Source organism: Euleptes europaea, chromosome 1 (assembly GCF_029931775.1).
Source record: "Euleptes europaea isolate rEulEur1 chromosome 1, rEulEur1.hap1, whole genome shotgun sequence".
Classification (NCBI taxonomy): domain Eukaryota; kingdom Metazoa; phylum Chordata; class Lepidosauria; order Squamata; family Sphaerodactylidae; genus Euleptes; species Euleptes europaea.
The window spans coordinates 88,235,841-88,307,929 of NC_079312.1; the positions used below are offsets into that span (position 1 = coordinate 88,235,841).

At 41.2% G+C, this 72,089-nt stretch overlaps 2 protein-coding genes across 2 annotated transcripts; both read right to left on the reverse strand.

Moving 5' to 3' along the window:
* Positions 1-4,156: 4,156 nt before the first annotated feature.
* Positions 4,157-25,872, reverse strand: MAML1 (mastermind like transcriptional coactivator 1). Its single transcript, XM_056865352.1, has 5 exons — positions 25,419-25,872; positions 11,140-12,549; positions 10,420-10,680; positions 7,516-7,630; positions 4,157-5,638 (listed from the first exon to the last, which is right to left on the reverse strand). Exons 1-5 carry the CDS (start codon positions 25,848-25,850, stop codon positions 4,659-4,661), a joined length of 3,198 nt encoding a protein of 1,065 aa, XP_056721330.1. The 5' UTR covers positions 25,851-25,872; the 3' UTR covers positions 4,157-4,658.
* Positions 25,873-31,333: 5,461 nt separating this feature from the next.
* On the reverse strand, positions 31,334-46,758 carry CANX (calnexin). The gene is made up of 14 exons (XM_056865390.1): positions 46,567-46,758; positions 45,270-45,343; positions 45,066-45,124; positions 43,205-43,346; positions 41,598-41,679; positions 40,886-41,078; positions 39,964-40,153; positions 37,327-37,440; positions 36,296-36,452; positions 34,744-34,959; positions 33,749-33,868; positions 33,514-33,646; positions 33,306-33,427; positions 31,334-31,704 (listed from the first exon to the last, which is right to left on the reverse strand). Exons 1-14 carry the CDS (start codon positions 46,753-46,755, stop codon positions 31,651-31,653), a joined length of 1,845 nt encoding a protein of 614 aa, XP_056721368.1. The 5' UTR covers positions 46,756-46,758; the 3' UTR covers positions 31,334-31,650.
* Positions 46,759-72,089: the final 25,331 nt, after the last annotated feature.

A 72,089-nucleotide genomic window follows, 5' to 3' on the forward strand; every position in this document is an offset into this window, starting at 1 on the left:
TACTAGAGCCTGGAACAGGAAACAACAGATAAAGCTTGCTTACTGTGCAGTTCAGTGGCCTGCTATCACTCTGTGGTCTCTTTATTCATCATATAAGAACCAATAGCAAACAGATATCATTTCCTTGGTAGGCAGCAGTGAAAAATGGCATATGAAAATGACTACAACCAACTGCACACATTTGTCTAGAGAGACAACAATCCTAACCCACTCATCTGAAAATAAAGACATACAAAGAACATTTTTCAAGTGCATAGTTAAAACATTTTAAATGTCAATCTAAAATATAAAGTGTAATCATGTGTAAAATGGCCATTAAAGAGAAACACACCAAGCAGCTATTCCACATTCAGAAGCAAGAGGGGTCCCCTATCCTACACTAGTGGCATTTGGGAGAGAGAAGATGAAGTTGAGCTACACTGACATAATTTTTTCCATTGGTGGCATTCGAACCACTATGTTTTCCAGAACATCATTTATCCAGTACATCTTGAAGTTACTACTATATTCTCACCAGTTCCCCCTACTGAAGGGACATCTCACTTGGATAGGAGGGAAAGCATGTTTTGCAATGTGCATGTTATATGTGCTCCTAACATTATAAGGCATAATAAGGAACATGTTATTCAAAGACTATGCTGCAATAGACTGAAAAACCTTCATTGCTTCCAATTACTTTGGCTCCTGCAGTGATTAGAGCTACTAAAATTGTATTTATCAAGAATGTGCGTGTGTGTTAAGTGCTGTCAAGTCGCTTCCGACTCATGGCGACCCTATGGATCAAAGTCCTCCAAAATGTCTGATCTTTGACAGCCTTGCTCAGATCTTGCAAACTGAGGGCTGTGGCTTCCTTTATTGAGTCAATCCATCTCTTGTTGGGTCTTTCTCTTTTCCTACTGCCCTCAACTTTTCCTAGAATGACAGTCTTTTTCAGTAACTCTTGTCTTCTCATAATGTGACCAAAGTATGACAGCCTTAGTTTAGTCATTTTAGCTTCTAGGGTCAATTCAGGCTTGATTTGATCTATAACCCACTGATTTGTTTTTTTGGCAGTCCACAGTATCCGTAACACTCTCTTCCAACACCACATTTCAAAGGAATCTAGAATGCTAATAGTTTATAACGGCCAAATACATTTTAGAATTAAACTATAATACCAACAAAAACTAATGTTAAAGTCTCTCCTGCCACATGATGTAAATGTGAAGCATTAGTCAAAGTCTTTTATACCTATTGCGAGAGCAAAAGGCAGGTTCAAACTAATGCTCTGCTCTTGATCTCCAAGAATATATCAGGTCTTCCTTTCACTATTGAAGTCAAGCTGAGAATGCAACAGAGAAAAGTTAAGCTTGTTTTCTCTCATGAAAGTAGGAAAAGAATTTAAAGCATTAGCCTTTCAGCAAAGACAATTCAAAACTCTGTGCTCAGCTCAGAAATCCACAACCACTTGTTTAATACACTAGCAAAATATTTATTTTTATAATGACAGAACAGAAGTGTGAAAGATTTCTTTTTGGTGTGCCACAGTAATTGTAGTTAAAGGAAAGGGGGATTAACGGGCTCTTTATACATTTCAATGACAAAAAAAGTTAGCATCAAATTGGAACTGTTCACCATTTAAACGAAAGAGAAACTTACAGTAATCACCCCCCAACACATATATATAAAGAATTATAGTTTTAAAATCTATAAAAAAGTAAAAAATATACACTCAGAAGATCTAACTCTTATTCAATCTTTAATATAAAAATTGTAAACATTTATTTACACAAAGAAAATGTGTAGAATAGAAAACCAAGCACCCTTTTCAATTGAGTAGTGGGTTTTTGGAAGGCAGTGGATGTTGAACAGTGACATTCTCACCCCCTTTCACCTGTCCATAACCACAGTCTATAAAGTCGAGGCAGTTGGCTAGGTAAAGCTCAGAGGAGCCACATCTTATTGCTCTGAAGCTGCAGCAAATGGAAACCCAAGTGCATATATTCTTTTATGAACTGCTACAAGTGACTGAAGGGCAGTGCTCAGACCTTCTCCACTGAGCCTCCATACTTAAATGATCACTGGACAGCACCTGAATATTGTTCTGCCAAAGCTACCTTTTAAAGATTTGGGATAATTTTGCTTGGGACAGACATCAAATTGCTATCGTTGTGTGCTGTAATTTAAAAGTTTGCAAATCCCTGGTTAAATGGGTTGAACACATGCCATTCCAAGAATATTCTAGGCTAGTTTGCTTAAAACTACGTTTGAACAGAAGTTAAATAGCATGCGGTAACAGTTGACAAGCCCTATGCAACCAGAATAAAGATAGGGGAAGAGATATATCCCATCAATATTTTACTTCTACTTTGTTGCAAGAATATTAAATTTGCTACAAAAATCTGACTGTAGAATTAGAAACATAAGGGGTGGCATTTTAAAAATCTTAAATTCCAGTTGACAAACCCAACTACTAACCTAATGCATTTAAATTTAATCAAAAATGCCATTTTTCAGTGTTCATAAGTGGGAAATCAGCAGAACCCAGACAATAGTTAAGAAATATGAGGTCCCAAGCACCTCCAATAAGAAAGGAAGGCACACTGGTGCAAAATTCCCCAAATATTTACAGAACAAGTACTATTACCTCCCCTCTCCCTGGCCTAAAAAGCAGCTACAGAGATCAACAGGAGGTTTTCCTGATGACATTTGTCTTAGACCATTTCTTTGATTAAACCAAACTCACAAATAATTTTGCTCAACTGCTGACTTGCAGAAAAGATTAGTAAATTTAAGCCTAATCTAATTTACTTACAATATCAGTGACATCAATGTTTTATTCATTAAATTAACAACTCCCCTACAAAACAAAGTTTTAAAAATCATACAAGCAATGCAACTTGCTTAATTTTGGACATTCAGCAAGGAACCCACTCAACAAGCAACTTTCACCATTTATCTGCATAAACAGTCCATCATGATATAATACAAAACTCTGTTTAGCACAGCATACATAACTTGCTCATGGGTGGCAAGCACACATAACAAAAGTAATATCCATATGTAATTTGGGAAAAGGTTAAATAAAGAGTAGTGTTAAAGCAGATTTTTCCCCAAAGTGCACATTTCAGAAAAACACTGCAGATACAGTAAAACATTTCCTTCCTATTGTTCAACTGTTTTCCCTTAATTGTTCCCCCTCCCTAAAACATACCCCGCTCAAATCTCCAAACTTGCCTTGTGGCAATATACTCCTGGATTTGCCTTTTTAGAAGGAAATTCTTTGATTCTCAATTAAAGGTATTCTACAAATAATTAAGAATCCTTACAATCGAAGGTAAAAATGGAGAAGGGAACAGAGAGGTATCATTGCAAGTAAAACAACTTTTTAAATTTATTACCTTTATAAATGAAAGATTAAGGCAAAAGGTGGCATTGTTGGCAAGAAGAAGTATTTTTGGTAACATGTTAAAGACAATTCTCTCCTTCCCTTGCCAAGCATGGAATGGACCCTACACATCCATAAGAGGGTCTCCATGGACCACGATGAAACAGCAGCATCTGCTTCATTGGAGATTAGTCTATGTATTTCTAAAGAGATCAAACTGTAAAACCAATATTTTCAAAGGGTGTGTGTGTGTCAGGAGGATTTTCACAAAGGGACATCCGTTAATAAAGTATTAAGCCTTCTTACCCCCACCCCCCTCCTTCCCCATGCCATTATTGCAAAGTTTTTAATGTTACTAACATCTTCCAAGGCACAAGGCTTCCTCACATGCTTCACCAAAAATAACAGATCCTGTGCTTATTGGTACAGCATGTGTGTGGCAACAAAAATTATAAATTTAAATGCCCTCTGAATCAAAGAGGAAAAATCAATCCAACTCACTGATTTAAACACAATGAATGCTGGAAAGAAGATAGGAAAAGTGCACACACTTGTTAAGTCAGACTCTTGTTTAAAAAAAAAAAAACTTCTAAAAACCAGTCTTCCTCCACAGCAGAGTGCAAATAGCTTAGCTTAAGCCCATTAAGACTGGGGTCCCCAGTTTATATCCTTACACACCTTCTGCTGGCCGTGTTAACACCTGACAGTCTCCAGCATATAAACTCATTAGTAGTTGTTATTCTGAAATCTACCATCATGCTTGATGAGAAATACATATCACTGATGAATAGAAGATTGCCCTGACAAACCAGAGGGATCCTGCAAAGGAAGAAATGTTGAACACACTCTCTTCAGAAAAAGCAGGTAGGGTGCTAATTGCAATAACTAACAGGCCAGGCTAGGATGAAGAAGCTGTTAAGTACTAACTGCAGGAAAGATTGCCTGAACACTGAATATCTGGAGTCTCCTTACAGGGTTACTCTCTGCACCACCACCGCACAGGTTTGTGTTAACTCTTCAATGCCAAACACTGTAAAAGTGAAATTTCTGAAGGCTGAATGCACACCAAATTGACCTGAACTTTTGTCTTGTGCGGTGTTCCAGACACACTACAAAAATGACTATGCTATTTCCTATCATATTGGTGTTCAATTCTCATGTCTTAAACCCAGAAGGGAGCAGCTCTAATACATTCCCACTAGTGCCCTGTGAATCTACTAAATGCCACAGGTATTTGGTCCAAGTATAATATGCAATTCAAAAAGATCCAGAAAATCCCCCAAATGTAATTTTAATGAGTCCCTAACAATTCATCCAGGTCATTCATCCACTCCTCTGAAGTCCTGTTTTTCAACAAAGAGTCTATGAGATCCGTATCCCCGGTTAAACTCTGCAGTCCATTATTGCCAGATTGGTTGCTATAGGCAAAAGGTAGTTCTTGACTGGATGTCCTCACTGGGTAACCTTGATTACAGTGCAGATTGGTTCTGTTGGGCAGTTGCTGACTTTGATTCTGGCTGAAGGCAGTCAGATCTGGGACAGCCTGACTCATGCCTGGCAAAATCTGTTGCGATGGTACTGGCTGCTGGGTGGGAGGATTTGTCCTTTGTTGAGCACCCATAGATGGCAGCATCTGTCCAGAGACAGCCGTGTTCATGGAGGCCATTGGCCTGCTGGTGTTGAGACTTACCTGAGGCATGCCTTGTGCAAACTGCTGATTGGTCATCTTTAGGTGAGTCTGCTGCATATGGAAAGCAGAGCCGGCTGTAAAGGTCCCTAAGCCATTATTCGCTTGTGCCTGGTTGTTCATGTTTGACATACCTTGGTGCTGCCATGATGGATTTTGAGCCCCAATAGCTGTTGGCATTCTTGTCATCTGTGGCTTGGATAAGGTTGGATTCAGTGCTCCTTTACTGTGCTGCTGAGAAATGCCTGCATTTCCTAGGGAGCCCTGTCCATAACCAGCAGGAAGAGCAGCGCCCTGGGCCAAACTGGGTTGTCTTTGCATCTGTGACTGTCCACTGGCACTCGAATTTGCATGCTGTTGAACCATCTGCGTTATACCAGATGTCATGTTGTACAAACCACTACGCTGAATGTTCTGCATGCCGGTATACTGAGTCACGCCTTGATCCTGCTGACTGGAATTTGATGTGACCGAACTGTGCCCTGTTCCAATCTGAATCATATTCTGAGTCTGAGAAAACATGCGTGGACTACTGGAGTTGGACTGACCTAAATTATTTACACCTGCCATTGCTGGCGATGAACCTATAACACAAAATGAGATTTTTAACATTAATTAGAAGAACTAACCCAAACCTCAGCATGATTTCAGATGCAATGTTACTCGCTACATTTAGACCTTAAAACACAGATGGAAACATTATATCTTTTCCAGCTTCATCTCTACAAACTGTTTCACAGCACTTCACAAGCTTGCAGAAGCTGTTACAAACAATTCATTACCGCCTCTCCAAGGACTACTCTCTAAGAATCTAAAAAATCAAATTCCAGAATACTAAAAACACAATAAGGCAGAAAAAGAAATTCCTGATCTGGATTTACGTACAAATAATAAGCCAGCTTACTGATGTTTAGCTACATGTGCTGCAGTATATGCTTTTGGCTTTAACATTTCTCATTTGGGTCATTTCACCTTTCTAGGGTAAACAACTGACATTTCATGACTACCAAGCAATTAAGCTCAAGATTGGCACGTGAACTGGACAATCTGGTACAAAGACAGAATCAAGTCTGCCATCTATGTGCATGGCTATGTCTGCTACAAATATATCTGTGGAGGGATTTCTATTGATTGGCAGATGTAGGATTATATCCTACAGTCATTCTGCTAGCAGAAGCAGATCTTTCCCCTCCTGCCCATCCTTTCAACAGCTTCCTGGGACCCCTACCAAAAGCATCACTAGGGATTGGGGGAACCCTTGCAGTCAAAAAGGCATGCAGGCTGAGGGGCTGCAAAACTGCCTCTCATCCCTTTTATTGCAAAGACGGGGGCAAAAGTCTGTAGAATAAGATGTATAAATGTATTTCACAGCATATGGATACAGCGCCAATGATTACCATGACAGTGCCAGCAACTTCCCCAAATCGTTGCTGTCATATGAAGTGCTGCAAGCTTTGTTCAGGTATAGTGTGTTTCACTCTTCTTTCTCCACAAATAGGCACCCAATCCCAGGTTGGGACTGTTTTCATGGAAAAGGAAGCACCTGCATAAACCAGCCCAAGGCTTTCAAGACATGTGGACTTTCTGCTAAATGAAATTATATGCTACTTAACCTATTCAAAAAGTGGGCAGGGACCAGAATACTCCTGAAAAGAGGTGCTAAAGGACATTGAAAGACAATGAAGTTTACCCTATCAATACTACCAAAGTACCTCTTCTACTGTCAGGGTAGAGGCAGGAACCTCAAGATCAGGGCACCTTCCTCCATTATTTAACAGAAGATGCCACTAGTACAATTAACTTTAACTGCAGCTAGAAACTGGAGAGGCAGGTCTGCAAAACAGGGATAACCATACAAGAGGGGAAATTATTTTCACCACATCTTTGTGTACTGTTCTTCAAGTATGAGGGTAAATTCAGACAAACCCATCATATGGAAGCTTCTATCCTCACTCATAGCTACTGTTGGCACATATTAGAAAAGCCTGGTTAAATATGTGTCACATATTCCCAGCAAATAGGCACTAGATGGAACTTGAAACAACACATGAAAAACATGTCAACTGAACAGCTCCCAATGTGAAAGAACCTAGTCATTTAAACCCAGTCTTGATCTTGGGTCCTGCCTAAACAGCATTTTTATTCACTCAAGTGGGAGGTGGCCATATTGTAATGGCAACGAGTAAAGGGGAGAATTAGCTCTTGTTCCACTCTAGCTGTGCTCGTAAGAATACTACTAGTGTTCAGAAAAAAACAAAGAACAAAATTCATGCAGAATGGAGAAGGAAACTCGTCTGTGGCTTCTGAAGAAGCAGCTTTAACAGGGAAAGAAAAGCAAGAGCACAGAATTATGAACTGTGTCAGTAAAAGAGCAACTAACTAAATGACCAAATCCAGACAATCTGAAGATCCATACTCCCTGTCTCAGGGAACCTCATATAAATACCATCACCCCATTTACCTGTGAACTGTCCAACCTGCTGTTGGTAAGGATTCTGCGTCTGGTCTTGATACTGAGGTGGTGGGCGAGTCAGATGCCTCTGGAGCTGTTGCTCTCTATGGTGCCTTTGCTTCTCCTAAGACAAGGAATATGCAATATAGTTAAAAACAACTTCATCACACTGTACATAACAATGCCTGTAAAGGATTACTGTTTTATTAAATAGTGAGTATTGTTGCTATACTATCATCACAAACCAATTCAGAAAAAAATTGATGCTTCTGTATAGGTAAGGAAATCAAGAGTAATGTTTTGCTGTTCAACATACCACACAACAGAATCAACCAGAATGCTCTGAATGGAAAGGGAGAAAGCTATGAACGCAACAGTGCAATGAATCAAACTTTTCAAAAATACCAATCCTATAGAACAGGGGTTGGCAAACTCATTAGTCAAAAGAGCCAAATATCAACAGTACAACGATTGAGATTTCTTTTGAGAGCCAAATTTCTTAAACTATATAGGTAGGTACACTGTTTATTAACTTAATAAACTTTAATTAAAGTTTTAAGTCTTAATTAAACTATAGGTACACTGAATAAAACTTGATATCATACTTAATAGTGATCTTATTTATTGATAAAAATTAAATTGTAAGTTCCTGCCATTTCCTCCTCCCCGTCTGGAGGCCTGGTCTACCACCATAAAAGCCAGTGGGTAGACATGGCCTCCCCAATGGGACTCAGCCGGAGGCCAGGTCTACCAAAGGAAGCCCCCCCCCAACAGCTGAGAGGCGGGCGGGGGGCAGGAACCACCGAGCCGCCCGCCCAGCAATCACGCAGCTAGAGGGGAGGCTTTAGCCTCCCAACCATTGAGGGCAAGGGAAAGGGGGACCTGGCCATTCTCCACAGCGGGGGGGGGGGGGAGAGACAGTGCGCCCGCTCGCCTGCTCTCTCGCGCTCATTCTCTCTCTCAGGCGTGCTGGCTCCGCAGCCCGGCTGCCAGCGTGAGCGGGCGTGAGAGAGGGCTCCGAACCAAGATCGGAGAGCCGCACTCAACGGGCCAAGAACAGTGGTCGGCAAACTCATTAGTCAACAGAGCCAAATATCAACAGTACAACGATTGAGATTTCTTTTGAGAGCCAATAGATAAAGATGCTCCACCACCACCTAAAAAAAAAGGCCTTCAAACTGAGAGAATGGGGCTTGTTGATCGCATGGACATTTCGGCAAACAGCTCCAGGCCTGAATGCCCCATCTGCACGAGGGGGGGGGGACGGAGGCGACGGCCAGGGCCTCCGGCCGTTACGCTGCCCCATGAGCCCCTTCCTCTGCCTCGGACCGGGCCCAGCAGGGCGCACAAGTCGGCGGCGCCTGGGGAAGTGCCCTGAGTCCCCGAGCACGTGGAGGGCGCTTCCTGCCGGGCAAACGTGCCCAGCGGCTTCACGAGATGGAGGGGGCGGGGGGCAGTGGCCGGGACAGTGCGCGCGCAAGGGAAGCCCGCCGCCCGCCTCCGCCACGTGGCACTGCAGACCTGGTGCGGCTCGGGACGAGGCCGAGTCGATGGGCGAGCGCCGCGGCCTTCCGCCAGCCCTGCACTTCGCTGGAACGCCCGGGGAGCGGGCGAGAGGGCTCTGGAGCCTCCCACCACGTGTAGCCCGGGTGGGTCCCGGAGGTGGGAGGAGCCCAGGCGCGGCGAGAGGCACCCAGCCGGGCGGAGAGGCGAGAAGCTGCCCTGCGCCGGGGCAGTGTTGCTCGGGAGCCCGCACTCAAGGGGCCAAAGAGCCGCATGCGGCTCGCGAGCAGTGGTTTGCCGACCACTGCTCTAGAACAACAAACAATACCACACCTTCCTCATGTATACAGATTCGCCAGTCAACATTCAGTCATAATTTCATTACCAATCAAACAACACTAAAGCAAGTTATACATCTTGCCTAGAATTTAAAAATGCTCAAAACACTTGTCCACTATTTATTTTCAGACTACATAAATTGAAATCTGATTCTGGTGACACTTACCTGACAATACGACACCTGCCTACTGTTCAAAATCCTGCACTGGCTTTACCAGTATCACAGTCTCATCTTTCACATACTTCCATAAATTCTTAATGTGGCTGAAATGGCTATACATTACAGTCGTGGTAGACACAAATGCAATCAAACAGCTTGTCTAATTCTTTGACTGGCCTATACTTTATGCATGCCAATGTGAAAGCAACTCAGCTCTGTCCGTTATGAATTCAGAAGGCACCCTCCATCTACAGGCAGAGATAACTGCAGGGAATAATATCACACTGCAGGGAATAATATCACAGTGGTTGGCCGCTGTGTGAACAGACTGCTGGACTTGATGGGCCTTGGTCTGATCCAGCACGGCCTTTCTTATGTTCACACACAGAGGGAATGAGAACCTACTGGCTGCTTTTCTCCACCCAATGTTTATCTCCAAAAGTTTCTCCCTTAACTAATTTTCCCTGGGAATCAGAGGGGGGAGAAGCTGTGACTCAATGGTAGAGTATCCTCTTGCCATGCAGAAGGTCTCAGATTCAATCCCTGGCATCTCCAGTTAAAAAAAGGATCAAGTTGTAAGGGGATGTGAGAGACCTCTAGCTGAGACTTTGGAGAGCTGCCACCAGTCTGAGTAGACAATACTGACTGTGGGACCAGTTTTCTGATTCAGCAGAAGGAAGCTCCACACATTCGAGGGAGAAGACCAGGGAAATCAGCTGCTAAAGAGAGCGATGTGGAGATGGAGAAAAGTATGCAGTGGCTTTCTTGGCATATAGATGGAGTACCATCAGCGTTCTCAATGGGCAGGTTGGGCCTAGCTATAAAAAAAGCAACATTTTACAATAAGCTAAGGCAGCTTCATGTACAACAAAGAAAAGGAAATGCTCCCTTTTCTCACTTATACCTCTTACCTGTTCGGCAAGAAGTTGCCTCTGGCCCATTAGAAACTGCTTCTGTTGTTCCATTAATAAATGCTTTTGTTGCTGTTCCCTCTGTTTCTGCTGATCTAGTAGCATTTGGTGCTGCTTCATTACAGCTGCTTGCTGTTGACTGTTGAGATAGGCTGTGCTGCCATGATTACCTGCCATGGAAACATTGGGAGGCTGTGCATTCACACCAGGACCAGGAACAGAAACAGGAATGCGGGGAACATTAGCAGAAGAATTTTGATCCTATAAAAGCAGCAATAACAGGCAGAAAGTTAGCCTAGACTTCAGTTTAGAAATACATATTAAATCTTTATAGGATCTAAAATGTTCAAATTACTTCTAACTACTTTCTATGCAACTAATGACATCTGTAATGACAAACTTGGAATGACAATCTTGGAAAAGCCAATTCAGATACAGCCATCTGCAGAAATACTCCTTAAAATGTTATTTAATTACAACAATGCTTAACAAATTGCAAATAATTTTACATCTGTCTTTAAACAATTCAGCTACAGACCGATTACCACACAATAGGCACTGTACATCGGAAATAGTCTATTGTGGAAGTACCTTGAGTTTGTGGTCATCTCTCTTGCCCTCTGTAAACACATTTCACCATACAACTAGTTTATATTTTTGCTCCACATTTTTACCCTCCACCAATTTACTACAGCCAGTCTGCTACAACAGACAGTTTACCTGGCTATGTGGCACTAGAGGTCTGTAGGCAATATTTCCAGACTTCTGCTTCATTACAAACATCCCATTCTGTTCATCATTCATATGAGGCAGTGGAGCCTGTTGACGCTGCTGCATATATGCTAACATGGGAGTTTTGTTCTGCCCAGGTACTGTAACCCCCTGCACGCATTCTTTGTAATGTGAAAGAGGTTTCGTGTTCCCATAGTCCAATACAGAGCTTTGACTGGACACAGAGTTCTGGTTTAAACTGTTTGGCTGATGGCTTAAAATGTTTCCAGAGTGATAACTGCTTCCAGCCCGGGGAGAACTCTTGTTTGGCATATTGGACATCATGAGTTTCTGGTTACTGAAATCCTGTTGGTAAACTGAAGGGCTAGTAGGATTTTCCATACTATAAGGGACAGCTAATGGACTATGAGAAGGTCCAGATTGCTGCCAACTGGAAATCTGACTGGATTGGTGGACCTGCTGTTGGTTCTGCAACAACTGATCTCTCTTCTGCTTGGCAGCTATCTGCTGAAGCTGTTGAGCAGATGACATGTCTTTGGCACTTCCTGTCTTCTGCCCAGGTAATACAGAATTAGGTAGAGGCCTCTGCACATTCTGAGACTGGTTTGATGGCTGCATCATAGACTGATGGTTAGGATTTTCAGACACTGACTGATTGGATGGCTGAAACATATTCTGAGAATTACCAACCACCGGAGAAGCCGCACTAACAGGAACGGAAGAGTTCCCAATGAAGGCTGTGCCAGAGGAACTAGACCTGACTTGTGGAGACCCCATCTGCTCTTGCTCAAAATCTGCCGGAGAAAATTCAGTCTTAATAATGATGTCTTGTGGCAATGGAGTTTGTGCTGCAGAATTTGTCGAGTCAGCATCCTTTTTCTCCTCAAAGTCCTCCGTAAATAGATCTTTCATGTCTTCATCTGGCACTGACCTATTAAGTTCATCAATTAGCTCCTTCCACTCTTGCTCATTCAGGTTAAGATCGGACATCAGGTTGTTCTGGGAAATAGAACTTCCTGCTCCAGGAATCATACAAGGAAGGTCATCTGGTTCTTGCTTGAGCTCCTTGTTCAAAGCCATACTAAAGGAGTCATCAGCATCACTGCTTCCATTCAGCTGTAGATTAGAGTCCCGCAGACACTTTTTGCTGATGCTATCTAGCCCCAGGGAATGTTTTCCATTAAGCTGCAAAGCATCTCCACTGGAAGATTTGCTGTCCAGCTGGTGCAGAGGAGATATGGGAGGAAGTCCATTGGAGGAACCACTCAAAGCACCAAGACCATCATCATGACGCAATTTCTTGGGTACAGAAAACATCTCCCCATAGCCATTCTGCTGGTCACCATTCTGAGGGGAAACAGAGCTATCAAGTTTCCTTTTCACTGTTTCATGAAGCTGCTGAAAAAGAATCAATTTAAAATTAGTTTAGGTTTTACAAAAGTGCAACTGTCTTTGCGTAGGTAAAAAGCATATGTTATAACGAGGTATTTCATTAACTATTATAAGCCGTATGATAAAACAGCATTCGTTTTTTAGTTTTAATGTATAAATGGAACAAGTCTGCAGCATGCTTAAGTTATTTTTACAGCTAACACTCAACTGCAGCCTTAGAAGCATTACTGGAAACATGGCTGCTTCCCTCCCATCCTGCTCTGCCTGGTCATCCTCCATTATTAGGGAGACCATGCAGTGCATTAAATTCTCTTGTAACTTTAAAGGGCTAGCTGCTGTTTTAATCTAGAACAGAGCAGTACACGACATGTAGCCCCCATCGTGCTGAATTTTGTTTGAATATAGGGCAAAAATATAAATACTGTAGATTTATGATCTTTCCTATCTGCAAATGGTTCCAGTTCTGTAAGGCTTGGATCCTACCTAGAATTTCCACAAGCATAAAGGTGGGGTGATTTTCACAGACCCCCCCATAAGAAACTTTGGACCCCAAGCTATTCCAAAGAACCCCACTGTTCCCCAGGAGATGTTTTGGGCAGCTGGGGGAGAGAGGAAATTGATGAAAACTGCCCTTCCCTTCCCTCCATGTGCCCATGGAAATTCTAGGTAGGATCTGACCCATATACGCAGCAGCCACAACACTGCTATTATAGCACAACACTATGGAGTTCTCAGTGCAAAAAACAAGCTGCATATTGCACATGTGCGTTTATCAAGGAGGTGCTCAACTGAGGATAAATGTGAGTCACGCTCACTCAAGTAGCAAACTGCACAGTATGCCAAAGAAACTCTATTAATCAGCTAATTGATTATATTTTAATAATGAAGACAATATTTACAAGAGGTGTGTGAACTTACGACTTCTACAAAGGAGAAAAGAGACTGATAAGGGACTGAAAAACCTAGAAACAGTACCAATTCTTTCCCTCTTCAGGATTTTAGCGCTGAAATATAGTCTATTTCTTAAAAACTTTAAGCTGACTCACACTGCCAGAAATAGCAAGCTTCCAACACAATAAATTATAGCTACATCTGTCTCCAAACTAGGCCCTGATAAGCTCGAATACCTCAGAGCCATCCAGGTCAGGGCCTTCATATGATTAGACTTACCTAAATCTCAAGAGCAATTTTGTGATCCGTACTCTGTTAGAGCATACAAGCACATTCTTACTGTATAGTGTCCTCTAGAAGTAATTACAGGAAACAACATAAATTTCTATTTAACCTTATTAGCACAACACATCCATTTGTTCCTTATCCTCAAAACTACAGAATTAAGATATAAAACCTCTTCTGTGATGTACCTGTTATGAATAAGAACACTCTACCCAAAATGTTTATCATGGGATATTAGATTTTTAAAAACATTTTGTACATATTGTGTGAAAAGAAGAACATGTAGTCTCAGCAAACCTACCTATAGAAATCAGCACTGATGACTGAGCTATACATAACAGAACCGTCTCCACTGGCAGATGAAAAGCACTTTTGCTATGAAAGATCCCACTGAAGCATGGCTCAGCATTACATCAACAAGTCCTCTGACACCCCCATCCCCTGCACACTTGGAATCTATTAGTGATTTTGGCCTTAGCACAAACCGCAGTTTGCTAAACTAGTACAACAAAGTTTGCACTTTCCCTCCAAACCACAGTACTTTAGATACAGCAACAAAATGTGGCCTGAATTAAAGTGAAAATTGCTAACTGACTCTGAGGGTATATGGGCAGAGTTAGTGCAGAAACACAGGGTTAGTTTTCAACTGCCTTGCATCTAAACCAACTCAGACAGCTATGGCACCATAGTATAAAAATAATTTCATGGCTTAGAACAACACTTCCTCAACTCCTGTCCATTAACTCTGGTCCTTTACCTAAGCTTTATTGATATTTTCATCATCTGGATACATGAGAAAGAAGCTCTCACAAAATTCCATCAGAATATCAACATTTTCACTCTAACATAAACCTTACCACAGACCAACCCACACAACAAGTACATTTCCTGGACACCCCTGTGAAACTATATAATGGACACATAAGCACCACCATACATTGAAAACTCACTGATCAAACATACCTGTATGCTTCCAGCTACCATTCAGAATACATAAAACAATCCATAATCTACAGTCAAACACTATATTACAATCCCATCAGACAGACTCTTGAGGATTTACAAAAAAAAATTTTTGGATTACAATACCTGCCAAGAAAAGTAAAGGGGCAGATCAGCAAAGCCAGAGCAGTACCCAGAGCCATAAAAACAGAGTAAGAAAAATGTTAAGTTGTCTGAAACAGCCCCCTGTTAGAAGCAGAAAATAAAAACAATCTAAAAAGATAGAACTCCGTTGGGAGAAAGGCCTGAGTAACAAACAAAAATGTTTTGGCCACATGCCTCAAGGAGGAAGACATTCCAAAGGGAAGGTGTCACCACTGAAAAAAATCTCTCTCCTTGCCACCCATATCACCCTTGCAGGCAGGATGCAGAAAGCAGGGCTTGTGAGGGATTTTCACTGGAAACTGGACAGTAAAAGAGGAGATAATGCCCTGGTACCAAACCATTTAGGGTCTTAAAGGGTAAGGACCAGCACTCTGGATTGTGCCTGGAAACAGATGAGCAGCCAGAGGAGATCTTTCAGTACAAGAATTATAGTTTCTGGACAGTTCACAACACCATAACACATTACAGTAATCTAAATTGGATGTAATCAGAGCATGCATCACCATGGCCAAATCACACTTTTTGAGGAACTGCTTTGACCAGCATTAAAGCAGAAGCTGTTAAAGGTGTTATGTGCCAAAGAGGTGATGTTAAGTCTCCAACCATGTTACAGTAGCACTAGCATCTACATGAACAAGCCTGTGGAAAGGCTCTGACCCACATGCTCTTCACCACACGCCATAAGCTTGTTAGTAGCTTTCTGGTTTTCAACACAACTATAGTATACTATTGCATGGGAACAAAGACAGTTTTCATAGTGGAGGGCAGCAAACAGTGGCGGTCCCACAAGGATCAGTATTGGGACTGGTACTGTTTAATTTGATAATGAATTGTCTGGAATTGGGGGGTGGGTGAGCAGTACAATGGCCAACTTTGAGGATGATACCAAATTATTCAGGATAGTAAAAACATGAAGTGGATTCTGAAGAGCTCCAGGAAGATCTCTCCAAATTGGCTGAGTGGGCAGCAACATGGAAATGACATTCAGTATTGATGTGCAAGATGATGAACAAAGGAGAAAAATCCTAACTCTAAACATATGCTGAAGTAGTGAAGGATGAAAGGCAAAGAAATCTTGGACATGTAATGGACAGCCTGATGGAAGTGTCAACTCCCTATGTGGCAGCAGAGAAAAAGGCAAAATTGTGGGGATTATAAAACAAGGAACTGAAAATGAGATGACCAGTACAGACCTGTGATGTATAGTGCTACCTGATTTGGAACTGAACCTGACCTTTGGGTTGGGGAGAGCGGGGTAGAAATGTAATAAAATAAACTGGTCTGGTCACTGTATCTCAAAAGAAGATATTGCAGAGCTTGAAAAAGTACAGATGGGAGAAATCAAAAGTACAGATGGGAGAAATCAAAATTATTAGCACTACCACCCTAAGATGAGTTAAACTGACTTCAATGGATTTAGAAGGGTATAACTGACTAGGATTGCAATGCAAGAGTTTGGAGAACCTTTCTTATGAGGACAAGCTGGGGACTCTTCAGTTTAGAAAAAAAAAGACAGAGGTTACAAAATACAAGTTTATAAAATTATGCATTGACAAATTTTCTTTGGTTCTAGGAGCCATTAACAGTGCCATCATAAGCAAAGTTTTGCCCTTCAAAGCCCGTTGACGTCAATGGAATTAGCAGAGTGTAGCTCTGTTTGGAGTGGCACTACAAAATACAAAAGCCCAAGCTGAAAAATGAGTCCGGCTTCTAATTTTTTTTTGGGGGGGGGGGCTTTTAGAACCAAGTTCCACTGACATCAACAGGCTCTGAAAGACAAAACTTTGCTTACGATGGCACTGTTAATAACCGTATTTTCTGATTATTGCTACCATTACTAATCCTAACCTCTTCACAGTTTCTCGTAATTTTATTCAAGTTCTTACAAAAGTGTTGTAATATATAATAAATGATGCTAACCCTGGCTGTCATCACAACCAAAACCAAACTTTTACCCTATCCTTTCTTCTCATTCCTCATAATTTAATTATTGCTTTTAAAAGCTCCATTTAATTGAATACTGGAGCCAGTATAGAAAGCAACTGGTTCAAAAATTACTTCATCTATTACCACTGAATTGTGTAAATTTTAAATTTAAATAAGCAGCAAGAAGAGCTTAATGAACATACATTTTATGTCAGACATCAGAGCATTCTGATGAGAAATTATAGTCTTCCATTGAGGATTGCTGAGAGACACAACAATAAAACAGTTGTTGAAAATACTAAGGGCCACAATGAAATTCCTAGGCACCCTGGAGACCTGGGATTTGTTGAGCCCTGATGCATGGGGTGGAGAAATGAGAGAGATTTTTTTTCTCCCTCTCATAACACTAGTTGATGGGCAACAGATTCAGGACAGATAAAGTGAAACAGATTCAGGATACAAAAAGAAAGTACTTCACTCAACAATCAATTAAAATGTGGAATTCACAACTAGTGAACAAAATAATGGCCAATAGCACAAAGTGCTTTAAAGAGGGCATCTTGGCCATCTTCTGGACATGGAGTAGGGGTCACTGAGGGTGTGGGGGGAAGGTAGTTGTGAATTTCCTGCATTGTGCAGGGGGTTTGACTAGATTACCCTGGTGGTCCTAACTGTATGATTCTAAGGGATTAGACAGATTCATGGAGTCCCATCAATGGCTACTAGCCATGGTTACTGAAGGCAGCAAAACTCTGAATCACAGTGCTAGGAGGGAGGCCTTGGCCTCTATGTTGTGTTTGCTGATCCTCCAGGGCAATTGGTTGGCTGCTCTGTGAAACAGTATGCTGTACTACCATGGATCATTCATCTGATCCAGCACGTTCTGCTCAGGGGCCCCCAATGAAGTCAATGGGCAATAGGTTCAGGACAGACAAAAGTAAATACTTCTTTATTCAACAAATAATTCAATTATGGAATTACAGTGGACATACAGATGGCCACACTTTTTTTATTTTGCTGTCAAGTTGCAGATTACATATGGCGACCCCATTAGGTTTTCAAGGCACGAGACATTCAAATGTGGGTTGCCCTACCCTGCTTAGCTTCCAAAATCTGACGAGATAGCCTGGGCTGTCCAGGCCAGGACAGCCACAAGCATAGATGGCTTTAAAATAGGGATTCACAGAGAATAGATCCATCAATGGCTACTAGCCATGGTGAGAAAAGGGAACCTCCACATACAGAGGTATCGGTGCTAGAAAGCAGAATCAGGAGAAGGTCTTGGCTTCTATGCCGTTTGTTGGCTCCCCACGGCAACTGGCTGCTCACTGTGTGAAACAGAATGCTGGACTAAATAAGACTACTGGACTGATTCAGCAGACATGTTCTTATTTTTGACAATGTAAGTGAACAATGTTTTTGAGATAGATCATGATGGATAGCCGTGTTAGTCTGTCTGTAGCAGTAGAAAAGAGCAAGAGTCCAGTAGCATCTCAAAGACTAACAGCTCGCCAACAGATGGAATGTGAGTACATCTATCCTTAAGTAGAGGAGTGAATTAGACACACAATGGCAATGTAAATGTCAAACGCAAGTAAATTACATTAGCAGGCATGACTGAATTAGGTGTGATATGCAGAGGGGTAGCTGGCGTGGAAAAATTAGCATTGGGTCAGCCCTGGTTAATATTTGGATGGGAGACCACCGAGGAATACCAGGGCTGCTGTGCAGAGGAAGGCACTGGCAAACCACCTCTGGTAGTCTCTTGCCATGAAAAGCCCCAAAAGGGGTCGCCATAAATCGGCTGTGACTTGATGGCACTTTATACACACAATGAGTCAGGAACCTGAGATCTCTATTCAATCCAGGAGAGTGCATAATCTTGAGTTTCATTATAAATTGTAATTCAGCAATCTCTCTTTCTAATCTCCCTTTGAAATCTCTTTGTAGGAGAATTGCTACTCTTAAATCATCTGAATGTCCTGGAAGGTTAAAACGTTCCTTGACTGGTTTCTGAAAGTTGGGGTTTCTGATGTCAGACGTATGTCCGTTTAATCTTTGTCGCAGGGACTGGCCTGTTTGTCCAACGCAGAGGGTGGAAGGGCACTGCTGGCATGTGATGGTGTAAATCATGTTCGAAGATGAACAGGAGTATGAACCTGTAGATGTATGGCTGATGTTGCTGGGCCCAGTGATGGTGTTGCTAGGATCTATATAAGAGCAAAGTTGGCACCTTGGTTTTTGAGGCCTGCCAAATGTTCAAACACCCTGGTTATGAAGCCTCACCCAAACAGCAAACCCTAGAGGTTTATCAAGCCTGTGGCAGGCTGAATACAAGGATCGTGGGCTGAGTTCAAGTTAAACATTAGCAAATAGTGCAGATCTGATATAAGTAGAAGAGATACATTTGACAAAAATAAATTATCTCATCATGCTACTGTAATTTCTGGTGATGCTGGACTTAGTCCAGTGTTCCCTTCTTAAAAGAAATCCTATTTCAAGTCAAACTTCCCAAGCACACTGCTTAGTATAAACTCATCCTTAATAGTTTATCATATACGAACCAGCTATAATAACAAACTCCCAGTATTACATATGTAAAGCACTAGAAAGTATGCAGCCAAAGAATGCAGGAAGGACTTGCCTCTAATTGTTTTCTGGCTATCCAGAACATTGTGACTATCTTTCATGAATTGCTCTCCACATGATCAAGTCCTGCATTGCATTCTTTAACTTTTCAACTTATGCAGAGAATTATACATTTGGCAATCTATAGAAAATAGTCAGGTAGTACACTTTAACATGTACATCTGTCTCAAAAGAGCAATCAACAAAAGCTTAGCAAATGAGTCAAGCCGCAGCCCCACTAAATTAGCCACAAGGCAAGAAAAACCTGTTCTAAGATGAAATGTCAAAGAAAAGGAAATAGTATTGATTTCTCTTTCTGTTTGTCAAGATACTAAATTCTTTTAATCTATTTAATGCTGTTAGACATCTACACTGCTTTGAAAATTAGTGGAATCTTGTTTTCTGGTACCATCTGTACATTTAACATCTTGACCAAGTCTTTCTGAGGGGATCTGGTAATTAGCTTCTAGATCAGAATAAAAAGGAAAACATGAATAAGATCAAAATTAGTTAACGATCGTTAAGAGTATAATTTCATTTACTAAAGCAACGTTTAAACTATCAAAATGTTATTTTAAAAACTTTTCTGGTGTCAGTCTTGTGCACAAATGACTAGGGGTGTGCACCAATTTTTTCGGTATTTTTGGGGTTTGGGTTTAATAAATCCGGAAAAAGCCAAATGCTTGTCCCAGCCAAACTTCACATGGAGTTCAGCCCGGGGGGGGGGGGAGAGAGAGTGAAGAACTGCTCTGAGCACAGCCTTCAGTTTAGCATCGCTGCCAGCTCTAAAGTTCAGGACAGCGATGCCAGCCAGAAGCAGGTAAGTGAGGGAGTGGGACAGGATGGGAGGTTTTTTGTTTTTGTTTTAAATGGCGGCAAGGATCCGCCTTTCAGCTTCCTTTAATTGCCACAATTTTTCAATACAATCCCCCTCCAGAAAAGGTATTTTTCAGGTGGGTTTTCGTTTGGGATATTGATATGCACACCCCTACAAATGACTGTAAGCATTGAAAACACATTATGCAGGCACAGACAATCCTGGATCACACAGGTAACACATAGCCAGTTACTTTAAAAGCTGCTCCACCACCTTTTCGATATTAAGCACCAGTAGCCTGGTTCCTTTTAGTTCAAGTGCAGGTTTGGCTTCTCCCAGAACGTTCTCTGTCTAACAAATCTAAACTCTTTCTCCCAGCACCACCTTTTTATTCATGCATAAAAACTCCCAATCTGTGCCTGTCTACCTGACAATATATGTGTTACAGGTAGAATTTCTGAGAACGCTATCTTTGAGGTCCTGTCCTTTAATCTTCTGCCAAGTGATCTAAAATTTTCTCCAGGACCACGGAACTACATTTCCAAATGTCACTGGTGATAACATGCCCCATACCTACTGACGTGGCCCCTATTCTATCAGCCTATCTAGACTATGTGTGGTGTCCGCAACCTTCACACCAAGTAGGCAAGTCACCATGCAGTCTAAAGTCTTGTCAGAGACTCCATATATTACTAATAATCAAATTTCTTTCTACCAATAGCTACCTTAACTGAACCCAAGAAAGTATCCTCCAAACAAGATAATAATGGTTTATCGTGCCACTGGGTCCCTTCTAAGAGGCTTTCCCCACTCTTTCAGTCTGATGCCCTGCAACCTCAGAAGCCTCAACCTCAAAAGCCTCACCACCACCAGAGGAGCTATCGCAACAGGTGTGGGACAGTTTTAGCAGGTCTGTGAAGGTCTCATCCACATACCTTTTTAACTCTCCCAACACAGTGACAATTGCCTCCTGGTCAGTAAACAACAGCCTCAAGGGAACAAATCTATTCCCTGAAAACCAAGAACTCCATGCATCAAGCACTCAACTACAATTTCTCTCCCATGGGCAGAAAATCATACAGGTAGCTAAATATGTAAATTTTCTGGATTTTTTAAAGCAAATACTAAAACCTTGTGAAAAATCAAAATATATGTTGTACTTACTTTCCTATCAAACCTAAACTTCTTTTGCTGGTTTACCAACACAAAATGCATCATTTATAGCTTAGCATATAAAATTGTACTATTGGCATATTGATGGAATTTAAAAGAATACATATCTTTTGTTACTATAATAAAAGTGTCAAGTACAATACTTGAAAAAGAGTTGCAAACTGTTGCCCTGTGCTACTATAGCCTTAGCTGGGCACATTCCATTTAAGAGTGTCACAACATAGGATCTCCCCATAACCTCATTACCGTATCCATTCGTCACTGCCAAAGATTAAAATGCCCCATCCTTCTGACTCTGACCCAGCTCTATCCAGCCAATACCTAAACAAAGAAATGACTAATGGACCAGGCACACTAAATGTCTGACTCTACCCAATGCAAAGATCACAACAACTTAAAATGCCATAGGTAGAATATACTTATTTTGTTCCCCTTCCCATACCCTATACAGGAGCCTTTCAGATACAATGATATACATGCCTGAGTAGCCTAGAAACACATCTCCACTTTACCTGCAGAGGTGAATATTCTATTTCAAATGACATAAATTAAAAAAATTATTGTAAGTCTTGCAGACAATTATGTGAAGAAGATGATATAAACATTTTAAGAAAAGAAATTTCACTGGCTATTCTCAGATGTAACAACAAAACTGTTTGTGACTGACGTGACCTTGCTTCTTCTTGTGGTTGCGCGCGCACACACACACATCCTCTCTTTCTGGACTCAGAAGCTCCAGTTTTACTGGGATGTCAGAAAGCAGGCATCTAGGCAAATGGGAGTTTGTTTCCTCCTCGCAAACAGGGATTCTAAATCATGGTTTAATCCCCACTGAGAACACCAGTTTGTGTGTGTATGTGGGGACTCCAACTAGCCAAGGTCCCCCTTTAAGATATCAATTTCAGTATCAATCTACCCCATGCCACAGAAAGGGAGGGAGCTCATGAGTCCAGCAAGAAGCCAGGTTTGTGTCTGTCACAAACAAATCTCTGTTTGGTTTGTGACATCTGGAAAAAGTCCACTGTAAACTGAAGCTCATTAGGACAGTATGGTGACAAACTCTTGCAGGAAGGATTCTGAAGCAAGGTATTTAAAACTATATGAATGAGATATTTTAAAAAATCACTCTCAAGCCAAAACGGAGTCAACATTTGCAGAACCACTTTGAGTCTTGATGAGAAAGCGGAATAGACACAACGTAATTAATAATACTTATAAAAAACCATTTCTCTTCTCTCCCACACACTATGTAGAACAGGCCATCAACAATTGTCGGCAATCAAACTGTCTTTCCATCTGTCACAGATGTTTTCAACATACAAAATACTATGTGCCAAGATGTTGCAGTAGTCCAGGTAAGCGAAGTACCACAAAAAAGAAAGCAACACAGTAATAATTCAAACAGTAAAAATCTTTCAATTTTGTAAATCAGCTTCCTGTGCAAATGGATTTCATAGGTGCACATGATGTTGAGGAATTTAGATTCCACACTTTCCAAACCACATTCAGCACAGCTGACTCACCTTTGTATCAAAGGCATCCACTGATTTCAAATACAGACTATATTGGTTATTTGGATCCATAATTCATTAGTGCTCAGTGGCTCTGGAGCCACATGTGGCTCTTTGACATGTCACTTGTGGCTGTTCTGAGCTCTCTTCCCCAATATGGCACCTACTCTATTTTTCAGGAAAGTGGGAAAAGGCCTTGTCCAGTGGGGATTGTGGTTGGCAGATGGTTTCCACCATGAAATAGCTGCCACCAGAAGAACAGATAAGCTGCAAGCCTCCCTGAAGTGCAGGCCTCATGCCAGATAGTGAAGTAAATGTGGCTCTTTCAGTTGATGTTTGCAAATGTGGCTCTCCATGAGTTGCAGAGTGAGTACTGCTGCCATAAATAAACTGAGATAAGTGACAAAGAATTTGACAGCTCTCATTTGTAGTCAAAGTCTAGCAGAAAAAACATAAAAGTTAAAATTAGGTATGATTAAACTTACATATGAAAAATGAGAAAGTTATCACAATCAGTATTCCTCTCACTACAATATGTAACCTTGAGTATGAATAATATGAATATTTAATCTACGTTAACATGGAACAAAATTGCTGTAAAATCTAGCAGTACTGGTATCTCTTCACACAGATTAGAGGCTATAAAATTTACCGTACCTGATAGCTACTGTGTTGTCAAAGCCCTACCCCAATTTTTTCTAGTCATGCATTAAAGCAGATGTTTTCTAGAAGCAATTTTTTAAAGTTAATGATATGATTGAATATATAACTCACTATCCCAAAAAGTTATTTTTGAGATATTTTACACAGTTCTCCTGTTCATGATGATATCAAATTAATAATGTTTTTTAAAGGTTGCAGTGAAAACCTATCTTGATTCCTTGCTGGAAGAAAGTTACTGCTCCCTCCTTAATCAAACAGACTTCATACATTTCACGGAATTGGTCTATAACCCTAACAAAGTTACAGCATTCCTCTTGCGAGTCTGAGTCGTTTCAATAATGAAGTAACCAACAGACACTAACATCTTCAAATAAGAACAGCATGCTAAAAATGTCATTGTGTTATTTCAGAAAGGACATAGCTTGTCAGTGTAAGAACAGGCTTAACTACTATAAAGTCCCAGGTTTAACCCATGTATCACTAGTTAATGATTTTCATGAAGCAGGTCTGGAAAAGACCTCTACGGGGCACTGTTGCTAGGCAGAGTTGACAGTTCTGAGTTAGGAGTCTGACTCTCAGTAAACATGCTCTTTAAATTCTTACATTTGCTACTGTGTTATACTGAATTATATTTGTTTCTGTAGCTTGACCTTTAAAAAGAACAGTAATCATCCTATTCACATCTGCGAGGAGCTCATTTCAGCACATAAACATTTTTAGAAAAACCTACCACTTAAGCACTCCTTTCTAATTGCTTATGAAAACTGGTATCAACTTCCTTAGTCTTACTATGCTGGTCAATCAGTAAGTCTTAGAGGGGGGAAATAAAATGTACTCTGATACACACAGAAAATACATGCTTCCAATAACATCTTCAAAATCCACAGCTGAAAGAGAACAAAACCTCCATCATTCTCTGGCTTCACACTATCCACATAACATGGTAAATCAACTTAGGATCAATTCATTTAGAAGCACAGAACAGTTTGTCTGGAGCAAAATTCTCATCCACTATCCACATGATCTCCCTCCCTCCCGACTCACTATAGAATCAACAAATATGAAGTGCCCATTTACTGTTGTTAGATGTAAGTAATAAATACCACCCTTCTGCATGCTTGCTTCCAAATGATTGTTTATGTGGATATGATTAGGGCATCATGAACACCTCACCAACTCTTAGTCCTGTATTCATTCAACCGCCTGCCTAATAGATTATACTGGTAATAGTGCCCCATTCAAGCAAAGAACCAGGCCATCCACTTGCATAAGGAAAGCGATTTAAAAAGCAGATCAATGACCTTATCATTTAATTTAATTACAATGCAACCACAACATCTTGCTTTTTGCTCACTTCCCTACAGACCAGCATCTCCAGCTAAAAAATATCAAGTGACAGGTATTGGGGAAAGACCTTTCTCCGGGGATTCTGGCTACAAGTCAGAGTATACAATACTAAGCTAAACAGACCAATGATCTGACTCTGTATAAGACAGCTTTATATGTCCATATATCGATCTATAAAGCCATATAACTATCTACAGAAGTTGAAAATTTTCTTATATTGTTACCATGGCCCTCTCTTTAGAGATTATATACAATGTTCCCTTTCTAGAAAGCTGCGGAGGAGGAGAATCCCAACATCCTTCCTCCTACTCCCAGTATTAGGAATTCAAAGTTTCTGAACAGTTATCTGAAGAGTTACAGCTAAAAAGTTAAAAGTTCCTCGTTTCAACCCACAACTCTTCCCAACACCAAGAAGCTCTAGCGCTTGAAAACAGGCACACCCCGAGCCTTTCCCAAGGGATGCCACAACCCCGAAACAGGCCCGAGGAGCCCCGGGGCCAGCTAGGCCCCGTCAGCGGGGACCTTACCGCGATGAGGGCGCTGCTGCGGCCCGGGTGCTGCTGCTGCTGCTGTTGCTGCTGCTCCCCGCCCGCGGTGTCGGCGTCGAGGCCGTTGGCTCCGGGCCTGTCGGAAGAAGCGGAGGTAGCGGCAGAAGCGGCGGAGCCCGGGGCCGGGGCGGAGGGAGGCGGCTGCGAGGGAGCCGCCGGAGCGGGTGCTGCCGGGGGCGGCGGCTGGCGGTGCTTCCCGGCCCGCTTGGCCTTGGCCTGCAAGCAGCGCTGGTGGAGAGCGAAGGTCTGCTGGCGCTCCAGCTCCAGGCGCTCCGGGGACACGGCCTGGTAGCGGGACTCGCAAGCGCTGTGATGCCGCCGGCAGAGCTCGATCCGCCGGCGGAGCCGCTCCATTACGGCGCTGTGCCGCGGCACCACGAAGTCCGCCATGGGACAAGGGGGCAGAACCATGAGCCGAGGGGCAGAGAGAGAGAGAGAGAGAGAGAGAGAGAGAGAGAGGAAGCAGGGGAGCGGCCGGAAAGGTCTCCTCTTCACGGCGCCATGACGAACAGCGAAGGACACCGGGCAGTCCTCCTCGGACCCAACTCTTCCGCTGCTCCTGCTGCCGCCGCCGCCGCCCTTCCCAGACGGGGCCGCCCCCACTCCCCTCGGGGCCCGACCGGCCCGCTTCCTCGCTGAGGCCCGGCCACCCGCGCCGACCCCCCGTCTCCTTCCGCCCCTCCCCCCAACCTCAGGCCCACAGCCACCGAGGCCTCCTGCTCCCCATTGTTGTCCGTGCCTCAGTCGCCGCCATCTTGAAATTGTTTTACCCCTTTTCTTCCTTCCCCTCCCCCCCCCCGCAGCCTTGAAAGCCAGCCCAGTTCAGAGGGGGCGGACTTTCCTAGGTGGGGCCTGACGTCACAGCTCACGCGCTCATTGCTGCTGGGATTTGACGGGCACTTTGGCGAGCCAATAGAGCGTGAAGAGTGGAAAGGGGTCAGGCCGGAGGTGGCGCGGGGAACGTCCCCCCCCTCCGCGCTGACTCCTTCCATCTCCCCTCCCCCAACAGCAGCAAGCACGACCTTTCCGGAAGAGTATAAAGGGTGGAGCTTTTATGATTGACAAGTGGTGCGTGCGCCGCTCCCTCCTCTGCCCATACGCGTAATAAATCCTGTGTAGTTTCTCTAGCGCCTTTCCCCTCTCTGCTTCACCTCACAATTGATGAAAACACGCCACGAGAACACATTCGGGCAGTTTAGTACGGGCATCTTCGGTCAACAACACAAACACACACACACACACACACAGACCTCTCTGAAAAGCGTAAACGCCACCATCCCTAACGTCGCATTGCTTGAACAATCCACTAAATCTTGCTGGATCTCTAAAAAATGGTACTGGAGTCGAATCTAACTAGAACACCATCGGTACCTGTGTTAAGTCTGTCAATAGCAGCAGAAAAGAGCAAGAGTCCAGTAGCACCTTAAAAGACAACAAAAGTTCTGGCAGGGTATGAGCTTTCTGAAGAAGTATCTTCTGAGTATCTGAAGAAGTGAGCTATAGCTCACAAAAGCTCATACCAGGTCATAAAATTTGTTAAGTCTTTAAGGTGCCGCTGGACTCTTGCTCAAATTTAACTGTTCCGCTGCAGACCAACAGTTACCCAATGAAACAACCCAATACAGTGTGTGGTTCTGTAGAAGGCTGTCACAAACGTCTAGGCACAATTTGGCACCTAATGGCAACCAGGCCATAGGGAGAATATTGTGAAAGGTAGGTCAGTTACCAGGAGGCCTACTAGTTTGCCTACAACCTTCTGGAAGACCTCAGTGGATGATCTTTATACGCAGATTCACAGGGAAGTTGGCAGTCTGCTACCAAAGCTCAAATGTCAGTGTCTGACAAGTTAAGACTATTAAGAGCTTGGAAGCGGGTTGTGAAATACAACCAAATAACAGCACATTTCTATAGGAATAGCAGCATTTTTCCTAGGTGCTTGAAGATGTTAAAACCTATGAAATCTGAAGAACAAGTACAGAGGTTCAGGCCCACACAGCACTGACTCAAATAAATAAATGCAGGTAAGTACTAGGTCAATATGCTAGTTTCACAATTTTTATGCTTGTATTAGGTGCCACATTCAAAATATTTTTGACAATCATTAACCACACCAAATGAATATACCAAAGTCTACAGATGTAGTCACTGTACTTGCATTGCTCCTTACCCCAAGCTTAAGATGAATGTAGTGTTATTTTCCACTTGCCCCCTCAATTTTACTCGGAGCACTGAGTTAGGTTTTCACTGGTCCGAGGTTACGGTGGCTCAGTGGTAGAACATCTGCTTGGCATGCAGTTCCCAGGTTCAATCCCTAGCATCTCCAGTTAAAGGGACTAGGCAAGCAGGTGATGTGAAAGACCCCTGCCTGAGACCCTGGAGAGCCGCTGTTGGTCAGAGTAGACAATACTGATTTTGATGGACCAAGGATCTGATTCAGTATAAGGCAGCTTCATGTGTTCAAGTATCAGAACCAGGTCTCTGTGGTCTAATCTGCATATATAAAGCAAGCCACTCACCTTTGTTTTCATCCAGTTCTTCAGCTGACTATATTAAATGCTTCATGCCTTAAGAGCATTAACAAGTAAATCCACTTTAACTAAAGTTTAGTTTATTTGATAAAAGACTTGATAGTCTCTATTTTCCCTAGAGCTTTGCTGTTTCAAAATTATTTTAAGCCTGCCATGGACTTCCAGATGCTATGACAGATCAAGCCATACAATGCAGCATAAACAAGCAAAAGCGTTATGGAATTTAATGAACAGAGCTAAAGAAACTCAATGAACCTTGAGATACAGACATCTAAAACCATCTTGTCACTTGAACAAATTTGCTTGCTTTTATTTTTTGAAAGGGTTACCAGTTCAACCAAGAAAGGGCATGCAATTCATGCCAATAGCTTGATATTTAGCAATTTCAACAACTGAACGATACATTGCAAAATATTTTTTGTGCCTTTAGCCTCCTGATGGCACTATATAAATGTCCATCTCTCTCAGTGCTGGCTGGTCTCATAGACTTAGGAAAGACTTGCTTTAGAGGTCCTTGCTGAGTCGTCTCCTCTAGCTTAACTTTGCCTTAAACCAAAATATTAAAAAGTTATAGCAGACTTGACAAAATGAAACAAAGATAATTTTGTGTTTCTTTATTAATCAGAGTAAGCTTACATTTCTTCATAACTTAACCAATATATTATGTATGCATACTGAATATTCAGTTCTTTAACAGTCAGGACTTTGAGAAGTCTCAGTCTTGTCTACTAACACTTGCGGGGATTGTATCAGAAACTATTTGTACAGATGCAGTACTGGCACTTAGAAAACTATAGAGTGCCGGCAGAAGGGTGCCAAGTAGTCATTAGCACCATATTCACTGCCACAAATTAAGTGAAGCCAAGCATTGGAGAACTAGGATACCTTTCCCCATTAATGACTGATTGCATGAGACTTCTGGCTGATTGCATGAGACATCCGTAACAGCCAAAATATGAGTCTCAACGCATTTTACCATCTGTACTTTTAATTTACGTACGTTAGCACTGTAAAATATCCGAAGGCATGCCACATTCACTGAAGGAGCATTACCTTGTTAAATAGTATCAACTTTTCACACCCAAAGTACTAACACAAATTGGTTTGAAATTTCTAGAATGCAACTATTTTCCAGACAAAAGAATAAGCCATTGCATCCTATTCAGTGGAATCTGAAGTTATGTTCTGTGAAAGGGAACATTTTCTTTAAAAAAAAAAAAAAAAACCCTAATGCAGTTTGCGACTCTGCTTCCCCACCATCAATTAATTGTACCATTTTAGATTCTGAAAAGATTTCATGCTGAAGTACTTAAAAAAAATCATCTTTCAGGTCAGAAAGCATCAGTGCCTGTTATTTGAAAACTGCAAACCAGGTGAATCCTTACTTTGTTCTGAAACAGCTGATGCACCAATCATCTCTCAGTGTGGCTCATTACTTAATATGGGTTCACAGTTAAACACTGGGCTAAAGGTTTTTAAAGCAGTACATTTTAAGCAACAGATTGCAAAAATGTCACTGTAGTGCCTTTTAAAATTTCACTGACATCAGAAGAGCCAGAACATGCAAGCAGGAAAGCCTTCTGAAGAGGTTATATGGAAGCCAGAAAAAAACATGTTAAGTTTAGTTTTAATTAAGCATTGTCTCAAGAGCTTTGTTTTAAAATGAAATTAGTATTTCATTTCTCACAGTGTGCTGGAGAAAAAGGAACACGTTTCACAGAAGAAAAAAGGAGTTGCTGAAGTACTGTGCACAAAAACAGACAGTATCAACTCAAACATGTTAAAACAGTACACACAGTAAATGGTCAATGCATATCACCTATGAATTGGAATAAGACAGGAGACAAACATGGACAGCAGTTCCATTTTTAACCTGCTGTCTAAACAAAGTTTCAGATCAGTGACTAAAAAGAGCTAATTCAGAAAGCCATGCCTGTAAGCCCTATAGCTCCCAATAAGGCAGCAGTGACATTGTGGAAATAACAGGTAATAAGCAAAGTTTAACAAGGTGCGCAAGACTTTATTTCTAAATAAAATGGTCCACAAGTAGACTTTTAGCTGGCTTGGAATATCTATGCACTGACCATGTCAAGGTCAGTAGGGCATATGTGAATTTGAATAAGATAATCATACCTCACATATGCAGCCAAAGCTCTTTTAACCAGGCAGCCATTAAAAATGTTTTCTGAACTAGTTTGACCACTTTGAGAATTTTTATTTATTTATCCATGAGTAAAAACCTGGAGTGTTTCTATTCAGTGCACAAAACAATTTTGCCCATATAGGCTTAAACAGAGAACAGACAGCACTCAAGGCAGCTAATCTGACCCTTTACCTGACATGCTCTAATACAGTGAAGGGATTACAGTTTTATCCTCTTAGAGGTATACATTGTGATAGTTGTCTGTATTCTACACAAAAAGGGATTTGAACTGCTAGATACTCAATGAAACAATTTTTTTAAAAAAAATTTATTCAGCTGGAATTGGAACCCCCTAAATTCACAATATAGTTTGATACATGAAGAGCAGATCGAGACTCAAACTGTTACATATACCCAACAATTTGTTTTACATGCTCCTCCTTTAGCCACAAATACTGACATCTGCTTTTGGGTGCAAGTCTTTTAGATTATCTTGCCTCTGCTTTGCTCATCTTGTCTCTGACATTAGCGTACATATAATGGCAACAATGAGAAAGTTAGCAACACTGCCCTGTCCACAGCATTTGGACCTCACAAACAGTTCTATCTTTTGAGATTTAAAAATAAAACTGAACAGACTTAACGGTGAGCTGAACATATGTGTTTCTGTAGCAGCCATGCTGCATTCTGCAGGAACTGTGGAACAGCAGAAGCAGTAATGGGAGGAAAGTATTTTAAAACCAAGGAAGAATAATAGAAAACCCAACACACAATTGAAACAAACTCCATTCTGGTAAGAGTTTAAGTACTAAACCAACAGGACATCCAGTCTCAGTCTTAGTACCTTAAATCAAAACCTGCTCCCAAAAATCAGACCAACTGAAAATACTGTATTAAGTAGATGGTACCCATGCCCAACATGGATAGTTCATGGCCTATGTTTTTTTTCTCCAATGAAAAAGGAGGAAAAAGTATTTGAACACTTGACATTGTTTCTTCTAATGAATTTTAATTGCCCGTTCTATTTTTGACTGAAATGGAAAAGGTAATGCATTGCATTGACAGCTTTGCTTTAACATGATCAAATTAAGAGAAATATGGTTTAAGAATGTCCATATTTGTAAAAAATAAAAAGGAATTATAAAAGCTGCACACCAGCTAGCATTTTTCTATGGTCTGATGTTCATTTCCATTGATAGGTTAATGCATTAATTTAAGCCAAGTTTGAGACAGGCAAATCTATCATTCTATTTAAAACAAAACAATTATTTAAACACAAAAGAAAAACATTAGTTCATGTAACATTCCAGAAATCCATAGCTGGTTGTGTTAAATGCACTCTTTCTACAGGAATACTCTATTTAAAAACACAACTGCGAATATTTTACTGCTAAACACTCATGTACATTGAAGAGCATTTGACAGGAACCTGTGGATGGTGAAGTCTTGAGGTTTTTTCTGAGTTTCAGCATAAGGTATCCAAGGTCCTCTCCCAAAACCATGTTGGGGAAAATTAACCAGATCAAGTTCTTAGGGTATTTCAATCTCTTCTTGGTTTTCTGTTTCTGGGGGATCTATTTGCAGTTTCTTCTTCCTATAAAAGGCAAAATAATACAACCTCTACATTAACAAACCAGGGCGTTACCTTCCCGTCTGAATTTCATCTTGAATTCCTGATGGTAGCAATTCAAGGTTGTTGTTGGTTTTTGTTAGCCTTTTCTACTGTAGACCAAAGGAGGAATATGAACTAAGACTGAGACTGGATGTCCCCTCTTTTAAAAGCTATTTTTAAAAGTTCAGTGGCTTGCCTTGTCAGCTGCCAGTCAAACTGAACTTCATGGCTGCACATTTGTTTCTCTTTTGGACCACAGCCACAGAACCAGGGGGACAGAAATCAGTAAGGTTTATGTAGGTAAGATTTTTAAAAATAAGATCAAGATATAATATACTTCTTTTAAATGTCTTAAAATGAAATTTCAACTTCATACAAGCATAGTAGGAGGGATAGTTCCGCAACTGGAAGAAGAATTTTAAAAAACTCATCTCATGAAAAACACTGCCTAGCAACCACCAGCAGCCCTTGCTTCTGATCAATTATTTATTTGCATGTGATGGTGCAGAAGCTGTTTTATGACAAAAAAGAAAAGGCAAAGAGCAGAACAGAAGCTTGGGAAAAAGCACCACTTTCTAGTGTTCACTCCGATAGGATCTACCTACAAAACTCTGTTATGGCTGCAGGTTCCAAGAGCGATCATGAACACTTTTCTAAAAAATAATCAATTGACTCAATTTTTTAAAAACAGCAACACTACTAAGCTATATACTTAAGACAATCACAGTTTGAGGTGCAATGGCTCAGTTCAATTCATCTGATTATAGCAACAATTTAGTACCCAATTTTATTTAGGAAGTGTCAAAATAAATTGCACATTTTGACCAATCCACCCCTGAAACCAAACAGGAGAATTAGTGGCAAGCCCAGACTTGTTTTCTCCCATTTTGCCACAAAATACAATTTAATAATGGAACATCCAAAGGATAGTACCAATTTGTTTCTTTCAAGCAGAGACAATCATGGTAACAATGTTCTCTTTAAAATACTTACCTTTAAAATTATTGCACATGTAGCTGCACTGGGGAATGGTACCTTTTATTATAACAGTGCTTCCATGTGATATACCATAATACGGTGGGCAGTGCTCCAAAATTACAGAGTGAGTTTAGATGGCTTATTGACCTGGTAGATTTAGGTTCACTGCAATTATTCCCTGAACACTGGATTGTAGCAAAAACTTGATTACTGGAGAAATGAGGATGTGACAAAACCCAACTGAGTTTTCCCAGATGATTGCCAGATTAGAAATGTATAAGCAGAAATTTTGTACTGACATAAAATTTAAGCCACATAAATTGTCAGTACTTTCCTAATCTCTGTGAACACAGTTCAAAAATATGTTTTGTTTTTCTTTTGCATCTTACGGTTGTACTGTAATGGACTTTCAAAGTTCACACAATAGGTCCTAGATGGGAATACTTAGGGCTAAGCTATAGAAGTGGTCTCATCAACAGGTGGTAGGGGAGCTTGTGATTCACAATTTATAAAGCATTGCATTGCATGGTATTCTTGTGCAAGGGTTTACAACTGATTACAGACTTATACTTCTTTTAAGGCAAAGTTTTCAATCCAATATTTACCTCTACAGTGGGTTTCCTTGCCTCTTCTTCTTCTTCCTCTTCCTCCTCCTCCTCTTCTTCTTCCTCCTCCTCCTCCTCCTGACTTGCAGTTCCTGCATCACCATCACTCTTCTGCTTCACTTCTAAAGTGCATATATAACTTCATAAATCACTTCTTACAAATGAGAAATCTCAGTAATTTTTCTACTCCTGAATTCATTTGGGTTACCTGGCTTTTCTTCATTCATTTCTTCCTCTTCTTCCTCTGCTTCTCCCTTGTCTCTTTCTTCTACCTTCTCTTCTTCATTGACATCTGGTTGAGGGGCATCAGTCTTTTTGTACTCTGCAGCACTTGGTTGTTTCTGAAACAATTGCCAAAACAGCTCCACAATCAACTGCTTCTCAGAAATTTTTGTTGTTGTGATCCTACCAGATACACCTCAAGTTCTTTTCAGAGCACATACCTTTCCAGAGCAGCAGAAGAGGACGACAAGAAACACAGGCAGAGCCACAGTCAGGATGTAAACTACCCAAAGCCAAGGACGCTCTTCAGCAGCTGCCATCATTTGACCCACAACGCCAGGCTAGAAGACAAATCAAAACCTAAAGTTATATATTCTGCTAGTGTCAATATAAGAGAGCATAAATGCCATACAGGGTTAACAGTCAGCCTAAGTATTTCTCTGAATTACTAACATTCAATGCATCAGTATTTAAGAATCTTAAAATCACAATAGGGTTACTCTTAACAGTGAATTACCATTTATTAAATACAAAACCCCAACCAGTAACAATTCCTAACAAAACTGCTTTAATATTAAGAATTTTCTCTAAGCGACCAAGCAAAAGAGCTTGGCAGAAAACTGCCACATCTATGTTAATGAGAACCTTTCATTATATGGTCTTTTTTTGTGTGTGTTTCATCAAGTCACAGCTGGCTTATGATGACCTTGTAGGGTTTTCAAAGCAAGGGACATTTGAAGGAGGTCTGCCATTGCCTGCCTCTGCATCACAACCCTGGAATTCCTTGGAAGTTACCCATCCAAATACTAACCAGGGCTGACCCTGCTCAGCTTCTGAGATCTGAAAAGATCAGGCTAGCCTGGGGCTATCCAGGTCAGGGCATATATTATCATTGTCAACACCAAATCCTTGGAATAGAAAACCTTTATCTCAAAGACCTACTGTCTGACCTTAAGTCAGTCAATTTTTAAACCTATGCTTCTAAACAGTAAAACAAGATACTTATCTATCTCAAATATGTTGTGGAAAATCTCCCTAAAAGTCATACCAACAGAGAAGACAAAATTCTGCTTGATGCTCACTCTTGAACGTGAATATTTAAAAACAAACAACCAAGAAACTATTCACAACTCAGAATGGGAAGAAAAGGCAAATACTGGCTTCCATTCTGTTGTTCCTCCTCACACCAAGAAAAGAAACAAGCTGTACTCCTTACCTCAGCTGCACCATCAGCTGCCTTCTTCAGACCCCATCCATCATTACCCCAGTCATCGGCCACTGCCCGATCTGTGCAGATGATGAAGTTATCAAAGAATATGTCGGAAGTCATAGACCATAATTCAAGCCCCAGAGCACTAAAGGGAGTCATTTTGAAAGGCTCCAAATCTTCAAAGAAATCTGGGTTTGGAATCTTCCTTGGCTTCCAGATACCCTAGAAAAATGCAGACACCAATTAATTTTAGCACAAATATTTGGATTCACTGAGCCTGCAAGAGATTCATGAATGGGTCAGCATATCTGAAGCCTTCATTTTCTTCACAGTTTTTATCCAGAATTCCATTACTGCCATATAAACTGTGCATGTAAAGATTTTCCACTGAAAGTTTTCCCAGTTAACATTTTACTGTTTTCCCTACATTTGCAGCTGTGTTCTGCCTGTAAAATGCTTCCTCATCAAAGAAGGTCCCAGATTCAATCCCTCACATCTCAAGTTTAAAAGATTTCTGAAAGCGGCGGTAGGAACGACCTTTGTTTCAGGTCCTTGGTGAGACTGCTACTAGTTAGAGTAAGTAATTTTCAGTGCAATCCTAAGGACAGGGGGTCACAAAGGGGCATGGGGCGGACTGACTTCTACGCCGGCATATCTGGTAGATATGCTGGCATAAGGGCCATTTATGCCGGTGCAGAGCCCCAGCACTGCTTTTGTACACCACTGTATCTGCAGTGCAGGGGGTGGAGACAAAGTTAGTCACTTCCCATGCCTGAAAAAGGCATGTATGACTATAAAGCAGTTTACACTCCTGTCATGCCTTTATACAACATATATCGTTTCACATAAGCAATTTAATATAAACTAGCTCAAAATACAAAATGTACCTTAACTGAAGTCTAAAAATACTTTCTATATAGAAAGCCAGAATAGTGTAGTAGTTTAGAATGTCTGATTAGGACCTAGATCACGATGGGTAGCCATGTTAGTCTGTCAATAGCAGTAGAGAAGAGGAAGAGTCCAGTAGCACCTTAAAGACTAACAAAATTTCTGGCAGGGTATGACAGAGTGTGACCGTTTGTGAGCCACAGCTCATTTCTTCAGATGCAACTAGAATGTGAGTTCATCCTTAAGTAGAGTGAATTAGAAGCACAATGGCAACGTAAATGTCAAAAGCAAGTAAATGACATTAACAGGCACATATCACACCTAATCCAATCATGCCTGCTAATGTAATTTACTTGCCTTTTACATTTACATTGCCATTGTGCTTCTAATTCACTCTTCTCTACTTAAGGATGGACTCACATTCTAGTTGCATCTGAAGAAATGAGCTGTGGCTCAGGAAAACTCATACCCTGTCAGAAATTTTGTAAATCTTTAAGGTGCTACTGGACTCTTGCTCTTTTCTACTGATTAGGATCTGGGACACTCAAGTTTGAATCCCCCACTCTTCCACAGAAACTTGCTGGATGACCTTGGGCCAGGCTTGAGCTCCCCACTGGGAAGAAGAATTGGGTGAATCTAAACAAATACTCCAGAATATAAAAGAGTTTACCTGGTAGTTAGGGTTATCGATCATGGGAGGCTTCCATTTGCCTTTATAGTTAGGATTGTCAATCGTGGGCCGCTGCCAGACACCACAGCCAGGAGCCGACTCACATTTGGGATTTGCAATCTGAGGTGCCTCCCACTCCCCATCCATATCTTCATCCCTGAAAAAAGGAAACTTTGTTTTAAGACTGCATGTGGTGTGTTTTTTAGAATAAAATTAAGTATGCCTGTGACCTACAACAGTTTGTCCAACATGAAAAGATACAATTAAAAGGGAGATCTCATACAAACATATATCAACAGTTAAAATTGTCAAATGTAAAGCACCAGACAGAACTTTCATAAAACCGATGGCACAAACGGGGAGAGCAATCAGGGAGGGGATGAAAGGGGGGAAAAGAAAAAGGAGAGGAAACCAAAGAGGGAAAGGGGGAAGCCAGCTAGAGGGGAACCATCGCTGTCACCAACTAAGGGCCTGGTGGAATATCTGTCTTACAGGCCCTGCGGAATGTAACCAGGTCCCGCAGGGCCCTGGTCTCATTTAGATAGGGTTCCACCAGGCTGGAGCCAGAGCTAAAAAGGCTCTGGCTGTAGCTGAGGAAGCCAGGCACTTTTGGGGCCAGGGACCACCAGTAAGTTGTTGCCAGCTGAGCAACCCCCCCTTTGGGAGGAGTATACCAAGAGAGGAGGTCCCGCAAATATGATGGCCCCAGACTAGGGCTTTAAAAGTTAACACCAAAACCTTGAACCTGACCCGGTGCCCGACTGGCAGCCAGTGCAGCTGGTGGAGCACTGGTTGTATGTGTGCTCTCCATGAGGTCCAAGGACCCGCACCACTGCATTCTGGACTAACTGAAATTTCCAGAGCAGCATCAAGGGTAGCCCTGCGTAGAGCAAGTTACAGTAGCCCAATCTGGAGGTCCATACTATCTCACTTGCTGCTTCAGCCAATTGCAAGGGGAAAAGATTCCGAATTTCCAGTTTGGAAAGCTTGTAACACCACACATCAATTTAGGGAAATCAAGGTTAATTTACCAATCCTCTGGTTTCTCTGCATCAGGGTCAGCAACATATTCTGGCTCGTCATCTAACCAGCCTTCTGGCTTCACAGCATCCTCATCTGGAATCTTAGCAGGAGCATCTTCATCCCTAGAGGATGGCAGAAAAGATACCACACCATTAACTTTGCATATGTTAATTCAAGTATACTGAAATCTCATTTGCCATGACATTTTTCAGCCTCAGATGGCGCTTAGGAGTGTGCACTGATTTTTTTCCTGGTATTTTTCGGGTTCGGGTTTATTGAACCTGAAAATTTTCAAAAAAATCCAGAAACCCCCAATTAAAAAAAAAAATTCTCAGGTTAATAAACCCGAACCTGAAAAATACTGAAAAATTTTGGCACAGATAGGAAGGCAGGGGAGAGTTCCTTTAGTTGCTGTCAGCGGCAAAAAGAACGCTCCCCTGCCTTCCTGTTAGAGAAACTTGCTACCTTGGACCTCTATGGCCCAAGGCTGCAAGCTTCTTAAATAGGAAGGCGGGGGCGGGGAGGGCGCAAAGCTGGCAGCGTGGATCTAAGTGAAGATCCCGCTGCCTGCCTTCCCAGGACTCCTGAATAACCCAAATACCTATTCAGGTTATTCGGGAAGGGGGTATCCGGCTCTGGGGAGATTCCCCTTTCCCCCTATTCGGCTGCAATTAAACCTGGATAAAACCGAAAGGGCTTATTTCGGGTTTATTTGCAGCTCGGTAAAACCGATATGCACAGTCCTAATGGCGATATCAGCTTTCAGCAGATTTTATTTTAGTGGCCACGTCACCAAATCAAAAATAATGGTGAAAATCATCCTGAAAGAGTGAACAGGAGCCAACTACTTTGCTCATGAGCAAAAATGGTAATAAATGGCTCTTTAAAGTTTCTACTTCCAGGAAGTTCATAATAACCTTAGAAAGTTACTTGAAATAAACCAGAGTGGGCAGACTATGGCACGGGGCTCCAACCTTTTTGTGCCTATGTGTACTTTTGGAATTCTCACATAGAATCGTGGGTGCAACTACAAAATAGCAGCCATGGGAAGCAAAGGAAACCACAAAATGGCTACTATGGGAGGTAGAGCAACACACACAGGAAGCCCAAATGTACATGGCCCCACATGCCCCACACTGGGTACTCCTGGACTATGAGTTGAATCCTGCCAAAGTTTTCCAGAAATGGAGGTCAACCAATGCTCCCCCCTCCTGCTGTAGGCTCAATTTGCCCCTCATGCTGTCCCTGAGGACTCTGTCCCTTAGAAGCACGAAGGTATAGCTAAAATTTACTTTTCTGCAGCAACACAAGCAGAAACAGAAGCATACACCTTCCTATCTCGATAAAACTCATTATCTTATCCCTGATAGGCAAAGGACAGAGGACCAGTCTCTCTTTATTATAACACTCATGCAGATATACAAAACACAACACTAATGCACAACACACTCATGATATATGCACACATGAAACACAGATCTACTCACTCCCTCATTTGCTCTCATGCACACTAACATACTCCCACAGTACTTATTAACCATGGAGACCAGATGAATTGGCAGATAAATTACTTGCTTGGCCCAAGTATGTTTTCACCACCACTGCCCCCACCTGGCTAAAGACTAGGAGGCAAATCAGATGATGAAAGTTCTGGGCACAGATGGTACTGAGCAAATGCTGCCAGTTCCACTGGGCTTACCTCACCAGCCACGACACTGGTAACAGTGGCAGCAATGGCAGCATGAAGGGTGGATTATGGCACCATGACCTAGGCCTTTCTGATCTCTAACCTGCTCTTTCCTCTGTAAGAATGAAGCAGAGAGCTAGCTGCCTGCAGTTAGCTTACAGCATGAGTGCAGGCTTGTACAATTACTGAAGTTGGACCACTCACCCCACTGCAGCCAGTATGTGTTCGAATGCACTTATGCAGCTTCTACAGCTGCAGGAGATTTCTCAACAAAGCAATGTGGCTGAGCCGTGACCAAATAAGCACAGAGTACAGGGACAGAGAAGTACTGCCAGCCCATCTCCACTCTACCCACAAGATGACCACATCAACAATCTGCCTGCTTCAGACTTGACAGATCAAGTGATCCATCAGTGGAAGCTGGTGATGGCCATGGATCTTTTTGACGTTTCCTTCCCCCGAATAATCATTTCTCACCCCCCAAAAAAAATTATTCACAAGATTGCGACACATGCAAGGGTTAACAGATTGCAATAGGGAGGGGAAGGGTGTGAGATCACCCTCTTCTACCTCTTTGGTCAGCAGAGCGGTGCTGACAGAAGAGACAAAGAGTGTGATTTCATCTCCTTGTCCACCCCACTGCAACCTGCCAATCCACACAGATAGCAGCCCACATGAATATTGCAACCCCTGGGAATATACGTCTCTGGGGTCAGAAAGTATTGCTGGAGGGAGGAGCACATGGGAAAGATCCAGAGATGCTACAACTGAGTATAACTGGATCCTACCCATAATAGAAATACAACATTCTGGAATGACTATACTCTTAGATATGCTAGATATTCTATTAAAAATTGCCCATCATTTATACCTTTGTCTGTAGAAGTACCTGACAAAGATGTCACAGTAGATTATCACACAACATCTCCCAAGGCTCCTTATTCCACCACCTACTCACCAATCATCTGGTTTAACTGCATCTGGATCTGGAATCTTGGCTCTCTCATCCCAATCCTCCGGCTTCTGATCATTTGGGTCCTCTATCTCTTGAGGAGGATTCACAGGAGGAGTCACATCAGACAGCAGATTCCCACTATTTACAACATTTTGATCAACGAGGATTTCAAAGCTGTTGTCTGGGTTCAAAACTAGAAGTGCACCCAAGGAAAATAAAGAGAAAATTGATACATTTAAGGAGATAGTAATGAAAAGAAAAAAGAAACTCCTGCTTTCCATCTTTAATCTAGTATCCTCTTCAGGTGGCAACTACCTTCTCTCCTGTAGGTGTTTCTGTCTCAGCTAAGCAATACCATCCAGCAATGTATGTGACAGGAAACAGAAACTAATAACTGCATTACCTTAATTCAACAGTACAGCAGATCTTTGGAATCCTTATATTTAAAGTAGAATTGTCAACTGAGTGTTCTTAGAGACAGTTAACCCTAGATTTTCAGGCAAGAGCAGCATAAGAATGCTTTACCACTAAAGGTGCATGGGAAAAATAAAGAAAAAGCCAGTTCTTCACTTCTTTCTTTACAGCACAGTTCCGTGTTAAAAGTCAATGCCCCAAGACACCCTTTCTCTTGCCATCCATAAGAGATATGGACTTCTAACAAAAAAAAACCCACCACCAAATATGAAAGCCTCATGGCGTACTGGTTATAGTGTTGGACTAGGAACTGGTAGATCCTGGTTCGAAACCCCACTTCTGCTATGAAAGCTTTCTGGGTGACTTTTGGCCAGATAAACACTCTCAGCCTAATCTCAGAGTTATTGTGAGGATAAAAATGGAGGAGAGGAGAACAATGTGAATCACTTCAGTCCCCACTGGGAGGAAAGGCAGGGTACAAGTACAGTAAACAAATATACAGTTGCTTTACCCAATGTATAAAGATGAGTCTTTTTATCTGTAAAGTAGTTTTTCAGATCTGCATCAGGACGTTTTGCATGCTTCTCCTCATATTTGCCAGTCTTGGGGCTCTTGTGCCGGAAGATGAAGTGCAATTTGTAATCTTCCCCACATTTGTCCGGGCCAAACATGATTGTATAGGGAGTTTTGTCATGGAACTGATCCTTTAAAAAATAAACACAGAAAGAGCTTTTAACTAGGATGAATAACTTCAAAATATGGCATAGCTCATGGATAGTTTCATTCTACCTATGCTCAGTTAAACAATTCAAGACCCTACCATAGACTGACTTTATCAACTGATAAACTAATTAAAATCTAACAAAGAGATTTCCCGTGTTAGAGTATCTTTTCTTCTTTCAGAGAACAAAAAAAATTCATGGTACTCTAATATTATAAACCACAGATTCTTAAAGAGAACTTCAAGGTGCTAATCCCCAAGTACAGTGGAACTGACACAAGAAATACATGCAGTTTATGCAGCGTGTGTTGTCTAAGAAGATCTTAAAAAAGATTGCATAATTTATGTTAAATTTGTTAAGATTTGTGACTGACAAGTACCACCACCACTCTCCCAATATACAATTTGTACACAGAAATGGAGCGAAGCCCAAAATTAGGGGCTAAAGCTAGTAACCAACAATTTTAAATATGTTACTGAAAACAGCATGCATATCACTGACCAGATTCAGTTCAGAGGTTTTGGAAAGCAGCTTCACATATGCACCACCACATTCAATCCCATTCTGGAAACTGACTTCATACCTGATTTAATTTGGATGATAAAACCAGAAAACACAGAATCACAAAACGCCCTCATTTTGCTCCTGAAGTCAATTTCAGATATTAAGAAAGATAGCAAAACTTAATACCAGTTTCTCTATTATAGAACTTTCTTTAGATTACATTAGCAACTATACTTTCTCAGCAGTACTAATAAAAAGTAGGATGTATTCCAAAGTCCTGATACACATAAATCTGCCTCGTACTGAATCAGATAATTGGTCTATCAAGTAGGGCTGTGCAAAAAACAACAACGTTAAAATTCAGGTTTGGGTTTATTGGACCCAGTTTTTTTCCAGGAAAACCTGAAGAGCTGAAATTCCCATACCGGTAAATATGGGAATTTGGCTTTTTTCCGTGTTTTCAAAAAAATCCGGGTCTAATAAAGCCTATGGGGCTTTCTGCGGCTCCTGGGGGGCATTTGTACAGGTAGAGGTCCCAAATTTTCAAGGTAGCTAAAAGGAACTCTCCTAGCAAGAACCCCCATGTTTGGTAAAGATTGGGCCAGGGGGTCCAGAGTTATGGGGTCTGGAAGGGGTCGCCCCATCCTCCTCCATATAAAAGATATAGGGAAGTGGCTGCATTCAGATTCTTTAGTGTGATCTTCGCAATGTATCTTAATGGAGGAGCCGGGCTTTAAATGGTGGGAAAGTTTACCTGGCTCCTCAGTAGATACAATGTAACCCCCATCCACCCCCATTCTACAATCCCAGCCCAACTGATTATTTTGTCTTACTAGGAATCTTTGCTGTTAGAGTCAAACATGATCATATCTTGTAATTCACTCACTACCTATCATATTGAAATCGTTTCCTGACTGAAAGGTTTTTTATTATACTTGCAGTTTGCCTTGCACTGCAACAAGCTTTCCCTTAATACCTTTAAATGACAAACTTATTCAGTACAAGTGTTACTTGTGCAGGTATGATTTTTCAAAATCAGCAAGCAAACCAGACTAAAATGCAACTATGCTGAGATATGGTCTCAACTACTGCCAGATGTCATGTGGGTTTGGCGACTAGAGTGAAGAGGAGGAAAGATGCAAAATCAGGCTCCACCCCACCCCCCATGGCTGTTTCTCCACACAGGCCCAGCAATCAGAGGAATCAACTTTCTAGAGGCCAGAAGAGATGGGGGGGATGGCAAAAAAGCCACATTATTTCAGCTGACAGTACACTGGATTCAAACTGTGGTTTCCCTTCTTCCCTTGTATAGTACCTCAGGGTTTTTTGGTTTTTTGCAGTTTGCATATTTCACAAATAGGGCACATTCAGGAGGACTCACAGTAGTTTAGTCCTGCCACTGAATTTGGTTATCTATCTTGCTCCTTATCCACCCACCCCAAATATTCAGGCAGAATGCCAAACTTATTTTTTTCTTCTCTCTTTTAAAGTTCAGCATGAATCTGTCACCTCTTTAAAAAGGGTAAAGATCCATTTTTTTAAAAAAGTGCTATATCACTCTAGAAACAGGAGACAGATCTGTGGCATCACAAGCGTTCACTTACTGAACAATGAGAGGTTTCGTATCAAAGACAAAGGGCTTGTTAAGTTTGGCAGAGATTGCATGATGTTTAGCTCGGGACAGCAGCACAAGCCCTTTGTCCCCTGGTAGTTTAGTTTCCTTCATCTCTTGTACTTCCCATTTGCCTGTAAGAAACAATATAAAGTATCAAGCAGCTCCTGGCTCTTAACTTTTATATTTCATAGTAAAGCTAGACTGCCACTGTGAACAATACAGGATTCTACATAATTTCCAGTCATATTTATATTCCATTGGGTAAAATTACTCAACATATTCTACAGGAGAGCACTTGTTCACTATTTTGTTACTGCTGATAGCAATAATCAACAGATTAAGTTCACGAGCAGAGGCAAACATACAGATGACATAACTCTGCTGAGGCATACAGCCCAACTGCTATCTAGAAGCACAATGCTAAATGAAATGGGTACAACTAGGAGCCACTTTACACTGATACTAATCCATGTCAGACTCAAGCGCACAGGGCTCTAAAAAGCATGCTTTAATGCAAGAAGTCTTCTATGTAGGTGCCACTGGATTTATTCATGAGGGTGAATACAGGCAGAAAACGTTAATATCATAACTTAAAGTCCGTGTGCATTTTTCAGAAATCCATGAAAATCCATGAGCCGGCTACTAATTTCCTGTACACAGTTTGTTTCCTAAAATGACTGTGTAGTCCTTCAATTGTAGCTTAACATTTTCCACATGAATAATTCCAAAAGGTAGTAAAAGAAACTTTTACAAAGAGAGCTAAGTACTGTAAGCAAAAAAATAATAATGGTGGAGGTACCAAGAGAAAACTCTTGGTGAGGAGGTGTAAATTTCAATGCTCTTGAAGGATTCTGGCCCAGTTCTGGCTAGATTGTATCCTAGGGTGGTACATCCCATTAGCTGGAGTCACATTGGACTGATGGCAGCACTTCCCTCACCTGAGCAGCAAGATTTAACCCATTATGTTTGGTTTGTGCCACTTTATATTGCAGGTGAGGTCTTAACTGAATGGTCCCTCCTTTCAAAAACATACTTTAAAATAGAAAGTAGCATGTCAGGGAGACGGCTAGATTAAAATCCTACTCTATGGCATGCACACTTTTACAAAATTCTTGTGAAGTAGTAGTACCCAGGCACAAGTTTACCACTGCAGTGAAAATTAAGTCTCTATGGCACATGAATAGACAGGCATAAAGGCAAAGGCAGCTTTAGTCCCATTTAAGTCAATGGGACAAGTTTATTTCAGTGGACTTAAGAATAACTACATTTCTTTTATTAGGATCTCAGCTTGCTTTATACCCTACTTAAACATACACAAATTCAACTACACAAAAAGTAGGTTTCATAATGAATACTAAGAAGTATACATTTTATTTTTAAAATAATAATTGAACTCATTCCAAGAAATAAAACCCCTTATACTCTTTGTTATGTAAATATAGCGGGTAGAGATTTCACATGAATCTTTTCTCCATTAAGCAGGGCCACAAACGTTCACTGTGGGGGAAGTCTGACAAATCAGCTCTACAAGATTCAGAGTCTTAGCTACAAAACATGTAGTAACTTAAGAGTATCAATATCATTTTGCAAGACAAATCACAAAATCACACAAGGTTGGAAGAGACTACAAGGGCCATCCAGTCCAACACCCTGCCATGCAGGATCCCACAATAAAAAAATCATTGTTTTATCTTGACAACTATCTTGACAAATGAACATGGGAAGTATGTATAATCTATGTTTTATAATGGCTGGGGGGGGGGGAACTAAAATCTAAACGACAATATTGGTGCCCCCAAAATGTAAGATTTCTGTTCACAACACACAGAAGAGCAAGGTGCTGTACTCACCATCATATTTGGCAATTTCATCATCCGTATCCTCCTTCTTAGCTTTGGAAAGGACCCATCTGAAATTAAAAACCAAAGATTACAACAAAGGCACTGACTGCAAAACAACAACAACACATATTTAAATTTGGCTGCTCAACAGTTACATTTTAGTTAATAATTTCCTGATACAATTCAAGAATGCTTCTTTGGACTAGCACTTACCCTGCTAAAGTTCCTTTATCAAAGTTCTCAGTATAATGAACTTCTCCTGTTGGGACTGGGGCTTTGTAAGTTACCTGATGAGGAAGAACATGCAATATACATTTATTGATAAAAAATTGTATCAGTAAATTATTTGTAAGCATTTCTAATTATCAAATCCTAGGTGGCCCTTGTGCGAACAGAAATGGAGGGTAGACATATTGTAAAAAAAATTTAAAATTATTTGTACTCTTGATTTTCATTATTATTATTCTTGCATCAGATTATTATACTTCTAGCTTGATAACGTAATTACCAACTTAGCCCAACAGCTCTTTACCCCAGTACATCCTTGTCAAATATTTTTCAGAAGGTCATCAACAGTACCGTTGCTTCACACCCCACTGCAGACCTTAGGCTGAGAACACAGAGCAGTAACATGCCAGGTGCTGAAGGTACTGCTTTCTTGCTTCATTGGCCTTAAAGAACCAGCAACCCAAGCAGCAAAAAGACCAGTACTTGGCATGCAACAAGTACAAACCTATGCTGCATTTCTGGCTTGTCTTTCAGATTTCTCTCTGTTATCCACATTTACAGCCAGCAGCATGGCTGTGATATTTTCTAGCCAACGCTAATTTAGAATGAATTTTTATAATTCCATGAATCACATCATATTAATTCAAGGTGCTGGTGTTGCTCTTAATGGTTCATACCTGAAGGACCACCTCCATTCAGATCAACCTGCCTGAACCCTGCAAAAACCAACCTGAAGAGGCTGGATGGCATCCATGGAAGGGTCTTTTCAGCCTCTGCCCCTTTTGAGGTGACAGTAGAGCCCTATAAGGCCCTATAAGCCTTCAGAACTAAGTAAACAACATTTCTGTTCTGTGGAACAATACCTGCTGGATTTAAGAGGTACTTGGTGCTTTTTATGTATTAATAGGTTTAAACTGTTACTTTTTTTTCATTACTGTAATTTTTCTTTACTGCTAGCTGCCTTGGAAGCCACTTGAGACAAAAAAAATTGCATATAAAATATATAAAATTACCGTTCAGTCCTTCAAAGTGTTCCCAACTATAAACAGGCTGAGTTGTCTTTCCTGTATGTCAGAATGTGATTGCAGTTGCCATATATCTACTTCCAAGGCAGCAATTGTTACTTGTCAAAGTCAAGCAGCAAATTTCCCAGGCAGGTTAAAATCAAAGTTAGCCATAACTAGAAATCCGCAGATCTAACCGAACCTTAATAATGAGGACATTTATAACAAGTATCATTTTTGGCTGGGGAACTGCTCTGGAATCAAAAAATCAACCAAACCTTTGGGGGTGGAGGAGGAGTACTGGGTTCATGCTTCAGTTCCTCTACCTCTTCAACACCATCATCATCAAGGGCATCTTCAATATCTATTACATCATCATTATCATGGTCAAATTCATCTTCATGTGCCTGGATACTGGCGCTTCCCACTACCAGCAACACTGCACACAGCAACCAGTTTGGCTTCATGACCTATATATAAAAAGTGTAAGAAAGGAGATGGATCTCAGACAATGCTAAACCCGCCAACAAACTCTAGAAACAACCCTCTTCATAATTCAACACATATGTACGTTGCAGGTAAGTAAGAAAACATGGTTCTGTACTGACTATACCTAACAATTGCATCCCAGTTTCCAAGTGGACAAGAAATGAAAGGTGACTAGCCAAATGTTTTTTTTTTAAAAGGCATGTGTGTTTCATTATGTAATTCAAAGAACTTACACACTAGAAAATAAAACTGCAGCAACATATATATGCCATTCCAATACTTGAAGTGAACAAGAGATGCTCAAAGTTAAAAATGATGACGTTACATTTAGCAGTTTGCAAACTTGGAAAAAATTATGAATGAATCAGTCAGAACTGGCAGCAAGAATAAACTGTCATATTAGACTCTAACATCCATTTGTCCAAGTTTTTCAACTAATGCATTTTTTAGTTTTGGTGGAGCCATTCAACCCTACAAGCAGCCCCACTTTAAATTGCAAGTTCCCTTTTCCTCCTTTTGTGTTTTGCTGTGGCCAGGCATTACTGTCTACAGATAATTTGGGCTCTGTAGAGTATCTTCTCCTAAAATTACTTGAAAAGCAGAGATTCCAAATAGATAGGTCATGACGGGGCGGATCCAACAGAAACGCCTGTAAAACAAGTTGACTTTCTCCGCATTCTCCTTGCTCAATCAGCCTATGATTTGTCCTGAAACTCTTCTCTGAGGATCGGAGAGCCTCATTAACAGAAGGAACCACAGGACTGGGTGCTACTGCGATGAGAAGTAAAGTAACAACTGCTTCCTCCTCTAATGTAAGCCACTAGTGACACTAGGAGGCAATTTTACTGGATTTTCCCCTTGCTGCCTCATCGTGCAGAGCATTTTGTTCATGAGGCTCTCCTGACTTTCAGGGGTTTCACCACAAACTGCAGATGGTTAGGAGAAGACAGGGGGAAATCCACTATGCCAATCCAACTCCAATCTGGCAAACTGGGTTGTTTCCCCACTCCTACACATAAAGCCAGCTGGGTGACCTTGGGCTAGCCATGGTTCTCCAAGCTCTCTCAGTCCCACCCACCTTCCAAGGAGAACGTAAACAGGTTTGATTATCCTTAAAAAAAGGTAGAGAAAGTCAGTATATAAATACCAACTCCTCCTCCTAAAACACTCCTATGAAATCTTCTCTTTTGGAATAAGAATGAATAGCTTTAAGTAACACAATCAATAGCGTAGACTAAAACAATATTTTCAAGTAGAAAAGAGCAAGAGTCCAGTAGCACCTTAAAAACTAACAACATTTCTGGCAGGGTATGAGCTTTCACGAGTCATGGCTCCCTTCGTCAGACAGACTAATACCCATTCTAATATTTTAAAGATGATATTTGTTTATATATCACTAATTTTGACCATAACACACTGTGTATAATTAACTTCACTGTACTTAGTGTTCACCTTTAAATCAATATCCAATATGCTTCCATTCCTACTAAGACTGTATGGAACCAAATATTTTCTGTTTACTATAAAATTTGTGTTTTCTATTTAACTCAATGGTAAAAATTAAAGTATATGTGCTAAGGTAGCATAAGGCCAGCAGTTTTTCTCTCTTGTACTGGATATATTTACTTTTTTGTAGAAAACTACATAATTCATACTTTTATATGTCATATATATGCCAAATAGTAAAATTGTATATATTATATAAATTATGCCTTCTATGTCATTTAAGATGTAACATAAGTTTAGCTTTGATATGTATTGCATGTAATTCAATGTTTCAAAAATAATTAATGGAAACATCCCCCCCACACCATGGCTTCAAAATTCCCAAACATTTTACATCTCTGGTCTTGCAGCATCTTAAAAACTAACAGTTATTGAAGACATCAGTTCATAAAAGCATATGCTTCTACAAATCTGGTAGTCTCTAAGGTACGAACAAGGCTTGTTTTTTAATTGCTGCAATAAACTATCACAGCTATTTTGAATCCACTACTAATTACTGGTGATTTCCTAAAGTAAGAATAAAGCTATGCCAAAAATCATTTAAAGTTCTACACTTCTCCATCCACAAAGGGGCCCAAGTATATTCTCCAAATTGTTAAGCCATTTCTAGTCCACTCAAAACCCTATGATTTGGTAGATATGTAGCCCAAGATGTTATCAGAAAATTCAAAATGGAACTGTCACCTAACATCCACACTGCGGCATGTCATTCATCTCATAGCACAGCCCAATACTGAGGTATACTGAGACAGTTTCATTGCATCATCAGCTATCCACTTACAGTCAGAAACAGAATTTTTTGCCAAATCCAAGGTACATTTATAGCCATATTTTATAGCAAATGCTTGGGATAGACTCATTCAGGTATTACAACTACTAGGAAGCTAGCAATCTTAGAAGCCCTAAAACTCAGAGTATGCATACCCAAGGACAGCCTGGTTACTAGAAAACCTGAAAAACTTATTTTGTCCCCCAAACAGGGGTTCAAAGTGTACCCCCAAATAGTTAATCTACTACCACATTAGCCTTAATGATAACTCAAAATATACTCCCAAATTGTCGAAATATTGCCCAGGTGACCTGAAATTTGGACTTCTAGCAGGTGCTCGGAACATTAAGCTTCTACCTTTGCTATATCCAATAATTCATCCAAAAAGAAATACAAATTTGTTTTCCCTTTGAGCACTTGGCATTCGCATCCTGCAGAAGAGAAGCAGGAGCGTGTGTGTGTGTGTGTGTGTGTAAAGTGCCGTCAAGTCGCAGCCGACTTATGGCGACCCCTTTATGGGGTTTTCATGGCAAGTGACTAACAGAGGTGGTTTGCCAGTGCCTTTCTCTGCACAGCAACCCTGGTATTCCTTGGTGGTCTCCCATCCAAATACTAACCAGGGCCGACCCTGCTTAGCTTCTGAGATCTGACGAGATCAGGCTAGACTGGGCCATCCAGGTCAGGGCAGAAGCAGGAGACTCCGGCTCAAATGGTAATCGATAATATTTAACAGTTAACACAAATGTCGTTTTTAAAAAAAATCAAGGTCTTCACAACAGATAAATTTGTTTTGACATGTAAATTAGTATATTAACTATAATGTGCTTGAGAATAGCGCTAATAGTTTCAAGTTGAAGTTAAATGGAATCTCATTGTTCTGAAGCTATATACTTCTGAATACTGTACAAACAAAAGAAGAGAACTGTTGCCTTCATGTCCCACTAATAAGCTTCACAGGGCCATATGGCTGAGCACTGTTGGAAAGAAAACACTGAACTAGATGGGTCTTAAGAGATAACTTTGGATGCAGAGCCTCAAGGAAAATATGCCTTCTCTGACCTGCCCATAAATACAGTCTGTGACAAGACCCACACAAGCAACATGTACCTGACTGTTTCAACATACAAGAATTTGCCTTTTTGTATAGGAGTCTTGTCTATCTTCATGCAATTCTATGCACTATGTACAATCTCAAACTGTGCAGTGATCTCTGTAAGGTTACATATGATATTAAAACACTTTTCTATAGACTGTTCTACCCATTCTTTTTCCAGATAATGACTAGTGAGAACTATAACAAGAACCACCTGACATTGAGGCTATCTGTTGTAACAGTTCATGGGAAACCTATAATCTTTGATTATTTAAGTATGACTATTTAGTACTCACGAGAATTTGAATTTAATAACTCATTGGGACACAAAAGGGGGGCAGAAACTACTTCTGCAAAGTAATATGGAACAGGTTAAGAAATCTGTCCAACTATTTTATCTGAATCCAGGCTAACTCTAAAGTAAAAAACACACTCAACACAGAGCTCAACAGATTGCTGAGAAAAATACAGCTGCTTCAGAGGACAGTATACAAAATACACAGTCTTAAAGACACTTCCCAGGGTTACATATAGATCTTTCTCCTTCAGATTAAGCAAAAAATTAGCATACTTTTGAGTCAGAAGAAGCTGTTTCACAGTGCTAAAGAAGTTATATACAAAGAGTCAAAGCTAAGCCACAGATGTATGGTCATGTTTCCTTAGTAATATTTAATCCTGGCACAGTCAGACAACAAACCAAACCATGATGTGCCACTACGCAGGAATCCCTTGGCTCACTTCTGTCCTGCAAGCTAATTTGAAATCTTCATTTGCAGGGTAAGAATAAAACACAGCATACTACACATGTAACCTAAAACTATACTAAAAACCAGGAAGCAACTTATTAGTTCACGACATGAAAGCCAAGGAAGGAGCAGAAGAGACAGCATGAAAGCCTTAGGCTTCTTCCAGGCTCTTTCACAGTGCAAACCAGAACTTCATGTTACAGATAAGCCCGGGCTGTTTCCACAGAGCGGTGACCAACTTGGCCACTAATCCATTACCTCATACTTGTTATCACAATGTCTTCTTAAATTTTGTCCCACCCATCTTGGTGCTCAAATCCTGTATTCCTTCATGTTTTGCACTAAAACAAGTAAACAAATCTGTGGCCTGCCCAGAACAAAAATCAAAGATAGAAGGAAGCATGCAGGACTACACTTCACCATACCAGCTGGAAGTAAAGGCCTCACCCAGAAACAGCATTCAGATTATTAGTCAAGGACTCACAAATCTCATCAGCAGGTCTTCTGTCACAATGAATTCTGTCCATATCATCGAGTTCAATTATCTCAGCAAGGACCCATGCCCATATTTGGGGAGCTATCACCATTTATCTATTTATTTCCTGCTTTTCCCCCTGAAAAAGCAGCTCACATCGTTCTCGCCTCCTCCATTTTATCCTCGCAACCCTGTGAGGGCCTCTGCTTCCCACTTTTCACTGTTGCAATTTGCCCCCCCCCCCATTCCTAACATTCCCCCCTTACCGTCTAGAATCATCCCAATGTTACTTTATTTGGGATCTACATATGACCTCTTTCTGGACACTGACCTGGTCCCAAGGAGGCAGGAAAAGGAAATGGCTATGGGAGCTTTCTGGAAAGAGAACAGTGGGGGAGGAGAAAATGAGATGAGTCCTGCAAGTCCCCCGCTTGTGTTACATTGTCTATTCTTGGTGTACATGCAGAGCTGAAGACAACGAACTACAATCTATTTCTTGTCCATCTAACATATTTTATTAATCGTACGCATGCCTACTGTCACGCTGAATTCAGTGGAACTTATTTCTAAGTTAAAATGCACAGGATGGGGGTAGCATAATTATGTAATTACTGCTTGGCAGCAAGCTTTATGCTAGAATGTCTCAGCAAAACTAGAGAATCCTATACATAGCATTATTTACATGTACACCCCATTTGAGGGGACTGACACAAAATTAAAACTCCCTTATAAATCTTGTGCCAAGTATGACGAGTTCTGGATTCTTGGGGATACTGTATTCTCCAGTGTTCCAGAATCTAACGTGCATTGTCATACAGCCTTACCACAGGGTGGTCAAGTGTTACAATAAAACCTCCAATACTTATTGGATGCAACACTGTATTTTAAAAAAGTTTGCATATACATTCAAGCGGGGATGTCAAACATGAGGCTCGTGGGCCGGATCCAGCCCCTTGAGAGCTGTTATCCGTCCTGTGAGCCAGCCACCTTCCCACTCTCGATCTGGGCTGGCAAGGCATGGCCCAGCCAGACCAAGTGACATTTGTGTCATATCTGGCCCTCGTAACAATGGAGTTCAACACCCCTACATTAAAGCAAACTCTTGCAACTTTCGGTTGCAGGGAGCCAGACAAAATTGTTTCATAGGCGGATTTGATTAGATTAATCCGTTACATGCAGTTACAGGGGATGTAAAGTTCCACATTCTGGGCATATTTCTAAGACCACATCAGAGTGACCTGCAGAGAGATTTCTCTATAGACTTCTCCAGTTACCTAGCAACTATTAGTATTTTAAAGCCAGTAGAGTGGGCCTCTCTAAACACTGGAAGGTACAAGATCCTTCCTTCCACTTCTAACTGCAACCATTTGTGTGCCCATCTTGTCTCATTAAGGAAGTAAGAGCAAACATCCTGTATCCAAAAGCTATGTTGCTTGCATGAGTTGATGGTGTTTGGGTGAGCAGGCAGTGCACTAAAGACTTGGAGGAATAAATGTCTGAAACACAATGGAAATTCTGATAAACACTAAAAATTCATTCCTTAGAATTCACAAAAATGCCAACAAAACACAGCATATAATTTCCTGGACAGAAATGTTAATAATTGCTTGTTCTGCAGCTATATATCATAGCGTGTAACTACAGATATATATCATCACCTATATTACTACAAGCCTCCAAAAAAACCTCTCACCTGCTGGGTAGCATAAGTAAAACCTGCACACAGATAAAGTAGTTTTAACCACACATTCCATAATTCTGTGTGATGTTTCTCACTTTCTCATTTCCAGGAAAGGAAACAGATCATGGCATGGTTTAAACTGGGGCTGTGTTTCTGAGCTGGAATGGAGTCTCCATAACAGATCCCTCAGTGTGGTTATGGGGGATGCATCTCAAGCTCCCTTTCTTTCTTCCAGCTTTAAGACCCACAGTCCTAATTTAGAAAGTGTGATAAACAGTATCTACCACTGAATGTCAGCGCAACAATTACAGTTGATCCTGTTGAGGGGGGAGAACATAAGATGGGGGAAAGAAACAAGCTTCATGAAGGAGAAATGGAACTGAACAGGATAATGTTATCATTACAGGGCTACAATGCTTAGTATCAGACACTATTTTCTATGAAAATTCTAAGCAAACGGAGTGGAACTCTTATTTGCTAAAGCTGCATATAATATTTGTCATGGCTCCCTTCAGAATGTAACTTTAGAATTGCATCACAACTCCTGTCCTCCTTAGCATTAAGATGTTTCAATGATACCACCCAGAACTCCTGTCATACTAAATGCCTCTCCGTACCGTTCAATCACGGCTGACTTTCCAAGTCAGTAATTTCAACTTTCAGGATTTTTTTTTTAAACTGAAAACCTTCTTAGCATATACATGCCTAAACTCTACCCCACCAAGTCTGGAAAGTTTTAAAAGATCAACTGCACCAGATTCAGGTTACCAGAAAGCAGGACCAAGGTTTTTTTGGGTCACAGGGAAGAAGAAAGTCTTCTTGCTCTTGTCAACAAAGAGGTGTGTCATAAGTGGAAGACTTCCTAGAATATGGAAAAATTAAAGTTTCCCTGAGGTTTAAAATACTGTTATTGAGACACATATCTGCAGATTATAGGAACTTTGAAGAAAAACATTCTGAGGTTTTCAATTGTATCTAGGAAACTATTCCATGTTCCCCAGCGAAAAGCATTCCTTTTCTCATACATAGAATTGAAACTAAACACATCAAACACTGATGAAAGCACAAGGAAAGGCTACTTCTACTTTGAAGGCAAGTCTAGGAGGTATCACTGAGGCATCTTAATATTAAGGAGAATAGGGACACTGACATGATAAGATTACTTTCTGTAGCAAGTAAATACAAGCATTATGTGCTACTTAATTGAAGTGAATTTCCCTTGAAGAAAAATGAATTTCAGGTTCTGTTCTTATTCTATGTAATACTTAATATAATAATGCTTAACATTTCATTAATTTCTCTATCTGGTTTCATTTTGGCACTATCACAAAATTACAATTCCTTTCCTTTAATGGCCAACTCATTTGACCTAAGGTCTCAAGTCAGGCCACACTAAATTATTTTTCTTTTTCTCTTTATTATTATTAGTAACATAGGTATATATTTTAAATTCTACTTTATTTCTAAATTTGAGATTAACCTTATAAATGTTCTTAACCCCATCCTAAGAAGTTTCTTTTTTCCTTCCACTGAGAAGAATTTTGCATGGCTAAAGGAGTACTCACATCCTCAACCTTTGTTCTGTCAACAGACTCTAAATTCCTCAGGATTGGATCCAGCCATTTCTCTCTATATAGACTATACCCATAGGCAAAACAAGATCATATGATCCAGTGTTTCAAGCTCTCTCCATCTACAATATCCATCCTGGAATGCAATCTTCATATAGCGGCCCCTCAGAATAGCTGATGGGAGCACATTTGCCCTGGCTAGAAAAAAGGCTTAACTGTGGGAATTGTTAGAAATTTCAAATAGGCTGGCAGGGCAGATGGGGGTCAGAAAATTACAACATGTCCTTTATGTTAGAAATATCACTTCTTTAAAAAAAAACTGCTCGCCTACTTTCTAGTAATCTATAAAACAAGCAAGGACTTGAGTCTTTTGTGAAATATCAAATAGGCAACATTACTACCACCTCCAATAATGGGTAACAGAGTCTTCATTCAAAGCAGCTTTCAGTTATTTTAGGACACCACACCCAGTAGCTGCCTAACTGCATGTCAAATAAAAGCAGTTAATCACATTTAAGACTTCACCCAACGATAACTCTCACATACATACAGTGTATTTGCTATTTCCAATTCAACATACCCACATACAAATGAGGAACATCTGTTACTATTTTTGACAAGTATGGTATAAATATTTAGTCTCCTTTATTAACTTTTTGAATTCCCATAATTCATCAGCTTTGATTAAGGAGATGTTCAAATGCATTTAATGGTTAATTTACTCTTGCTGTGAAGAATATTTGTGTATATTTCGATGCTGTTGTCTTACAGAATAGTACAAGTGATCTTATCTGTAAACAGTTTGTTGGTATTCAAACGGCTATTGTCACAGCTGCAAGAATAATAATAGCTAAAACCTGGAAGGGAGAAACTAGGCTTCTTTTAAAGGACTGGAGAGATAAAATATTTTATTTTGTACAAATGGCCAAATTAACCAATAGTCTACATGGAAATGATGTAGAAGAGTTTAAAAGAGACTGGCAAAAGGCCTTTGTACACTGGGCTAACACGGCAAAGATTGATTTTACGAAGATTGTGAAAGAGTTGTAAATAAAATATTGTAGTAAAGGGAAACTAAATAAATAATGGATTATTTAAAGCTAAGGGGTACTTCTCTGGAAGTCACAACGGGGGGAGGGTGGGCACATACCATGAGGGGTGGAAAGGGACTCTCACTTTCAACTCTATATTACTTTTCGTTTTCTTTTTGTTAACTTGTTTTAATTTTGTTCAAAATCCTGTTTATTATTCTTGTAATTTCTCTATTGTTAAAAAAAATTATGCCAATAAAAATTCTATTAAAAAAACGTGGCTACTACCATTACAACAGCAATATCGATAAACCTTCTCAGCCTTGACAAAGTCAAGTTTCCTTCACAGTCATTTCACCATGCAAACAGTATGAGTCTTCATTTAATAGATCGGGATCTTTTACAGAAATGAGTAAGACCTGTAAATTTATAAATACTTTTAAAGACCTTTAGTGCAGTATTTAGAACTTCTTGCTCCAAAATGGTGTTTCTACTTCATTCCTGCACAAAGAAAAATGCCCAACATTTTAATCAGGTAGCACAGTAAAGAAACAGAATTCCAGGTAGCCACTTCAAAGTATTTAGATCAAAGACACAAGAATGAGGAAATGCCAATTTAAAGTTCAGGATTTCTACTTTTTATGCCACTGTTTGTACCCACCCTTTGCAGGTCACCTTTGCCCTCTTATGCTTTCACTTGGCACATTGCTTTACCATCACTTCCTCCTTCACACCAAGCAAGTCTTACCCTTACCTCTTTGAAATCCATAATTCCAGTAAATTCTTCTACTCGCTCTATGCTACCAGTCTAGACTAACCATAAACCAGAGCTTATTTATATTTCATGTTGCCATTCACCAAGTTAGCCCAGCATTATAATAACATCAGAAGTTAGTTTTTGAGTGTACTCACTACAAAAACAGCAATAATTGGCAATACTCATTCTTCATTAGCTCAAATATTGCCAAGCATCATAGCCTTTATTGGCAATTTATTTAAGTGTTTAGTAAAAGTTTCCCTTCTCTTAGCAGACTCCTCTCAGAAGATAACCATTCAAGTAGACAAATTTTGCCTCCAGTCTAGTGAAGATCTTTCCTCCTCTTCAAATCATCCTTCCCAGAATCATCAACTTTTACTATTTTATTATTTCAAACCCAACTTTGATTTTTATTCAGAGCTGATATTGTATCGAAATAAAACTTGATTGATTGGTAGTAACAGCAGACAGACTTCTTAAACGCTTCTCCCTTTTTAAACAATACTGTATGCATCAAACCAAGCATTTCCCCACCTTATTTCATCCACTTCCCCACTTACTCCCTCGCAGCTGATTTCCCAACTCAATACAACCACGTATAGGAGGAGTCTTATTCTTCCACTCATATCTCCCAAAATAAAAAAGGTGCCCAGTTATCCCCATCTGGAGACTCCAGCCACCCCCCAAATGACAAGTGATTAGTCATGCCATGCATATTGCTGCACCATGACCACATCGGTCCGCATGCCTCGACACTGAAAGCTCACCTTCGCCCCTTTTGTCATTTACACCCCTCAAAGAAACCCGTGCATATTACACAGATCCAAATAACCTCCAGAACCGGGTACTGCTGGGCAGAAAGTATCCAGTCTATTCACCGAAACCCCCCATACAGGCCTCGAGGCCCCAACACATCCAAAGCCAACCCTCTCCTTAGGCCTTTCATATTCTCGCCCATCAGTCCCCCTCCATTCCCACGACCAGCAACCCTGCACGTCGCCAGCTCTCCCGGCCCCACTATTTCATGGCACGCAACTCACTACAGGTCCCCTTCTCTCTCTCTCTCTTCCCCCCCCCCCGCACCCTCACCCTGGCTTGGCCCAGGAGCCCCTCCCCCCGCTTTGCCTCTTCCGCGCGCGAGAGAAAGAGGCCGTTTGTGGCCAAAAGGCTATTACTGCCCTTTCTCAGGGGAAGGGGGGGAGCTCCCCACTCACCTCGCCGCGCACCCCACCCGCCTCAGCACCTCGGGCAGCCCCACTGGCTCCTGTCACGTGCCCCTCTAGAAAGAGCCACCACCCGCTCGCTCGCCGCGTTCCCTCGCCTCCCTGCTACCGGCTCCGCCTCTCCCGTCCGCCGACTTTCTACCCCATTGATTCAGACGGCGGCTGACTTCCCGCCCCTAGCTACCCTTCGCCGTCCCATTGGCCAGCTGGCGCTGTCATTTCGGCGCCTAGACCCTCAAGCCCCGCCCTGACGGAGCTGCCCTTCGTGGAGGGCCTCCATTGGCTACTTGTCCAGCCAGGAACTGAATGCTGATTGGTAGGTAAATTGGAGAAGGCGGAGTTGGGATTCTTAAAGTGACACTGGACTCCCTAATATGGGACGGCCAGGGTATCTGCCTGGTGATTTAGTAAGTGGTGGGTCCAGGGTGACTTTGTTAAAATATAGTTAGAGTCCGACGTGAGACTTTTAAAATGAGAAAACCACGTGTCCTAGAGACAATTATATCGAATAATACATCAGTGGAGAATTCTGGGCCTTTCTTTGCATGAAACAGAGATAACTGAGACGTTTGCAGTAGTAGTGGGGCTATACCGTTGTATGTAACAGCTGTGCTTGTTCTACGGTACGGAAGGTTGTGAAACAACAAAGGAAATGGCTTCAGTGTGTCAATCCAAGAGGCCTGTTGGTGGATAAAAACGTTCTAGCGAATTTGGAGGGCGAGGAGCCTGGGGCGAAAGCTGTCAAGCAGAGAAAATTGCTGAATGTTTCGGTAAGGAGGCAGAACTTACTGGGATGTTGTTACCTTCAGGCAAGAGCTGCTGTAACCAGAATCTCGTTACTGTTCCATGTACATGGAGCATATACATTACAAAGAATCTTTAAAGAAGTATGCGGATGGGACTAGTTGCAGTTACTATCAGTGCAGTCTTATGCACTCCATTTAATACAGTGCAACCTATGAGTAACCCTAACTGAATTGCTGAGACTGCCACTCTGGAATTTACTATCTAAATAGAAGTGAATAAAACCCCCTGTAACATCGTTCTGACATGTTCGTGTGCACTACTTGCACCAAGAACTGTTTGGATTATTTGGTTTGTTAGAGGCTGGAGTTAAACATTATGTTGTCGAAGGCTTTCACGGTCAGAGTTCATTGGTTCTTGTAGGTTATCCGGGCTGTATGACCGTGGTCTTCGTATTTTCTTTCCTGACGTTTCGCCAGCAGCTGTGGCAGGCATCTTCAGAGGAGTAACACTGAAGGACAGTGTCTCCTCTGAAGACGCCTGCCACAGCTGCTGGTGAAACGTCAGGAAAGAAAATACCAAGACCACGGTTACACAGCCCGGATAACCTACAAGAACCAAACATTGTTATTTATTCATTTAAAATATGTATATCCTTCCTTTCCATCTGTCAGGACCTACAAGCCAGTTTAACAAGACTATAAAAATGACATGTGAAATATACAATAAAACATAACCTCACATGCAGTGGATGCAGCCGTAGATTAAAAGAATTAGTAAGAGAAATAACAACTTAGGTATCCAAAATTCCCTCTGAAACAACAGCATTTTAACATCAGTAAGCTGCTTTCTGGGAGACTTCCAAACTGAAACAAAGAGGCCCTACCTAATGCAGCCACCCACTAGATGGCAGAGAGATGCTGACCAGGGTAGGTAAGGATGACCCCAACGAATGGAAGAAAGCAGCTCTAGAGATATTCTGCTATTTCTCTCGCTATCCTTCTCTTATTAAAAATATTACATTTATGTTTTTTATTTATCTGATTATTCTTCACCTGGTTCAGTTCCAGAAATAAGCCACAACTATCTCCCTGAGACTCTTTTTAACTACAAAGGTTTTTGCTTATATCCCATTGACTTAAGAACACACAATTGTGAAATTTTTAGCAGAACTTCTTTGAGGAAAGAGACAAATCTAGAACTGGTGTTGTAGTAGCTAAGGCTGCAATCCTGTGTATACTTACTGTAATGTAAATTTTATTGAACAAAGTGAGACTTATTTGTGAGTAAATATCCATAGGGCTGGATTGCATGGATGTGAGCTGTGTTCCAGGAAACATCTGTTTCAGCCATGCCCCCACCCCTGTAGCTGTCAGCCAGCCTCCATCTTTCTTCCTCAAACTTCATCTGCAACTTGGGGATAATAATATTGACTGAAAGGCTGTTAAGAGAATGTCAAGTACTTTAAATATTCTAAAGCGACACATCATGCTAGATAACAGTGCTGTTGTACCCCAGCCCACCCATCATGCTAGGTAACAGCGCTGTTGTACCCCAGCCCACCATTAAATTTTGTTGATGTGTGTGTGCATCTCTTCCCAGTACTGGTTCTTGCCAGCCTATAACCAAGGATTCAAATTGGGATCTTCTCTATGCTGAGTCTATTTTTCCACAAAGATACAGCTCCACATAATGTGGAATATGCAATATCTGGACTGGTGTACCAGAAGAGAACCCTGATTTAGATGGCCTAGGCTAGCCCAATCTCATCAGACCTCAGATGGTAAGCAAGGTCAGCCCTGGTTAGTATTTGGATGGGAGACTACCAAGGAAGCCCTTGATCTCTTTGCAGAGCTAGGCAATGGCAAACAGCTTCTGAACATCTCTTGCATTGAAAACCATACGGGGTTGCTGCAACTTGACAGCACTCTACAGATGTCAGAAAAGAAGCTCCTGCAGGGGGACATATGTGGAAATCTAACCAGATAGAGATGTGGATCTGTACTTTCCTTTTATCTGCAAAGAGGCATTTCCTTGTGTATGATATTCTCAGTACAAATAGTCTAATTTTTATTCCTTTTCAGAGTTTGTGCAAACTAGATGTCCAAAGATTTAAGTAAAGCTAGGCTCTTTTCTGTTGCCACCTCCTGCACCTTTAACAACTGAACGACAGGCAAAAAAAACCCAAACAGATTCTTTCCTCAGTGTTACACCTCCTTGCAGCTAAAAAATATTTCACAATTTCTGCTTGGTATCTGACAAAGGGAGCTTTGACTTTCAAAAGCTTACACCCTGGAAACCTTGTTGATTTTTAAGGTGCTACTGGATGTGAATCTTGCTCATTATACTATTGTTAAAGATGCAGGATTCCTCTATGAAAAAACAGTGACAAGGGTTCATGTCACATGGCAGAATGGGCTGGGATCCTAAAAACCTCAGTGGGACTGAGTGTGCATACGCTATATAGCCAGAGTTGTAACAGGGCTTGCAGGCTGTCAGCTACCTTCTTAATCAATCCTCGTCTTTTGCATGCTTGTCTTTCTGTATCCCAGCCAAATTCCTCCCTATACTCAAGCTAGAGGATTTCCCCCCCCTCCACAAACACACACCATTATTTTTAAAGGTATAGGCTCTTTTCTGGACCAAAGACCCCCCTGCTGCCCAATGAAAAACTATGTAAAGAGAGTGAGGCATATTAAAATAATAAAAGATTGACAGACTTGGTCAGTAGATTCTTATGGCATTTATTGACCAATCAGAGTCTCAGAAAGTAGTGGAACCCGCTGTCCAGCATCCGCTTGTAGCAGTGGAAAGTAAGTGAAGGCTAAGTCAATAGATGTGGTACAGGTTGAGTATCCCTTATCAGAAATGCTTGAGACCAGAAGTATTTTGGATTTCAGATTATTTTGGGTTTTGGAATATTTGCGTATACATAATGAGATATTTTGGAGATGGGACCCAAGTCTAAACATAAAATTCATTTATGTTTTATATATACCTTATACACATAGCCTGAAGGTAATTTTGTACAATATTTTATAAAACAATTTAAATAATTTTGTGCATGAAATAAAGTTTTTGTACATTGAACCATCAGAAAGCAACGGTGTCACTTTCTTACTAGACGTTTTGGTTTTTGAAGCATTTTTATATCGGATTTTCGGATAAGAGATACTCGACCTGTATAGCTTTGCTGTGCTTTGCTGCTGAGGCAGGATCTGGCCTGGTTGGGGCCTTTCCTGTGTAGTCTGTGCTGCTCTAGAATAACAACAACAATAACAACAACAAAAATAATAATTAATTTATATGCCGCCCTCACCCCTGCCAAGCAGGGCTCAGAGTGGTTTACAACAAGATAAAAATACCATCAATGCAATAATAAAATAATACATAAAACACAAACGTTCATATATTAAAATAGAGAAAGATACATTTAAAATATGGCACTCACTAATTTATGAACCCCTTGCTGTTAAGACATTAAATCACAATCCAACAGTGTGGCGGAATTATCGAAAATCCAGACTGGGTAAAACAGAAAAAGGGAGGCTGGAGGGGGAGAGAGCTGGAAAAAAGACAAGTGGGAGGGTGGCACAAAAATCTAGGCCAGTAAATAGAATGTTATAGATGCAAACCGTTGCTGCCCTCAACCACAGGTCTGGAGGAGCATCTCTGTCGTACAGGTAGGGTTGCCAGGTTCCTCTTTGCTACCGGTGGTAGGATTCTGGGGCAGAGCCTGAGGAGGGCAGGGTTTGGGGAGGGGAGGACTCAATACCATAGAGTCCAATTGCCAAAACAGCCATTTTCTCCAGGTCAACTGATCTGTATCGGCTGGAGATCAGTTGTAATAAGATCTCATGCTAGTATCTGGAGGTTGCAATCCTATAAACACAGCAGCATAAGACAACAAAACACATTAATCATACTATGCAAAGTGTGCTATATTCTAGCAGTGATCAAATACAGTAAACAGATATATACAGTGAAGTTATCTAAACAAATACAACTATATACAAAAGTTTTGCGTTCTTTTTTAAAACCAATGTCTTTGGAATCATTGTCCATATATAATCCTTTCAAGGTTGCCACAATTGGGTGCCTTGTTTTTGAGGTGCATCATGGAGTCGTATCCTGTTGATTGCACTGACAATATGAAGTTGGGGTCATACACCTTTCACAGTCCAGGGTGTATTACAGGAGTCCTGGTTATTATCACCCTGTTTCAACCCAAGGTCTTCATTGACCCATGGTCTTCATCAGAGTATGCTATAATATACATATACATTATGTTAATCAGTTGTTCATTGTTATCAATATAATTTTGAGAAGGTAGCTTACTCCACAGAAAGAACCATGTTACAGCATTGTGTGGTTCATAAGCAAATTAGCTATATGATAAGCATTCAAATAATTCAAATGTTACAAAAATAAGCAGTCATAATAAGCTGTAATAATGATACTCACTTCAAGGCAGTTAGTATGTCTGCTCTTGTGATAGAAGGAACTCAGAGTTCTCAAATTACTTTGTGTAGTTCAGTGCTGAAAGACAGTGTTTCAGTGTATCTGGAGGTTGGCAACCCTACTGATGAGGGATAGAAAGCGTGTGTGTTGTAATTTTTATGATAAAGTAGAAGATAAAGGACGCTCACAGATGATGCAGGCTTCTTGGAGGAGATATGTAAAAAAACGAACACAAGTGATCATGCATGACAATACATGTAGGTCTGACTTTTATTTTTGAATAAAGCAATACCACTTTGTCTAGAAATATGGCGAGGAAAGGGTTTTTCATTTTGTTGTTCTTCTGTAATCAAGAACATGTGTGTCCCTCATTCTATAATTACTTTCCCTCCAGATGTTCTCCACTTTCAATATGCTCTGTTCCGGATCCCTAATCTAGTCCACTATCCTTACTAGTCCGGCAGCCTGGTAATACAATTTCAGGTTGGGCAATGCTAGGCTTTCTCTCTTTTTCTCATATTGCATAACATCTTTTCTTCGATGTAAATTGGCAGCATCTGAAACAAAAAATTCAATCTTGGTAACACATTCATTTTGATAGCAGCAATTCTTCCCAACCATGATACATTTAGTTTAGAGTAGACCATCTTGATAGATCTTTTTGAATAAGGGTTCACATATTGTTCTGAAGACATACTCTTAGTTCTCTTCTTTGACCATTAGACGTTGCAGGCTTCCCCTGCATCTATCACTCCCAAATATATGACTAATACAGCTTCCCCATTTTCCATCAGGTATCTGTGGAGTTCGATTAAAGTTGGTACAACTGAACTTTTTGGAGGCAAGATAAAAAAGAATTTTTTGGCACCGGTAAGGTAATTCCACCTTTTGTCACAGGTGGAATTTAGAACCTACCTTTGGTAGAAAGTCAAAGCTGGGATTTAGGATGACCCTTTCATTAAAGATTTTGAGAAATGGTAACTCCTGAGTGTGACTTCTGGTAGAGGCAGAGGTGACTGCAATTAGAACAGCCACCTTCCTGCTCAGTAGAGCTAGCTGGCAAGAGGGTAAAGGCTCAAAAGGTTCCATCATAAGTAGGGTTGCCAACCTCCAGGTACTAGCTGGAGATTTCCTGCTATTACAACTGATCTCCAGCCAAAAAGAGTTCACCTGGAGAAAATGGCCACTTTGGCAATTGGACTTGATGGCCTTGAAGTCCCTCCCCTCTTTAAACCACGCCCTCCTCAGGCTCCACCCAAAAATACTCCTGCCAGTGATGAAGAGGGACCTGGCAACCCTAATGATAAGGTGGGATAAAACTAACACTAAGGACCATTGTGGCACAATCTTGGGTAAAGGGGGAAAATGTTAGTCCCTTTATGAAACAATGTGCCAACACATGAGAGAACAAGGAGGAGCCCTCTACCAAATCATGATGAGTGAAAATGGCCGCTAGGTGAACTTTGACAGAGGAAGATACCAACCTAGTAGAGGTCAGGAACAGTAAATATTAAAGGACAAGAAAGGGGACAAGAAAAGGGGGATACTCCACTTAGACATAGCCTATTTACTGAAACGTTCCCATTTTATTGAATACGAGTATATAGTGGAAGGTTTCCTAGCTTGGAACAGAACCTCCTCTACTTCAGACTTAATAAGGTAATTAGTAAGACCTAATTCAGGGCTTTTAGTCTCCAAGCCATTAAGTGTAGCCAAAAAACATCATGTTGTAATAACTGGCCCATGGTCAATAAATCCTGTACTAGAAGGAATGTACTGCACCCTGACATCTGAAAAAGTTGGGAGAACCAAATTTGGCAAGGCCAGAATGGTGCTATTAGAATGCAGTCTGTTCCATTGGGCAAGATCTTGCCTAGGATCCTGCTGAGGACTAGGAAGAGGGGGGAGGCGTAGAACAGATGGCCGCTCCAGAGGATTTGAAAAGGGTTCCCTATAGAAAGGGGGTCACTGCCTGCAAGAGAGCAAAAAGTCGGGGCCTTTGTGTTGCAACTGTTGGCAAATAAGTCCTCCTGAGGGATTTCTTAATTTCAAGAACAGCAGAAAAACAGGTAAGAATTCTTTTTGGAATACTTGACTATCTCACTTTCTCACCAGAGGGCAGTATTCACAAAGGCATCACATTGTTGTTGAACACATTAGGTAGCCTGAACAAAATCTCCCCATGAAAAGTCTTTTGTAATTAAGGTGTACCCAAGACCTGTTTTTCCTCCTGAGATCATCTGATAATCAGGTACAGTATGTACCACACCCCGGGTGCAGTATGCATCATACCAGTTGTTCTTGTTTAGCACTCCACACCCGGATGCTGTTTTTTTTAAAATTCTATTACAGTAAAGACATACTGTGATTGGTCCAGTAAGAGATCTTAGGCTGTTCCTCTTCTGCCATCGTACCACCCCCTCCTCCAATTGTTCTCTCTCTGCCTCTCTGTGTGCAAATAGCTACCCAACTAAACATTTAAATTACATTTGCAAACTAATAAAAAGCTATATAGAGAGTATGCATTTTGCTATGATTCCCCAATCAGGATTTGAGGATTTCAAACAAACTTTCATGTTCTCATTTACAGAATACCAGGTTCTTTGGGGCCTGAGGCATGGGGTGGGCACTTCTCCTTGCCCTGGGGTTACCAACTGTGGCTTGGGAAATTCCTGGAGATTTGGGAGCAATGTCTGGGGAGGGCATAGTTTGGGAAAGGGCAGGAGCTGAGCTTGATAGGGATGTGATGTCACAGAGTCTGCCCTTTGAATCTGCCATTTCCTTCAGAGATGCTGTAGTTTGGAGATCAATTGTAATTCCAGAATTCCATACCTCCACCCACAAGATGATAATCCTATCCCATTGCAACTAATGTATATTCCCATAGCAACTAATGTAAATTCTAGCAATGGCCCTTCATAACAACTCTAATTGGGTGTCACAAGTGTGAAGGAAAGGAAGATGAAGTGAGACTGGCAAATCTAATGGGCAGGTTGCAAAGTATGATCTTGTCCCACTGCAGACTAAATCAGGGACAGTGTCTTCTGATCTGGCTGGGCTTAATTGTTTGCTCTTTTTAAAATGCTGGAAGGGACAAAGGCACAATAAACATTTGTTATTTTGAAAAATGGATTGGATCACTGTTCCATGAGACCCAAGCCATTAAAAGGATTCCTTTCAGATTTAATATGTGTTGCAATTAATGCGTTTACATCCTATCTTTAATTAGTTTTTCCTGTTGTTGTCTATCATCTGGTGTTGTCTTACAGTAAATATTGCTCTATATTTTGTACTTAAGAATAAAAATAAAAGTGAACACATTTTAAAAATACAAAAATTTGCTGATCTGATTAATCAGGGAACTGGTTAAAGTGATCAGAAGATTTTAAATACATTAATCTAATCAATTAACTACTGGAAATTATCTGTATTAATTTATTCTATCAGCTTGAATATTTCATAAGCCATCTCAAGATTTCACACAGTGGGTCAGCTTCACGGTCTAAAGTTTCTTTCCTAAGATGTCCTGTAGTAGGATCAATCCTCTCTAGGTATGCCAGACAGAATTGATGGGGCTCCCCATGAACACTGGCATAGGGATGCCAGCCTCCAGGTGGGACCTGGGGATCCCTTGGAATTACAGCTCATCTCCAGACTACAGAGATCAGTTCCCCCGGAGAAAATGGATATTTTGGAGGGTGGACTGCATGGCATTGTACCCCACTGAGGTCCCTGTCCTCCAAGGCTCCATCCCCAAATCTCCAGACGTTTCCCAACCTGGATCTGGCAACCCAACCCCCATCCCCCACCAGTGGGCAGGGGGGACCTGGCAATCACAGGCCTCTTTTGTCTTCCCAGTACTGAGTCCACTGAATCAGCACACTTAACATCCCTTCGATTCTCCATCTGGGAAACAACCTTCAAGGATCTGCAGTCCTATGTGTTGTATGTAATTTTATAGCCTAATGCTAGCAGACAAATGTGATCAAAATCTTATTCCAGAATGCCAGTTTAATGCAGACCAGCTTATATAAAATGGATCAGCTTATATGTGCCACCTACTTGCAAATGAAAAAAGCAAGAGTCCAGTAGCACCTTAAAGACTAACAAAATTTCTGGCAGGGTATGAGCTTTCGTGAACCACAGCTCACTTCTTCAGACTAACATGGTTACTCATCGTGATCTACTAGCAAATTGTTTTATGATATGCTTAATTATTAATATTTAATTTTTTGAAAGTGGCTGATTAACAGAGTAAAAATCTAATTATTTTATGGCCCCTGTATGTGTGGACCTTGATTGCAATTCATCTTTAATTGCAGCTGGTATTTTGCATTGAACAAACAATACAATGTATGCAAAAATTGATGTACAAAAATCTGTGATCTAAGATTTGATTTACAAATCATGAAACTTGCCTTAATACCCTTAACCACTGATAATATAACTTTTAATGCTCAGCTTTCACGAGCATAAGGTGTGTTTATTTCTAGAGCCTTGATATTTTACAAGCATAATGTACCTCATATCAGCTTGATTTAGCAAGCATCTTGTCTTGCAAATAGCTAAGAGGTCAGTTTCTAATTCCTGCTGGCAACACTAACACTCTCATAAAATGGTCTGGAATTTGAGAAGAAAGCATCAGTTTCTTCTCCAGAGTGTGAATGAATAGTCTGGCACAGATATGGGGGGGGGAGAGGGGGGGCGCTGCAGTGAAACCCAAAAGCAGTGGTGGAGCCGAAGCTCTTCTTTGTGATGCAGATGTGTTAATCAGGTTGCCATAGTAGCTGCATCCATAACAAAAGGGGGCCAGCTGCAGGGCAGAAGTAGGTCAGAGGAGTCTAAATAATACCCAATTTGAAAAGTATCCAGATCATTGAAATAGGAAGAGGAGGGAAAATGGGAAGGACAGACATAAGAGTAAAGGATGCAAAATTGTTGTATACAAAGGTTTGGAAAGTGCCTTTTTTTCAAACCAAGGAAAGTTCAGTATGTCCTTTTAATGATATGTTTGTGTTATTATTTACATTTGTCTTAGCACAAACTTGAGAACAGCATGCAATTGGACAATTAACACACCACTTTTAGTTTTGTAGAGGCCTAAATCCCTCCCACACTACAACTGATAGCCCTCCCATGCATTACATGGAAGCAAATCCCACTGAATGTAGTAGGACTTACTTCCATAGTAAATCTGCATAGTAGTGCTGAATTCTCAGCACCTCTGAACAATATACAAGTGTGTGTGTGTGTGTATGTTTTGCAAAGAAACAGTGAATGGAAAGAGGTTGTTGAGCTTGGTCCCGCGGTTTCTATCCAAACTGTTTTCTGCAGTCACTTTTCTTCAGGGAGGGACTTATTCTAGGGGGATTTACGCATGGTCATCTTGTCCCCCTTTTCTTCCACGAATGTAGCGAATCTGCGAAGTAAGCACGCACGGCTGGCGCCCAGCGGCGGGCTCGACCCACCCATTTCCACAGGTTTTAAAAGTCCTGATTTTACTCCCGATTTAAATGGGTGTTTTGCTACAGCTGCGGGGGTTTGCCCGTGCGTTTAAGAATGCCTGGCCCCGGCAGCAGCAGTTTGGGGCCCCGCCGTCAGAGGCGAAGTGGCGGTGGAAGTCCCTTCCGGCGCCAAGGCCATGCACCTCCAGCCGCCTCACATTTACCGTTTCTGCACAGTGCTGGAAATAGGCTAGCAATATCTCTTTTCACTTCCTTCTTACTATCTTTGGCCAGCACCCCTTCCTTGTTTGTGTGCTGTTGCAGTGCATTTGCATAGGGGGAACAAAAGCAAAGCAGACTCAAAGGATATCAAAGGCATTACTGATCTCCAAGTTCTAGTTCCAACATCTACTACTGACAAGAGTCAACAATCAGCCAGATTTACTTACTGACTTCATTTATATCCTGCCTTTCTCCCCTTTGGGGACTCAAAGTGTCTTACATCCTTCTCCTCTCCTCCATTTTATGCTCACAACCTTCTGAGGCCCAAGGTCATCCAGCAAGCTTCCGTGGCAAAGTGGGGATTTGAACCCAGGTTTTCTAGATCCTAACCTCTATAACTAGGTGCTAGGTCTTCTGTCTCATTAAACATAAATCCTTGCATTAAGTGCATATTTCTTAATAATACATTTCCTAATAAGCATGTTTTAATAATGAAGAAAGCACCTTGGGAATAGTCCCTTTAAAGATCCTATAACTTTGATTCTTTACAATGATATATCATGGTTTTGGAACAGTACAACACCCTAAATAGAGCAAAGGTAGACAACCACAGGGGAAGATATCTAGATCAGGGGTCCTCAACCCTTTTGAGCCTACAGGCCCATTTGGAATTCTGACACAGTATGTTGGGCGGAGCAACAAAATGGCTGCCACAAAATAGCTGCCGCAGCAAGCAGAGACAGTCACTAACCACGCAGTCCTAATGGGGTGTAAGAGCTGGCATGATCTTTGCGATGGTGTTCGTGCCACTTGTACCAGCTAAAGTGGCACAAACAGTGGTGCAGGGGCACTTACACTGGCTCTGGGGAGCTGTGCACCATGCTCAGGCGCCAGCACAGCCTCGCCAACAGCGTTTTCCCAGCGCAGAGGTTCACACCAGCATCAAAGGGGCGTTCCTAGTTGTGTAAGATATTGGGCAAGATATTAAGCACTTTTATGAACCTTTAATTTCGTTGTGAAAGCTACTCATATGATTAACCTTGCCCGTGAACGCACTAGCAACTTACCTCGCAATTTACACGCATCCAGTACACAAGTATGCAAAACAACTTTAAATTCCTGTTCCCACCGCGCCTCCTTTCTCCTCTGCGTTTGATAATCCCCAGACCGGCACGCTCCCACACATGCCCAGTCGGCGCTCCAAGCAAGGACAGCGATTGGTCCAGCGTTAATAAGGGAGGCGGGGGGAGTGCGGGGGTTGGCTGGCAGCAGGAAGTGGATTGAACACACATTGCATGTTCCCACTTTAAGCCACCGGGTGTGGAAGACGTTTTATTTTATTAATTCGCCTTATAAGCGGATGCTCTTAACGTGGAGAAATTGTGCTCTGGAGACATCCTCGGAATCCTTCGGGTGAGATGAAGTGGGAACACGCAAGGAAAGCCCGCAGAAATTGGAGCTGCAAATGCGCAGTGCGGACATGGCCCTTTTCCTGTTAAAACAATGGAACTTAAAATGGGGTAATCATGGCTAACCCCAGGATAGCCCAATCTTGTCAGATCTTGGAAGTAAGTGGGATTAGCCCTGGTTAGTACTTGGATGGGAGATCACCAAGGAAGTCCAGGGTCATGACATTGGGGCAGGCAATGACAAACCACCTCTGACCCTATAAGTCAGTTGTGACTTGACAGAACACACACACAAAAGTCTGAACTGTACCATCAGTTTCAGCTTTGTATTTCAATCAATGTTATCTAGCAGTTATCTTACTGGATTATTTCAAATTCCAACTCAGCTATTGGTTCATTGCTTTCCTTTGACCAAATAATATCTCAGCTCTGATTTTTCTAACTTGTAAAATGGCAGATAACATAAATTGATCCACAGGTTGCTGTGTGAATGTCAAAAATACACACTAAGTACTTTGCACACAACATAGTTGGCATGTGGGTGGTAAACTAAGTTACCTCTTATCAAATCAAGCTAAACACTGAACTATCAGCTGGCAACCATAATACACAAATATGTCATTTAAAAGGATCCATTGCATCCCAAAATTTGGTTGGCCAGGACAGGAAAAGTAATTATGAGTCATCGCAAACCACATGATGACATGAGGCAATCAACATGATGCCAGGTAAAATTTCAAGGGGGGTGAACTCAGACATGGCTAGCAGTTCACCTTGTAAACCAAGCCAGTGGATATCTGTGGTTTTGGTTGAAACAAGAACATTGCTGGTTGGCTACTACAAATTGCTGTTTGGTGAGCAGAATATGTAGAGAACTGGAAGAAATTTTTTTATGGCTGGTGGGTCATCTGCCTGCATATGCTTTGTTAGAAAGGTGTGGAACGATAGCCAAAGGCCACAAATTAGTTTGGTGTAGGGGTCCCCAACGTGTGCTCCTGGGCACCAGGGTGCCTGCCGAACCTTTCCTGGTGCCTGCCAAGTGCTTTTAAAAAGGAGGAGGGGCTAGGTGGGGCATTTGCCCCGCTGGGCTTCTGACTGGATATGCAGATTTAAAGGCATCTTGTTAAACAAGGCTTCTGCCTGAAATGTCAAATTGTATAACCTCACTCCCTGACATTTCGTGGTCCTCCTGCAGCAGCTATTTCGTAATTGTGCCCAGCGCCCTGTGTCAGAATTCTAAACGTGCCCACAGGCTCAAAAAGGTTGGGGACCCCTGGTTTACTGGATACCTCACCTGAAACAATGTATTCTTGTTAAATTGTGATCTAATTGCTTGAACCTAGGCAACCTCTTCATTGTAGTCAGGCTGGAACTACTCCCACCACTCGCTTCATCTTGGCTGAGACACATTTGCGCAATGCTTAGCTACACTTGTGGCCCACTCTGGGAAGGAGTGCCTACTCCTCCACATCCACTAGAGACTGACATATTGGTCCTTATAAAAAAACCAAGCAATGCCTTTCATTAAGACCAATCAAAATAACACACAAATAGGGTTGTCAGGTCCCTCTTCGCCACCAGCGGAGGTTTTTGGGGCGGATCCTGAGGAGGGTGGGGTTTGGGGAGGGTAGGGAGTTCAATGTCATAGAGTCCCAATTGTCAAAGGGACCATTTTCTCCAGGTGGACTGATCTCTATTGGCTGGAGATCTCCAGTTAGTACCTGGAGTTATAATAGCAGAAGATCTCCCGCTTGTACCTGGAGGTTGGCAACCCTATACGCAAAACAGTGTGCAAACTTTCAAATTCTCCTAAACTCTTCATCAGACTAGATGGTAAACAACAAAATGGAGGGGTGGGGTACAAAAAGATGTTTCATGGTATGACCTATGTCCTGTGTAGAACTTTTCAATAGGTCAAAGTAAGTGGTGGAGTTGGTATCAGATTGCATGTTTGGCCTTCTGAAAGAAGAAGAGATTAAAGGTAGTCTTCAGTAACAAATATAGAAGCTGGTGGTTGCTCAAATGTTTCTCTAATACTAGACAAAATAGAAAGGTACCTTAAAAAGCTGACGGCAGAGGAAATATGTGGTAGACGTATGAACAGTACTGGAACTGAATTTAACTTCTGAGCTACGTAACTAGTCCAGTCTGATGAAGCATTTCAGAGTGCTCAAAAGTTT

Excerpts from the sequence above, each read along its gene's own strand:
- MAML1 (XM_056865352.1), bottom strand. The coding sequence starts at position 25,850 with ATGGTTCTGCCCCCTTGTCCCATGGCGGACTTCGTGGTGCCGCGGCAC. Across the intron at positions 12,550-25,418 it reads GCAGCAGCGCCCTCATCGCG|CAGCTTCATGAAACAGTGAA; the intron begins GTAAGGTCCCCG and ends ATTCTTTTTCAG. Across the intron at positions 7,631-10,419 it reads GGCAACTTCTTGCCGAACAG|GAGAAGCAAAGGCACCATAG; the intron begins GTAAGAGGTATA and ends TCCTTGTCTTAG.
- CANX (XM_056865390.1), bottom strand. The coding sequence starts at position 46,755 with ATGAAGCCAAACTGGTTGCTGTGTGCAGTGTTGCTGGTAGTGGGAAGC. Across the intron at positions 37,441-39,963 it reads GCAGTTAAACCAGATGATTG|GGATGAAGATGCTCCTGCTA; the intron begins GTGAGTAGGTGG and ends GCCATCCTCTAG. Across the intron at positions 33,869-34,743 it reads CAGCTGATGGTGCAGCTGAG|CCTGGCGTTGTGGGTCAAAT; the intron begins GTAAGGAGTACA and ends TTTGTCTTCTAG.